This window comes from Megalobrama amblycephala, linkage group LG7 (genome assembly GCF_018812025.1).
Source record: "Megalobrama amblycephala isolate DHTTF-2021 linkage group LG7, ASM1881202v1, whole genome shotgun sequence".
NCBI lineage: Eukaryota > Metazoa > Chordata > Actinopteri > Cypriniformes > Xenocyprididae > Megalobrama > Megalobrama amblycephala.
In genome coordinates this window covers 54728236-54795649 of record NC_063050.1, presented here as the reverse complement: position 1 = coordinate 54795649, position 67414 = coordinate 54728236, and the positions used below count along the sequence as shown (strand labels likewise).

Below are 67414 nucleotides of genomic sequence, written 5' to 3'. Positions count from 1 at the left end.
GTGTGTAAGCATTAGTGTACAAGGAAACAAATCATATACTTGTACTTTACCTGATAAGTATTACTCCAGGAGAAGTATAAGCACTCCTTTTAATTTTCCACTTGACAGGAAGTACAAAAGTACTTGCTGCTGAATGCACTTAAGAATTAATTAATTTATTTTTTTTGTGTGTTTTTGCAAAACATTATCTTCAATATACCTGCTCAGAAAATATGTAAGGAGAAAGGCACACACAGGGTTGGGCAAAAATACATCAAAATATATTTTAAAATAAAATACCAAATACCTTAATTTTAAATGTATCAAAATAAACTACAAAATACAGCAGCCACACCATGTATCAAAATAAACTACTGTATTTTTATATTTTAAAAATACTAAAAAATACTTTTACAAGGGAGCGTGAAATTTCTTCACAAACCTTCCATCAATTGGCCTATTTGATAGCAACAGCTTTTCTCTGCCCGAGTCATGCAATAAATCTGACATCCAACTAGTTAAAGGCACAATATGTACAGTAGGATTTTTGGATTAAAATATTTAAAAACCTCTAGTACAATGTTATATATTTTGTTGACTTGTGTACATTATCCTAAATGTTTCCAAGAATTATTAAATCGAGAGAAATAAGCGATTTTAAATAGGATGCAGGCTGTGTCCGTGCGTCGCCTATCAATGACATCATGCCCTTTTCCAGTTTTATTTAGTAGAAACCATGGAAACATCAAAAACGCTTTATATTCCTCATCTGTCTAATAAAACATATTATATGTTTTATTAGACAAATGAGGAGCTGTTTGGATTCATTCATCAACAGACAACAGCGCTGCGTTACTCTAGACCGAAAAAAAAGAAGCAGCGACTGTGGCAAAATAAAAGTTCCGCTGCTCTCGAGGCTTGTGTCACACTCGTCTCTCATTAGCAGTCGCTCCAGCAGTCTCGTTCAGCTCCAACATCACTCTGTAACATTAATAATCTCATCCATGAACATGATTTCTGACCGAGTCCCGTCCTGATTCTTTTCCACTGGCTGTAGACGTGAAGACAACACCTTCCATGATTCCACAAAATCAAGGATAAGCAACTGAATAAGCGACCTCTAACAAGTAAATTTACATATTGTGGCTTTAACAGATCAAATATTCACATATCCCTGTGATCTGGCAGATGAAAGTTAGTTTTAATGTAACCAACAGTATAATGTTTGCGAATGACTCATAATTGTATCCTAATTTGGTGTTTAGTAATGAAGGGCCTACATCAGCAACACTGACTAAATGACAAATAAGTCATTCATAAGAAGACAACTGATGGCACCTGTATCCATAGCAACTAGTTTCTAATTAATTAATCATTTGATTGTTAATCATAAATATAGGGGGCTGCTGCTCGTTATAATAGTTTTCAAGAACATTATGTAAATTGGTAAACTATTTAGCCGAAGCTACTAAAACCAACACCTAAACTTAACATCTGTTCTGATCCCAACAAGTCTGGGCAAACTATTGAGTAAGCACCATTCAGAGGCTGCATTTTTATGATGTCATCATGTAGACTTAGAGAGTATTTTACAGTATTTTAAAACAACAAAAATACAAAATACTAAATTATTTTGATACAAAATACAAAGCCATTTTCATCAACCCTCTCAAATACAAATTACAAAATACTATTTTGTATTTGAAATACGTATTTGAAATACATGTATCATAAATACTACCCATCCCTGGGCACACAGACAAAGTAGATTGGAACTTTCATGGGGTTAGAGCAGGGGTTGGTCTGACAATATTATTATTAGTTATTAGGTATTACAGAGGCCAATATTTGAGTGGATGCAAACAAAAAAAATTTTTTTTTTTTTAATACAAACTGCCATAAGAATAATATGAAACTTTTTGTGCAGGATGATGATACCTAATGTGTTATTAAGAGAATAAAATAGAAATTAATTTAGTTGTCATAGCACAAACTGAAATTTAAAATGAATATGGACCCCTATATGGCAAGAAGACCCCCTGCATGCTAAATTTTTGCAGGATGTATAAAAGACTTTTGATATCATTTTCATTCATATACATATATGTTGTCATTAATGCAAAATTAATTAATATAAACCAATTCTATTTAAAACTGCCTTTTGACAATTTAGTTGAATACTTCAATAACTGAAGACAGACAAAGCAGAATCACAGTAATTCAGTTTATCTGAAAGGTAAATTTATTGTATGCGTCCACAAATATCCCTCAATACCAAATAGATAAAATTGTATTCAACACAATAAAATGTCACAGATCACTATTTTCAAGAGGCACACAATTAGAACCTCGAAATGGTTAAATCTCACAAATGCTGATATTCAGAAGAAATGTCAAAATTAAGAATAGCTGTAGCTATTCTTCAGATGTGTTGAGATGTAATTTTGTTCCATCTATGTTCCAGAGAAAAGTTAGTGGTGGTGGGGTGTCATCTTACACTGTAAAAAGTGGTAACACGCAACTGTGACGTGAAAGAGGTATTTGATCTTGCACTTAAATTTAGTTTTTTTGGTGTAACCTAGGCTATATTTAGGTTGTTTCAAATTAAATAACATTTTTTATTTGAATAAAATCAATTAATTATGTATGGTAAACGTAATATATATGCTTGAAAAAAGCATAAACAAAGTGGGTTAAAATTTGTAATGTTAAGAAGACTATTTAAACAGATATTTTATATTATTATTTCTTATATTGTATAGCCGCATTTCACCGTTTGCTGATGCTGCTTTTTTTCTATTTTCAAAGACAGATGATAGTGACAGATACTACCAAGCTTCAAAAAAAAAAAAAAGGTAGATGCATTATATTAGTCTTCGGAGGGCATATAGCTTTGTGTAAGGAACAGACTGAAACATCTTTATTCATTGAAAATATTTCCCTGGGCCAATGCTCTCAAAATTCACTTATATCAATCACACATTTTAAAATATGCCACATGAAGATGCATTGCACCTGGTTTGACATCAAAGATTCCGAATGCCACTGGCTTTTTTATTTCATGATTGATCGAGTCTTGGCACGTTTGAATATTCAGAAGTGCAAATGAGATTTCAAAGCTATCGGGAAGATGCGCTATATAGGCTTGCTAAGTGGTGCCTGTTTATAATTCAATTATATTTATTTCTTTATTTCCAAATAACAAGGACCCCCATGTTTTCATGGATTCAGCAAGATATTTTGGCTTGGAATGTAGTTGAAACATAATCAAAGATTCCCTAAAAATACTCCCTTAAATTATGTTGTATACAGATACTTGAAAATGGGTTAGGGTTCATAACAAAGTAAAAACTTAATGTCCATCCTTATATTTGACCCATAACTTAATTCAAGCACAATGGAAGTTATGACATACATATGCATTCATCTTTCCAGCCCCTGTGTTTAATCACACACTGCAGACTGTTCTTGATCAGTGGAGACAGTCTTGAGTTCTCAGAGCCTAAAAAATGGATTTTTTCCCCCCACAGTAGTCAAAGATGATGATAAATGCTAATGATGTGAAAATGCCATAGTTCGGTCTGTGTATGTGTGTTCAGGGTTTTCAGATTATTCTGTAAAGAATGGAGTTGATATATTTTTAGAAGGTGGAGGGCCACCCAAGCTTCAGTAATGCAGGGAAATGTGTAGAAGACCGGATCCTCTCTGTCAAGACTAGCAGAAGCGGTCGCACATGTCTGTGTGTGTGTGTGTGTGTGTGTGTGTGTGTTTGATATTGAGTATAGAGACAATACAGACAGCACTGACTGTGCTCGCTGTTTATTTGAGAGAACAAAAAGAAACACTGTAATATATATGAATTAAATATTTGAGCATCTACTACTACAGTTTTTTAAAATTGCTTACACACTAAAGGTGGTACTTGAGGCCCACTCAGTGAAACCATTAACTCATGTACCTAATCATCAGACAAAGTCTGCAAAACTGCATGCACATTATTTGCTTTACTCTTGCAATTGTAAAATAAACTTTTTGCAAAACGCTAAACATAATTCTCTACATTAGACACATCATTCAAAACTAAAAGCTCTTGTGTTCCATTTGCGAAACACTGCCTTTTAAATGGCACACAAATTCACAGATTACCTACACCCAATGAAAACACTTATACCTAATTTGTTCACTTAGAAATCAAAATGTTTTGAGAGAAAAAAAAAAAAGTTTTTAGTTTATTTTGTAAATATATATACTGAATATGCACAAGTCAAGTCACCTTTATTTCTCTTGTGCTTTATTCAATACAGATTGTTTCAAATCAGCTTCACAAGCCAGTAGTGTCATTATATGCAGCTCAAGTCAGTTCATTGTTGATTCACTTCAGTTCAAAGTTCATCAATTGTGCATATACTGTATATACAGTGTATTTGTGTGCATGTATGTGTGCATTCTATAACAAACTCCTGTACACTCCACTGCACACTGAACAAGCAAGATAGCAGTGTTTTACATTTTTCATCTGTGTACAGTTTGGCGTGTATATGTCTAATCATTTGATGGTTTATGTTTAGCTACTACGCAAAAACAAAAAAATAAAGTAGTTTTGAATGTTATTTTACATGTGTGTGTTTTGTGGTTTTATGTGTAGAGTTTTGAGAAAATGAGCTATAGTTTCAGAAATTGTGTTTTCAATTTTGAATAATAAATTTCAACTTGGGTTGTCAATCAGTTAAAAAACTAATAGAATTATACATGATGGCACATTCTGTCCAACAATGGTTCATTGTTCTACTATAGCAAAATATTCTTATTTTAAATAATCTTTTTCATTTTAGTGTCTTTTAGTTTGTCATTTATATTTTAGGACCACTGAAGGCTGCTAGAAACAATGCAAACACACAGCTAAAGCGTTTTGAGAGTGAACAGAATGAAGCACTATACACTTTACTATTATTATGTCTGTGTATGATTGACTATACCAGATTGTTTTAAGCTGTATAAAGGTATATTTAAACTTTTTTGTAAGGAAATGAAATGATAAATGTTTTATGTAATAAAAAGAATGACAATGTTCACCCTAATAAATTAGAAGGGAGGGAGCTTGTCAAACAGCTGCAGCAGGCTGCATTCTACAGGCAGCCCACTCATGACCCTCTTCAGGTTAATGTCTGTGGATTCCTCAGTTTCATTTAGATACTCTATAACATTATCAGAGCTGCATTCTCAGCACTTCTGTGTGGAGGAGGGATTTCCTGCTGTTTTCTTAATCAAGAAAATTAATGAAGCTTATTCAAATTTCCCACAGCTTAAACATGCAACCAAATTGCTACTTTATTATTATGGCCAAAGGGTTAATGATGACACGTACAAATTCTTAATCATGTACTCTTTATATAGGCTGTTCATAATGGTTTAATATTGATTTTAAACTTCAGAATTTAGATTCTAACATTTAAACTTTAGAATTTAATTTAGATTTTACAACCTGAACTAATCTTGCTTTTGTCATCAATTTATAGTGACTTATTTTCCATGACACACACATATGCGCGCACACACACACACACACACGTTTGTTTTTGTGAATTGTGGGGACATTCTATAGGCGTAATGGTTTTTATACTGTACAAACTGTATTTTCTCACCCTACACTACCCATACCCTTAAACCTACCCATCATAGGAAACTGTGCACATTTTTACTTTCTCAAAAAACTCAAATGAGCGTCATGTCGTATATGATCAATTTCCCCATTTCTAACATGGACACTTTAAAATTATGTTCTGGCTTAAATAAGGTTTTTTTTTTTTTTGTGAAACAAGTTTGTACAAGCACAAAACCAGGGCTGTGGGTGTTTGAAGCAGCATTTCCACAGGGCAACTAAGCATTAGTGCTACCAAGAATCTGAGATTGCCTTTCATCAAATGACCAGACTCTTGGAAACGCACACAAAGAGCATGTCATGAACTACTTTGCAAAACAACTCTTACAAAAATTTGTTTCTTAAGAGCATGAAATTACCACTATTGCTGTTCAGCAGTGTTCCTCCCTGAAGACTCTAGTCTGGGTCTTGAGGATCATTCAGCTCCTCTCTACCAGTTAGATACATTTTTTTCCGCTGACTGGGAGCATAGAGCAGCCGTTTTTGCCAGTCTCTAATAATAGCCAGATAGTGTACAACAGTCAGATGGTTTTGAAATACATGACAAATGCCTGGGGGCCAACACATTAACACTCATCAGACAATCAACACTAAGGAGAGAAGGTCGAGGAAGACTACTTGGAGAGAGAGAGAGAGAGAACAAACAAGACAGCCAAAGAAGAGAGCAGGGGTTGTGTGTGCGCGGTCATGTATTATTAGTGAAAGGGAAAGAGTGCTTGAGAGAGAAGTGCTTGACTATTCAAACATCGGAAAACACCTGTGCCTTACTTTAAGACGAGACAAAGAGCTCTTAAGATCTAATAATATAACAAGCGCTGATGAGGAGTCTCATACGGATAAGAGAAGTTTCAGACTTAAAGGGATAGTTCACCCAAAAATGAAAATGATTCCATGATTTACTCACCCTCAAGCCATCCTAGGTGTATATGTTCATCTTCTTTCAGATGAACACAATCTGAGATATATTTAAAAAATATCCTTAGTCCTCCAAGGTTTATAATGATTGTAAATGGCTGCCCAGATTTTGAAGACAAAAAAATGCATCCACTCATAAAAAAAAAAAAAATTAATCCAGGGGGTTAATAAAGGCCTTCTGAAGCAAATCTATGCATTTGTGTAAGACAAATATCCTTATTTAAAACTTTATAAAGTAAAACAATGTGCTTCCAGCGATGTACGTCCAAAAAGCGTTAACTTCCATGACGTAGTACACAATGACATGATGACGTACTATGCGTTATAACGTAGGACATAGCGTAGTACGTCATGGCGTAGTGTAGAACGGAAGCTTGTTATTTTACTTCATAAAGTTTTAAATAAAGATATTTGTCTTACACAAACACATTGATTCGCTTCAGAAGGCCTTTATTAACCCCCTGGAGTCGAATTCTGGCTTTTTTATGCTGACTACAATGACTAAGTCAAAGAATATTACCTCCATGTTGAATGCATATTTGGGTAACCTGAACCAAAATAACTGAGCCAGGTTTAACAGTGTGCAGATTCCTAATGATTTAACCACATAATCTCCTCCATGAGTCATCAAAGAACAAAAGCTCTTATTCAAATAAATAACTGATTTAGGATCAGTTCCCTTCACAGCGATACAAAGCAGATAAATTGCGGGAAACTAATCACGCTTTCCAGCATCGAACCAAAACTGAGTCAATGCTGGGGTTTCTTGCCATCCTGTCTGGGGTTTGAAAACCACAAAAAAACCTTCTGGTTTCTGACTGCCTATTAAGACCAGACCTCCACCACATCACAGAGCCGTCAGTGGGTCAACGAATCACAGGCTTGTCAGGAACACATACCAAAACTATTACAGATCAAGAGTTGGTCAATTGGATTTTCTTCCCTACACAGGCCTCCCACATCTAGTACTCAGTGGAATTACAGTAAGCCAACTGTCCACCTATAACAACAAACACATCATACAAACATCTCCCTACATTCCAGAATCCAAATCATTCACAAATGTGCTTGACTGTTACAAACATATAAAATAATTTTTATTTTTTTATTTTAGCACCTCTTAATTGTGGGATCTATGCTGTTTTTTCTCAAGGTAATTAGCTTTTTCTAGTTTATGTGGAAAAAGTGGTTTGTCAAGATTATCATCTGCAAAACAAATCCCAATGATCACTAAATAAGAAAATCTGTATATTATATGTAGAGAAAATATGTTTTGGTTTGTTGATTGATCAGAGGCATTCAATTATTCCAGACAATAACACAAAAACAACAGAAATCCACAACAATCCATTCACAAATAATTTTTTGCCAATATTATTTTGTATAGCATTTTTCACAATGTACTATTATTGGGATGCAGATATTTTCATGAGATCTCATCAGGACTTTGTGAACAGATAACTGTGTTCTTCCATTCTTCCAGGGGTATATTGTAGTTTCTCTGCTATATTTTCTGTTGCAGATTTCTTGTTTTTTAATGCTTTACTCTGTCCAAACAGTTAAACACATTTTGGCCTGTGAGTTTTATTTAATTATAAAATGTACTGTTACAATCATGTAAAATAATTCTTTTTTATTTTAGCACCTTTTAATTGTGGGATCTATGCTGTCTTTTGTCAAGATTCTCATCTGCAAAACAAATCCCAACGGTCTCACACATATCAATTACAGAGAAAATCTATATATTATATGTGGAGAACATACGTTTTGGTTTGTTGACTGATCATTGGCATTCAATTATTCCAGACTATAACACAACAACAAAAAAAATCCACATAACTTTTCACTTAAGAACAAAGGCCTACAACTTTACTAATTCACAAATAGAATTTTGCCATTATTATTTTAAATTTTCCACAATGTGCTATTTTGTCATAAATTCCTTGAAGTTGTCACTGAGCAGCTGCATTTAAAGCTTAAATTAAAAAATTAACAAAATTCTCAATATATTTTTCAATTTTTTGGGATATTATTTTAGTTTGGAATGCAGATATATGCATGACATCTTATCAAGACCCAGAAAGGACTTTGTGAACAGGTAACTGTGTTCTTACATGATGCACAATGCTAAAGCACACGTTTTTGAGTTAAAGTTACCAGATGCATGTGCTTATGCTATACCACTGCAGCTACTTGCTCTGTGCCTGACAAAGGACAATGTGAAAAACATTACCTAAAAATGGTGCTTTTGTGAATTGAAAATGAGTTACCTGATCTACTGTAAGTGTAGCATTTAACAAACGATAAAACAACGCTAATGCACACTCAGATTCACTCAGCAGTATGAACCTGAGACAAGGAGTCTGCATGCAAATAGATATGAGCAAAGACAAGCTTTGATGACTCATCATCTTACAACAAGTCTCCAACATCAAACACTGGCGGCAGTTCAAACTTGTCACAGTGGCGGGATCCTACAGGCAAGGATGGGATCTACCTCAACACACCTACATAAACTTGGCAATAATATGGAGACACAGCTAATATGTTGGTAGCTTTCTAAAAAGACTTAATTTACTAGTATAAATTTTAAGATCTGACATTGTGTAAGAAAAATATCCATATTTAAAACTTTAAAAACTAAAATAACTAGCTTCTGACAGATGGCCATGCACATGTCGACTTACGCCAATAGAGTAACCCCTGATGCGATGTAGGAGTAAGCTTTGACGCCTCTCGCTGTTCAAACAAATAGGGCTGTGCAACAAACTCAAGCTCTTTAAAAATTCTCATTTAAGACTTCTAATTCTTGACTGGTGTTTTGTTTTGCTCTCTCCTCTGTGCTTCCGCGTTCGTCATTACGCCACACGTAATGAGTACGTCTGTCTGTCAGAAGCTAGTTATTTTAGTTTTTAAAATTTTTAAATATGGATATTTTTCTTACACAAATGCATCGCTTCTCTTCAGAAGGTCTACTGTATATTAACCCCCCCTAGCTGTGTGAATATCTTTATGACGAATGGTTGCACTTTTTTGGGCTTCAAAATCTCATCCTCTATTTACTGCCATTATAAAGCTCGGAAGAGCGAGGACATTATTTAATATAACTCCAATTGTATTCATCCGAAAGAATAAAGTCATATACACCTAGGATGGCTTGAGGGTAAGTAAATCATGGGGTAATTTTCATTTTTGGGTGAACTAATCCTTTAAGGTTTAAACTGAGGTTGAAGAACTGTCTAAAATAGACAAATACATTATTTATTCATTATCTAATGGTGGCCAAAACTTAACTGAAAACTTTGGCAAAATTATTGGAAAAAACTGTGGCAATGGTTGGCAAGGATATATTGTAGTTTCTCTGATATTTTCTGTTGCAGATTTCTTGTTTTCCAGTGCTTAATCTACTCTATTCCAAACAGTTAAACACATTTTGACCTGTGAATTTTATTTAATTATTCATCAAAAACTTTTAATCCTTACAATACACTTTTGCTAGGGCAAATTAACTTTTACAAAAGAATATTTGAGACAGAAGAAAGTTTTCTTGAGTTCAGGAGTGCCCTACCTGGCACTGCAATTCAAACTTTGTGTTATATACTCAGATCCTTAACCATTAAACTATCAGCACCGAAAGAGAGAGAGAGAGAGAGAGAGAGAGAGAGAGAGAGAGAGAGAGAGAGAGAGGTTGTTTAATACAGATTTTAGTTGAAACTTAAAAAACTAAAACTTCTTAATTAATATGTAAAATCATTTTTACTTATTCCTCTGTATTGGTTAAATGATACATATTAAACTATTTTGTGACTTGATACAATACTGCCATCAGCAGTACAACACTGAAAACATGAAATACCAAATTAGAGGATTTAATCATCAGTTCTGTTTGTTTTAATCATGTATTCATCCGCAACACATTGCAAGTTACAACATCTATCAAATTCACAATGTATCGGTTTTGTTCTCCACACACTTCTATTTTTGTCAAATCATACTCATAATACTGGAATACATGATTCTGATTGGTCGATCACAGCATTCTGGATTCAAATATTTTTGTACAATAACCACTAAACTGTAACAGTTTTCCCAGGAAACCGATTTTCTATACAGCTGTAGTTTCATCCCTCCAGTATCATACTGCGTTTCTCACATAATTATAAAATTGTGAACTCAAATGCTTTGTCCATTAATTTATTTGATACATTTTTCACAAATTGCTTGTAAAATGTTTCATGATGTAAATGTAAATATATTTAGTCTGAAAGCCACTGCAAACAGAAAGAAGTGTACACTGATACAGAACATCAGTTTTCAAGAAGTAGAGAAGGAAATTTACCAAGTAGTCATTGCACAGTACTTTGTGAAATTTGGCTAAAATAAAGACAATAAAATAAATAAATAAATAAATAAAAGAAAACCTCAGCTGTGAATGCAGAAATAAATTGCAGGCTATATCACAGTTACAGTGCCATTAATTTAATTTAAATTAATTTTATATTAAAAATAACAATCATAATTCTGTTTCAATTATGGCAAATTATATAGGTACTCATTTAAATTATACTCATTTAAATATATAAAAATTATCAATATTTGATATAAATTCACATTGACATATTATACATTTATATGTAAAATATAGTGTAGTAATTGATATTAGATTAATAATTATTTATAGTAACATATTATATTGTAATTCTAATTGGAATCCCTAATATGTGTGACTCAAGCATTGTCTGTGTTTGATGGCGGGGCATCCAAATAAACATTTTTTTTCAAAGTGAAACTTTAGGGAGCTCCTAATTTATGAAGCATTGAATGCTGTGTAGTGACCCATATATCTCCAACACAACCTCTTCATGTTGGTGTCCTGATCATCCTGTAATGGGGTTTATTGTTTCGATAATGATCTGCTGACTTTAAATTATCCTTTGATTAGTTTATGATTATGGGGGTAGAATTTAAATTATTCAATTCATATCAAGGTCATTTTAACTTCCTATTATTATATCCTACAAAATCCCCAAAAATGGTCTCGTAGGGTAGTGCATCAGTTACCATGGTCAGCTGGTTTATAGATTCATCCAGGCAAAGGTTCATTCGACAGTGTCATTTCCAGCACAATGGAACAGACTGTCTTGTGAATGATGTCTAAGAAATGTAGGTGAAAGAGGAAGCGCATATCTGTCATTCCCTATTCAACTCTCAAGTGGCCACTATAAGTACTGTCAAAACGTTCTTGCCCAAGACACTTTTAGTGAAACCAGCAGACAAACTGGTGAAATTTTAGGGGTCAGGAGGAGGTAAGAGACATCTGTTTACCTATAATCCTTCCTAAGCAAAAGCGTGGTATGATTGGACTTTTAACAATGTTTCACGTGAAAACATGAATCCTTCTTTAGGAATATGTTTGCCATCAACCATCAAGAAGGGCAGGGTAAAATTAGAAGTTACCAACCACAAGTGACTATGCAGTTAGGCATCTCTCAATACACATCACATGTTCTGAATCTACAGGATAGTTTTGTGGCATATTTACAGAATATCAGTTTGTTTACATCTGAGGTCTTTAAGTCTCATCTCTTTTCTCTCTTGTTTGTTGCTGCCTTTCGGTTTCTCTCTCTCTCTGTTCTGCGCTCCCCACTCTCGTGGCTCTGAGCCAGAAGTGACAGATTTAGAGGAGGCACAGGTTCTATTTTCTCCACCTGGACAAATGATACAGAAACTCAAGCCTGGACCACTCTGCTGCTCCGGGTCCAGAGGCATTTCCATGGAAAGCCAGACTCATGACATGGCCACAAGGCTCACTTACAGCCACTGAAAAGTAAACCTAACTGTGTTTCTCAGGGAATTTGTATTCTCTGGAAGGATCTTTTATATATATTGAGATGTAAGCAACCATTTAATGGACTCCCGAGTAATTTCTCTAGGGCAAAAAACACCTGTCATCAAAAGTAAGTGAGTACAGTGAGTGGGTTAGGTCATCTCTACCAATTGGGTAACATGCTCAAGTTGCAATGTTTGCTCGTTTGGATACAGAGATGCATGCACTGACAGCGTCCTTTGTATTTATGTTGGGTTCATATAGTTTTGAAAAACCTTTATTGATTTTCAAAGTTTAAATTTTGATATTTCCTACGTTATGTGGTGTTAAACGTAATTAATATACTTTGCTTACACCTTATATTAATCATTATCAAAAATGATTAAGAATATGTAAGCAATAAGGTACGAGAGGCTGTGCTGTATTGTGAATAAGTCACGGCTGAAGGGCATTGTTAGGCACGACGCAAAGCAGAGTGCCTGTAACCCCATATTCACGATACAGTACTTATTCACAATACAGCACTAGCCTCGAGTACCTTATTGCTTTTATAAAATGGTTACCACACAAAAATATGTATCAATGCAACTTTCATGAAGTAAACTTTCAATAAAATCCTTCCTTCCGCCAGAAGAAATAGTCCCTGACCGTGAACAGCAACAGAAGTTACATTATTACGCCATTAGATGGCGGGAGAGACTGTCTTTATAAGTGTGTCAGTCAGTAACGAAGACTTTTACATTGAAAAGACTAAACTGTTGTGAACACAGAACAAGACGCAACTGACAAATGCTTTGACTTGCGCTGTCAGTCACGGAAAACCCCTTAACTTTTAAAAGGACAAGATAATACATCGGACATTTAAACAGATTTTTTATTATGAACATAGGACTGATCTGAAGGAAAATGCAAAATCTGAATGCAGGTAATAATCTTGCTCACTCAATCTTTTTCTCACAATACTCTTTTACATAATACAGTAAGCTTCAATGAACAATATGAATTGAGAACATACAGTTTACCTTGCTGAGAGTGGTTGCTAAGGGTGCTGAACCGTTGGGTGAAGCCGTCATAGCCGTGTTTTTTTTTTTTTTTATTAAATTTTTTTATTTTATTTATTATTATTAATATTATTATTATTATTTACAAATATCACAAAGTATTAATTCACAAATACCATTAAGATCTGGGGTGTCAAGCCACATGACGTAATTATTTGTTTAGTTATTGACTTGAGAACCAGCCATGTGGGTCCTCTGTACAATATCATTTCCTGTTTTATGGGTTATTTATCCCTGCATGTTGGTTGGAGCACATGACTCTGATTGGGAGAACAAATTTTTTTCTTTTCTTTTTTTTTTCTAAAATACTTATCTAAGAAATAATAGAATAAAAGACCATGTCAAACTACTTAATAAGGTATTCCTGTAATTTTAGTTTTTAATAGAATTTAGGGGAAACATTCTCTATATGCCTAAATTATATTTGCAGGTGATTGGAGGACAATGTCTGACATGATGTTGGAACAAATGAGTTCAGGCAAGTTAAATATGAACTAAACGGTGTGCTCATGTGTAAATGTGTTTTCTTTGGATTAAGTGATATATTTTGGTGTTTTTCAAAGACAAAGCAATCATAGGTGAAAAGCATCAATGAGTTTGATGGTTTGAGAATGAATTATGTACATTATGAGGCAGTTATTATTGAATTATTATAATAATGAGACATTGATTAATACTGAGGTTGAATGAGAGAGGTTGATGTTTCCCTCTCATAGACATGAAAAGAGTACACAATTGTGTGTATGAATAATATTTTTAATTTATTATTTTGGAATGGATTTTTAGACCAAGTACTTTTCGACTTTTAGACTTTTCATATCTATGAGAGGGAAACATCAACCTCTCTCATTCAGCCTCAGTATTAATCAACCTCTCAGCCGCTTTGTCTTTGAAAAACACCAAAGTATATCACTTAATCCAAAGAAAACACATTTACACATGAGCACACCGTTTAGTTCATATTTAACTTGCCTGAACTCATTTGCTCCAACATCATGTAAGACATTGTCCTCCAATCACCTGCAATTATAATTTAGGCCTATAGAGAATGTTTCCCCTAAATTCTATTAAAAACTAAAATTACAGGAATAAATTAGAGAGGAACATTTTTTTAAATTTCTTTTTTAAACATTGGTATGTGGTAAAACTGAAAGGAGTGATTTAATGTTGGTTTCTATCTTTCTTTCCCACAGGTGTGCACACCTCCCCATGCACTTTTCTTTCTATTTCACTCGAATGCATGCACACACCCAACCATCTCTTTTGTCTTTGTGAATGTAGGAGGTTGCCCACACCTTTCAGCTCTGCATCGGGGAGGAGTGACCTTGCAATGAGTTGTCCTGGATTCTGGGTCGAATCTTGTTGCTATGTCTGCTGTGCAGAGCAGGCCAAAAAGTGTGCCAGAGACAGACTATGGACGTTTATTGTCGAATCCAGAGAGGAGATGATGTCATAAATCAATGGAACAGAACCCTGCTTGGAATCATAAAAGGACATAGAGACTGATGATGTCAGAAAATAGAAACTAGAACTACCTGCTACCTGCTAGCAAAAATGTATTTCACTCTATCACCAAGATAATATTCCCAGAAGAATTTAATGACGTCACTTCACAAAAAAAAAAAAAAAACTGACACAAGATTTATGACTGTACATTCTTAAAACAAGAGGGCAGTCTCACACACACATTCTTCTCAAAAAGAATGCAGCTAAGCATATGTGGGAGGAAGTACCCTTTATCTAAAGTTTCAATAATCCTGAAAATGAGGATGTGGGTTTATGCCTGGCGATCAAAGTCGGCCTTCTGCAGTGGATGACCTCTTGGCCTTCCAGATCAGTACATACTGAGAACATCTAGAGTAATGGACATGGATATACTACTGGACCACACAGTCGAAATTAGAAGTTTCAGTTGTCTTTTCTTCCCTTATTGTGATGTATATTAGAGTGATGGCTTCTCAAATGAGAAAAAATGAAGGACAGGACTTGATTTTCCATCAAGAAATGATTGTATCATTGTCGTTTGGTGAGGGACAGATAATGTTTTTGATTAAAGATTAAAAGGGCGTGTGAATTTTAAACACCACAATATTCTATTAAAAACAATAAAATTGTCAATTTTGACTTCATAGTGACTTTAAAATTCTATAGCCAATAAACTACTACATTAAAATTGTCTACTATTTGTCCAAAATTAAATAAAAAACAAAACACTAAAAACTAAATCAATCATTTTAAATACTTTAAGTGAATTTAGGCATCACATCATTATAAAGTACAGTATGAAAAACTGATTTTTATTTTGAAAATTGCAAAAGATGTTCCATTTAACAGTGTTATTAGATTATTATTGAGAGAGCATCAGATTATGGCAATATAGCCAATATACACTACTGCTCAAAACTTTGGAACAATTAAGATGTTTTTGAAAGAAGTCTCTTATGCTTACCATGGCTGTTTTATTTGATCAAAAATACAGTAAAAACTGTAATATTGTGAAACATTATTACAATTTAAAATAACTGTTTGTGTTTGTTATGTAATTTATTTCCTTAAATTTATTTTATTTATATATCGGTTTATACTTTTGGTAACCGATATGATACATCCCTAAACACATACAGAATGTGCCTCCCTAAACATCTCACTGAAATGAAAGCGATATAAATGAATCTAGCACAAAGAATTGAATCTTGTAATTCTCTTCTCTTTTATCCCCCTTCAGTATCTTTTTCACACTCTATACAGTCAGTCTACAGCTTGACCCAGACAGCAGCCTGGTGCTGGTCTAGACAGTGATGGAGACAAGCGTCACGGCTCCCTGCGCACAGGCCTGCAGACAAACTCTGCATCTCAACATCTCAGGGCCACAGACGTGTAGAACACCACCCTCTGTTGGGTCTGCACGTGAACTGCAGTTAACCTGCCAACAACTATGATACTGATACTAACCTGTTCATTTAGGCATCTAAGCCAGACAAGACTCCTGACAAAAGCCCATAAGCAGAGGTACTTCACACAACCCATTTATTATAGATTCAAACTGTATTTAATCTGAAACATGCACCATCGTGACTGTGCAAAAAGTCTGGCCTAGTTGGAAGGCCTGCGCTGTTCATGAAAGAACGGCATTGCACCATTTTATGGTCCATTTGAGTTAGGAAACAAACTATTGTACCAATAAACATGCCTTTGCACTTGCCAGGTATTTCTAAACATCACGCCCCTAATGTTTTAGACATTAAGTCTTTGTTGCACTTTTGCCCAAAAAGCCAGCTGCACTAAACTCCAGTAAGATACGAGGATAAGATAAAAACATTGAATAAAATCAAAACTTTTGTGTAACTGACTGTGCAACACATTTTAAGCACAGAAAACTCTTTAACAAAAACTGGTCTAGATTACTTGTTACTCACTGTCGGATATTTACAGCCATAACAAAACAAAATTGAGATGATGAGGAGGCTGTTCACAATTAAAAGTTAAATCTCAGAAAGGTTTGCAATCTCTGGGCAGGATGTGGTGAGAGGATCAATAAATAAGTAGAATATAATAACACTGAAGCCTACCGTATTAATACTCATCTCAGATGTCTCCTGTCAAGTTAGACAATATGTACAGTATGGATTATAAATATTATGTCTTTACATTCACTTTTGATCAATTTAAAAAAAAAAAATTCTATATCCTTTAAAAAAATTACTAACCCCAATTTGAGTGAAGTTTAAAATAATTATAAAAAAAATAAAAAAATAAAATAATAATAATAAATGTTCCCAATGTATTTCAATGACAGCAGCACTGGAAACACTGTAGCAAGTTTGTGTTAAAACTGATGATCCATGTTATCCCAGAATGATTTGATAATAACCCAAAGAGCATTGTTTGATTCAATGGAAGTAATGGAATTTTGTTGAGATGTCTGGCAACCAATTAGGCTATTCACGTGACTTCATAAACCATGTTTGAAGCAAACAACTATTACATAGACAAAGAACAACACAGTACTAGAAAAGCAATGTGGTGAATGACACCTCCAGTAACTGAATGATCTTGAGGAGACACAATTAGTCACTATACAGAGAACAGTTGAGAAAGTCAAACCCATCATCACAATGCAAGCACTTCGAGACAAACAAACTTCGACAACATCTTAGCCATGAAGAATCTTAGTTAGCCAACATCTTGGTTCATTGTTTTACCAGAAGAGCCGTATCTACCAAGACTATGAAGACATAAGTACCAATGCTCAATTCAAGGACAAATCTTTCCTGAAGACTGAGCCTATATTGCCATCTAGTGGAAACTCATGTGAAGTGACATTACACATATTGTACAAAATGCTCATTTTCAGTTCAATTCCAACCATTCTTTAATGTTTAATTCTAAACAAGAACACAATCCCTTCGTTACTTTGCTTTAACTAACCTTAACATTGTAATGCATAATTTTATAGATATACAGTAATGAAATTCAAATGTGTGCTTAGACTAAGATTAAAACAAACTGGCTTCAACTGGCAAAAGTGAATGAATGAAATAAATTGGCAAATCTGAATGCTCAGCAATGATGTGCTCAACATACCTATATAAATTAACATTAAATACTGAGAGGTGACTAAAAACAACAAAAGTGCTTAAAACAACATTGGCCTGAGCTCAGTAGATTATAAACCAACTCATTTTCATTTTTTTTCTGTAAGGAAGCACATATACAAAGAGCTAACATCCTTATTCTTCGGCATCAGCAAACTGGTCAGCCACTACGGTATAAACAATGCGGACCCATTTCACAGGTTTAATGTGGTGAACTGCTGGGCTGTAGTGTCCCTGGTTTGAGCTTGGACCATTCTGGACGTTACAATGAAACATCTCCTTTACTTCTGTAATCAAGTCATCTCCAGGATCTGTGGTAGAAATACAGCCAGGCAAGTCGATACATATGAATAGCTTATTACAAAATTTATGAAACTGAGATTATATAAAACATTATTTTTTACATGAATTTACCATAAGGAGGCTGTTTCTGCTTCTCTATGCGTTGTGAAATCTCCTCTAACTCCTTTTCCCAGTCCTCTTCCTGACTAGGGGGCTGTGGCTTGATGCTGCGGTTACACATTCGAATAAATGCTTTATTTACTTTTTTTTGTCTCCACTTGTTTGGGTGCATTTCTTCTTTTTCTTCTTCACTTCTTGGCCACAGAAATATGTTCTCCCTCCAGACACTATACTGATAAAAATGTGAGAAAAGCACGTGAACATTTCATTCTGGCACTGTTAAACACTTGGCCATAAACCATTTAAACAATGTAGATTTCAAGATTAAATTCAATTTTTGTTTACTCTTCCACAATCCGTTGAGTAAATGCACTTGAGTTAACCCAACTTTTGGTTAATGTAGCTAATTAAAGGTATAATAGTTAACTTTTTGTGCAAAATTAACAACATTTAAATAAGGAGTCAATACATCATCAATCATTCTTCCAAAACGTGTTTTTGTCTTACCCTGATTCACTATGGTAAGCCTATTATAAGTGTTTATATTTCAGACCTGTCGGGATGGTTTCGCGGTAAATTGCGTACATACGTCACTCGCCTGTGCGTGTCTCGTCATATCCGTAAATAGAGACACGTTGCTCCGGCTACATTGAAACATGTATGGTGGGATAAAGTGGCATAGGTTACTTGTCACAACGACCGAAAGGTTGACATGTCATGGAGCAAGCTAAATCTCGACGCCGAACAGAGAAGAGTCAGCTGGCAAAAAGAGAATGGGACAGAGCTCACAATAAAACGATGGCAAGAACTGAGGGATTTTAAATGTAATAGATGGCGTCTTTTATTATTCAACGGGTGAGTAAGGTATTTTATTAAAAAGATAAATTGGCATGTAAGTTAGCGCTAACAGAGTTCATTTTAAATGTAATTTTATTATGGGTTGTCGTTGTTGTAGCACTGTGCTGGAATTTATTTAAGGAAGTACAGTACCATATCTATTAATGAGTATAGCTACATTAAACTGGTTATATCTCTTAAGCCTTGTTGTTAATGTTTTATGAGCAGTAGGATAATCTCTCTCTCTGGCCAGAATATCAGTTATAAAAAATGACAACGTTTGTTTGACCATATCAGACTGGCAATCATCATGATAACAACTTTTGTTTCGTCATTAATTTTAAAATATCAGTGTTTCCAATTGGTCAACATAAAACATAATTCTTAGGTGAGGTGACATCATTTTGGATTTCCTTATGTTTACAGGTGCCGCGAACCATATTCATCCGCACAGTCATGCAGAGCCGAAGCACAAACAAAACATTGCTCTTTTGCAAAATACATGTAGTTTTACCTTGTAACCGCTAGAGGACCAAAAGTTAAATGTGCATGGCCAGGATTAGACCTTAGCTAAATTAGGACATTTATAGCTTTTATAAATTTTAAGTAGCTTAAAATTTAAATGAATTAGCTTTTTTTTTAAAAGTATCTTTTATTTATTGTATTTTTCATTTTTGCTGACAGGAGTCATTCATTTTTGTATCGATACCTCAAAATTTACTAGTTGTCCTCACCTTAACAAATTTAAATGTTTTAGACGTATGTTTGAGCTGTTTTAACTAAAAGAAACTTGCACTTACATATCTTATGTTTTGTCTCAAGATGCACACCTGTAAATGTTTTTTTTTTTTTTTTTTTTTTTTTTCTGAGACATGTTTATAAAAAGCTACTTAAATATCCTTAAATGGACCTAATACTGTCTTAATCTAAGCCCTGTCTGTGAAACCAGGCCATGAACTATACAGATTAAGACTGAGAAACTCACGGCAGCGCCCTCTTTCCCGTCAAACTTTTGCTCGTTATCACAGGATGATGATGGTAATGCCGGTGTTGTGCCGAATTTCGACCCCCTGCCAAATTACTACCCCCCTCATTGAAGTCGCTACCTGATTGCCTAATCTTAACCCCACCCCTATTTCTAACCCCTACCCCTAAACCTACCAATACTAAGGGGGTAATAATCTGGCAAGGTGTATTCAATCTGGTCCATTTTTTACTCCGGAAAAACTAGTGCGATGATCAATCTAATACGAATTGAAACTGCTAACAGCGCCCTCTGATGGTCAAACCAAACACTACAATGTAAGGTGGCAATCTGTAGGCTCTGAAGCGCTTTTTCATTCTTGCCACATTATGGCAAGTCAAGACGTCTAGTCTCTCTGAACTCGGACACTTTTAATATTCTTTGATTACTAATATGAAGATGGCTATAATGCGAATATGAATATATATATATATATATATATATATATATATATATATATATATATATATATATATATATATATATATATAGCTTTTCCTTGTATGTGATGAGTTTTATTGGAATATATAGGCTACATTGTATCATATGCATGATCTATATAACTTGTTTCTCTTGTTCTTGTCTTTACACATGTACACCAATTATGAGATTCATAAATCTAATTTCCATATAATATAAACCTCTCTTATTGATTCTATTTGCATCAGTCTTGAATACAGTGTCATGCAATATATACCAAACCCTTTTAGTCACAAATATGGAATTCTGTATTGTTTTATTTTAAAAGTTCAGTCTGTTAGTTTCTGTTACAGTTCAGTAACTCCTGACATGCAAAAGTAAAAAGCCTGTATGCACATCTTAATCATAGGGATTAACAGACATCTGAAACAGAAATAAACCCATTACAGTCATAAGTATTGCTAAGGCATTTGAGACCAGTCTATTATTCAATTGGTATACATTTTGTGCAAGTGTACATATCCCTTTCTGGATAAAAGTGTGTGTGCATGTGTTTGTGTTACCATTCAGCATGTTGTTGACCCAGTCTGCTCTCTTACAAACAAACAAACAAACCTAATACTGTCTTTATTCCAGCACCTTGTTTATAAATGTATAAAGAGAATGAGAAATAATCAGATAGTAGTCATGGTGTTTCTACGCGTAAAGTACTTACAAAATAAAGTGAGAGATAATGTAAAAGCAATGAGTGGCACAGAGTAAAAAAAGATTTTTTACATCATTTACAAGTTGCTAAAATCCCACATATAAAGTGTAATATAGCTCAGTAATTATTTAATGTGTAACTGGAAAAAAGAAAAAAGAAAAAAAAAAGGTCTATTAGTGAGTGAAAAGGGAGACATGATGAGAAAATGTGTACAATAACATTTTCAGGATCTCATAATACACTCAAATGTAGGCTTGTGGGGGTAGGCTTGTAATTTTAGTATGCTCTAAAAAAATGTAAGACTCGTTTACCATTCAAAAAGTTCAAATACCAAATATGAAACCCCCCTAGGATGTAGACACAAATTTCATAGTTATCCGTGTTCACGTAGACCTGCATCATTTACATGTTTATTTGTATTTGTAAGTTACCCATCACATTTGCACATTATAGAAAATCATGAGATTGTTGCATCTGAAATTATTAACTTAATATTAAATATTTTAGTTTGGAAGAACAAGTGCAAGTTCTTTTAAGGCCATTAAGAACATAATTCAGCTGATGAACAGACAGGTCTTAAACTATTATGCTAAAGCCTGTAAATAACCTGAAATACTACTTGTTTTGTACATTCATTCACAATGAGAGTTTACATTCAGCCTCCTGCATTTTTACTCATTTTTGAAGCATGTACGGCTTATTGTCAGAATAAACATCTCAACCTTATATTGCAAACACAGACTAGAGCATTGCCCTCATCTAAAATGGATTTCTTTTACAACAGGCAGTGTTATCAAGTTCCATTACCAGCTCTGATTACCTCTCCTCTATTCTTCTCATTTGTCTCTCCTTACCTCTTTCCTTCACATGCCATATAATAGGAAGACAGTCAAAATAACCTTCTCTTACCAAAATCATTACATATGCACCTACAAAAATCTCTTTCCTCTCATCAGATACAGCAACTCTGAATGGGACAAGCTCTGATGGCCATTGAATAAGTTCTTTTTCAATCAATCACCCTTTTTCATCACATTCCAGTGCAAACTCAGCAAATATCAACAATCCATAACGCAATACACTGCGTGAACACCCAGTGCTAAAATATTCACATATTAGTTGGTGCAATTTCAGTACCCTAACCATAATGCCATTCCAGTGAAAACTCCCTTGTGTTGTACAGAGCCACAAAAATGCCCTTTAAAAGTGCATGAATATTTCACCAGTATATTTTACATTTTTGTAACATGAGATAGGTGCACAAAACACCAGCATATTGTAGTTATTGTGCATTTAGAGGCACAAGTCATTTAAAGTCCAGTGCTACCTCAGGGGGAGCTCTAGGTCCTCTGTTTCTAAACAGCTTATGACAGGTTTTTAGTTTTTGATTTCCAGAATAGATGGGTTGTGGTCCAGAATGGATAAAATGATCTTGTCCATGTATTGCCTGAGACGGAAGTTGATCTCCTCTTGTTCCTTGAGGGCTTCCATCAACTGTGGGAATCAAAACAGCGTTAGAATGATATTGAACTGGTTGATTGTATAGGTCTCTAAAAACTGAAGATTTTGACTGAAATTTGAGAACTACTGAGGAGAAAATTTTCACAATCACAATTTTCCTTTTTAGGTGAACTACTCCTTTTAAGTTTCTTTGTTTACAGTAAATATTAGGGGCGTAACCACCATAAAAGTAAAAAATTAAGTTAAGGGGGACGAGTGTGAATGCAACGACAAATGGGGGGGAAGGCGTGAATGCAACGACAACGCAACACTTTAGTTTTTACAGTGAACGAGTACATGGTAAGATGTAAATAGCTAAACATTTAATATTTGACCACTGTTTTACAATAGATACTGTATGTTCAACGACCAACAGTAATATACGGTGATGCAAACTACTTCTTATGGAATTTCACAATTTTTAATTGAAAATATGCTATCATTTACATGATCCATGTCATTCATAACTGAATGTGACTAGACAAAACATTTTGCGGTTTTGACATATTAAACACTCAAATAACAGTCAATGTGTGCATATTTTTAAATAAAATATTATTTGCAAAGAATTTAAATGGATTACTTCACAACTAGGTTACCATTAAAACTGGAACTTTTTACCGTTCTTATTTCTTTTTCTTTATTCCCCTTAAATCCCCATTAACCCTTTAATTATTTAATTTCTTTAAATAAAAAGACACAACCCCCCTTCATATTGTTCTCTTGTCCACACGTACACATTAAAGTTGTGTTTTCATTTACAACCTTCCATCAAGGTTATGCATTTCTCTTACCTGGTCACGGGAGGCATGATCAATCTCCATGGCCAGAGACTGCGCTTTTGTCTGTGTGGCAAACAGGTTTTTGGCCTCATGGAGGCTCAGACTGAGAAGCTGACCATTTAGATCTTCATTCTGTTCTCTCAATTTTTGGTTCTCCTGTAATGGAAAAGGAAAGAGGATGGGGTTACAATTAGCCTAGAAAGAGTCATTTTGCTATTCCTTTTTCATTGTGGCCTAGTTGCGACTGAAACAAGAGAAGTTGGTTAGACCAGCTTCTGCTGGCAAACAGAAAGCAGTAACCTGCAGATGAAGATAATCTGGATTAAGTGTGTTTGAATGTATGAATGTAGATTGGAAAAAAATATCAGATCACATTCTTATAACAGCCATACACTAAATGTAATCCTACTATTAAATCTTTATTTTCACAATAATGCAATAGCTATATTAGTTAATAGCACAACTGGTTCTATCCCTCCATTTTGATTGGTCAAACAGTGTCTAAAGCCGTGTTTCCACCACAGGAACTTTACCCAGGAACTAGGGACTTTGGGATGGTACTCCGTGTGTTTTGACCGCAGGGACCAGGGTCTAAATGAAGTTCCAGGTAAAATCCTGGGACAAATTGTTCTGGGTAATTTTGGTGGAAACGAGGCTTAAGAGTGCTCATTTTTAGTATAATAGCAGTGGGATATTTCACTATTTATATCACTCCACAGTTAGAGTTGTGTGATTTTTGCATGGGTGAGGAGTGGTTACTTGAACACTGGAACATCAGTGGGGAGCTGGAAATGGAAAATTAGTGGTGTGTAAACAGAAAGCTTTGAGCAACATGCCCTGTGATTCTGCTTTAGGCACAAGGTGATATTCTTGATATTCAGTACACCAGCACTTTTGTGATATTGTCTAATAATCCTCTTCTTTTGACAGCAACATGGAACTACGAAATCTACAACCTACAAAAAAACTAGCCTATATTAGATGTTAGGTGAGAAGACTGGAAGATAATCTGAAAATAGACTTCTTGTGAATGAACACATTAGTGGTTAATGAGATGATATTAAGTCTTCTCAAGAATTACAGTTTACCATCAGACTCGGAAAGAGTCGTGCCCGAGCAGACACAAGCTGCTGAAGGTCAAAGGGCATGTCCTTGGAAACACTCCTCTGCATATACACACAGTAAAAAAAGATGAAGTAAGAAACAGAAAAAGACAAAGAAAGACTTGAAAAAAGATCACTGTTGTCTGGTGTTTTTTATTTTTTTATTTATTTTTTTTGCAAAAAGTGGAGACTGCCTGAAGGGAATAAAGCTGACAGCCTTCACACATTTAAATTAAACACTATATAAAATAATAACAACATTTATAAAACGCAAAAAGTAAATAATTCCTTAATTTCTTTTTTAAACGGTAGTCATAGTTTCATGTGAAAATGTTAAATAATTTGTACTCATGTTTCGTCAAAGATCTGATTATGTGGGACTACCATAGTCAAGGCAATAGGAAATATACATGCTGAGAGATTGAGCAGCTTTCCATGTCTCTCACCTGTTTTAGTCTCTTGACCTCCTGTTCCAACTCACTCTCACGTGTTCGAGTGCTGTATTCTGATAGGCTAATGGAAGGTCTGCGAACACGCCCCATTCGTTCTGCCTCCAGCTTGTATACCTGGAGGTGCTCCAGCTCTCGCCGAAGGTCCTCAATCAGCTGAAACAGAAGTGGAACAGAAAATACACTTTTGAAAATAACTTCAAAAGCACTAAGCTACTGAACTGAGAACACTTCTGTTTTATATGTGGTCAAGGGCAGGATTGCTGTGTAGTCGATGGACAAAATAAGACATGAAGATAATTCTGGACTAATTCTATTAATTTCAATATACTAGTAATTCTCAATAGAATATGCTTCTATAAGTTTGTGTAAATTTATCTGTTGTTTGACTTTTCTGGCTATGTTCAATTGTTGTTTTTAAGTACACAACCCATTTAAGACTGAGGGCAACTATACCTAGCCAAAACTCCTTTTCTGTAAATATATGAGTGACTAACCTGGTGAAAAAAAAAAAGTACACTTCCATAATGTACTTAAAGTGCTCTATTTTCATATAATAAATTTTCGTCCAATAATTTTGTACTTAATATACTAAAAATTATTGTTACTAAAAATGTATTTAGTTACCACTTTGTAGTACACTAGGGGTTCAAGTGGTAACTAAATTAATTTTTTTTTTTTTAATACAGAGATGTTAAAAGCACATTTAAGTTCATATTCATGGTGTCTCAAAATAGCACAGTTGAGTCCACTTAGATGTTTGATTATGTTAAGAAGTACTAAAGAAGAATTTTTAGTATATCAAGTACAAAATTAGTGTGTGAAAATAGAGCACTTTGTGTACTTTTTTTTTTTTTTTTACCTGGGTATATACATTTTAAAAAACAACTGCCATAAAAGTAGATATAAAAGCTTAGGAAGAGCTTTTGACAACTTGCTGAATAATGAGACTGTTTAAATGCCATTTTTACAGAGTTTACTCTAAATTTATTACTGGAAACTTTAGTGACCACTGCCCCCTGATCGAAATCCCACTTGTCAAAATCCCTGTTATCACAATCTTTAAATACGTTTCTATGGGATTTTCTATAAATCAAAGGTTGTCCAAATTCTTGTCAGTTTTAACCAGTGTCAGAAAATAAGCACATTTTAGAACATGGTCTTACCTCCTGCATGGTATCTCTTTCCTTCTGGAACTCATTTCTGTTCTGTCGTAGCTTGTCCATCATCTTCTTGTACAGATCCATCTCATCTTTCAACCGCAGGCTCGTATCCTCCAGCTTATCTGTCATCCGCTGCCTCTCCTTCACAAACACAAATAGAAAATTTAAGCAGGTGTACAGTCAATTTAGACAATTATTTGTCATTTATTTAAAATCCCTATTGAATCCCTAAAATTCAGCTCAGATCCCCTAAAATTGGCAAGACAGCTTTCATCTGTTTGTAAGAGTAAGAACTGTCGGATAGCTTTACAAGCCAGAACTTGTGTTAGGAACAAATTTTGTTCTAAACATTTAAAAAAGGTACACCATTTAACTTTTTGCCCTCTAGCGGTTAAAAAACAAAACTGCATGCATTTTGCGGAAGAACATTATATTGGTTGTACTTCAGCTCTGCGTGACTATGGATGAATATGGTTCCTTCTCATAACTAAAAATCCTACTGCACATAAAACATTCACTACTAGGTTTAAGAGATATAACCAGTTTAGATTTCAAGGATTTCAAGCTGACTACCTGTAGCTATACCCATTAATAGACACTGTACTTCCTTTAAAATAAATTCCAGCACAGTGCTACAACAACCCATAATGAAATGACCCTTCACAATAGAGAATGCTTTACAATGAAATCTGTTAGAGCTACATATGTTAATTTATCTGTTCAATAAAATAAAAAATACCATCTCACTTTTACAACATTTCAAATCCCTCATTCTCGCCATCTCTGCAAAGCCAATGATGATTCTCATTTTATTACGAGCTCTGTCGCATTCTCTTTTTGACAGCTGACTGGTGATTCCCTGGAGGTTTGAGATTTAGCTTGCTCCATGATAGGGCTGCACGATATTGGAAAAAAACTGACATTGCGATATTTTGTTTTTCTGCGATATGAAAAAAATTAACCAGATGACTTGAATAGTTCTATTTGGAAAGAATGAATCATTCTAGTATGATTGGGGTGATTTTGGAAGTGGGTGAATAGACATAAAAAATAATGAACAAATTAAAAGCATAGATAAATATAATAGAACAAAGATACAAATGTAATAAATAAAGCTTTATATTTTTCAGGCAAGTCTAATACAACTACAAAAGTGATTTTTCTCTTTGTCTTTTGTTGTTTGATTATCATTCATGACACAAAGCAGCAGGAATATTAGGCTGCCTTCACTTTAAGACTGAATGCACGGATCCAAAATACTATTACACAAATTGTTTAGTTCACCTAAGCCATAAGCAACTGTGTTTACGAGGATACTCTGTGTTTTACGTGCATTGACTTTGCACATTTAAACTGACAGGACCTATATATAATATGATAAACTTTCATTGTATGATGGTCAAACTTTGCAATTAATCTGAGAATCGCGTGCATTTTAAACAGTGGTATCTGGTCCGTACAGATCAACGATTCCCTATACTTGCATTGCACATCCTGCAATGTGACTATTGCGGATGCGCATATTGCAATTTCGATGCTAAAACAATATATATCATGCAGCCCTACTCCATGGCATGTCAACCTTTCGCTCGTTGTGACAAGTAACATATGCCACACACCATACACGTTTCAAAGTAGTCGGAGCAACTTGTTTATATTTACAGATATGACGAGACACTTACAGGCAAGTGACGCATATACGCAATTTACCGCAAAACCATCCCGACAGGTCTAAAATATAAACACTTATAATAGGCTTACCATAGTGAATCAGGGCAAGACAAATACATGTTTTGGAAGAATGACTGATGATGTATTGACTTATTTAAATTTTGTTAGTTTTTAAAAGAAAAAGAAAAAAAATGTTACATAGGTTACCTTTAAATAAAGCAGTACCTTTACAAGCATCGATTCATCCACATTTACATTTCCTTTAACCTAAATAAAAATGTACTCAATTTAAACTTGAAATCAGAGTATGTATAAACTGTCCCACCTCATCCAGCTTCTCTGTCTGGGATTTTAGTCTGTTCATGTTCATTGTCATGTCTCCATTTTCCTCCTCTAGCTGATGTACTCTGCCGGTGGGGGGGCAAAAAAAAAAAAAAATGAAAAGATTTAGTCCATCATACTACTAATAATAAGTGTCCATCCACGTCCACTGCACAATAGTTCTGGGAATCAAGATCTCAGGTTTCTAGATAAAATGTAATGGTCCCTTCAGTGGCTCAACTGTGTTGCTTTTGTCTAACACCCTTATGAAGGACCACGCTGCCAACTGCTTCTTAATAAAAGTGCAATAATACTGGAAGACCTCCTAGAAAGAGTGTCAAAAAAAGCTGAATTATCAGGACAGTGGAATGTAAAACCACTGCCTAGGCGAATGTCAAAACTTTAAATGAGGTATAAAAAATTATTTTAAAGCATTATTGTATTTACTGCATGACAAAAATAATAGTAATAATCAGTATTTTTATACATTTACTTTAGAAGCAAAATTATACAAGGTGTGTTTTTAAAACACAAAATTAAGTTTATTTTTGTTACCCTATAATATAGGTTAAGTTTTTTTGTCTTATTTAAGCACACTACTGGTTAAAAGTTTTTTAATGTTTTTGAAAGAAGTCTCTTCTGCTTACCAAGGCTGCATTTTTTTGATCAAAAATACAGTAAAAACAGTATGATGGTGAAATATTATTACATAAAAAATTTAACCATTTCAAAATAATTTTTCTATTTTTATTTCTAATTCAAAAGTTTTTTTTAAGCAGAGTAAAAAAAAAACTTTTATTCAGCAAGAATAAATTGATCAAACGTGACAGTAAAGACATTTTAATGTTACAAAAGATTTCTATTTCAAATAAATGAGAATGATTTCTGAAGGATGTGACACTGAAGACTGGAGTGATGATGCTGTAATTCAGCTTTGCTAACGTAATTGATTACATTTTTAAAATGTATTAAAATGGAAAACACGTATTTTAAATAGTAATATTTCACAATATTACTGTTTGTTTGATGTAAAAAACAAAACAAAAAAAAACATAAATATGCCCTTGGTTGGCATGAGACTTAATTATTCCAAACGTTTGATCTGTACTGTAAACCTCACTAAGTTTAGTTAGATTTATGTAAATTTATGTTGTTTTAAAGATTTTTATTTTTACTTTTTTTTTTTTTTACTAGAATAGAAAATTATTTTACAAGACTCAATGGTAAAGAAAATATGACAGTTTTGCAATTACAATTCACATTGTGCTGCAATGTTATTTTTGTCTCACCGATTTTTAAGCAGCTCTATCTGTGTGTTCTTGTCTTTCTCCAGTCGACTGTAGGCCTCTCTGTGTCTCCTGAGCTCCTCCTCCATCATGGACTCCGCTCTGGTCTCCTGGTCTTTTAGCTGCTCCTCCAACTCGTGAATTCTGTTGAAGCACAGTCCTCATCATTAGCATGAAACTTTATAAGACCTGCAGACACACTTTTAACTTATCATTTAGCAAATGCAAAACATTTGCTAGGACTATTTTCAGGGAAAGTTTTGCTTGTGTAAAGAATCTGTTCTTTAAAAGGGACAAATATGCAAATACATATCCATATAACATATATTGCATGGGTTTGTGGAGCTTGAGTAGCAAAGCAATTTACCTGTGGACCAACTGTATGTTTTCCTGTTTCAGCTTGGACTTCACATCCCCGTTCATCAGAATCTCACTTTCCAGCTCTGTCACTTTCTTGTCCAAGTAACTTACCTGTGTAGGAAACAACAATAAATTTAAATCTCACTATCACTCTCAGAGCAGCTCTGAGTTAGTGGTGGTTTCTGAACCAGTCTAGTCTGAATGTCTATCAACACCGAAGCATGACCATGAAAAAAAGTTTTGCAACATTATTTAATTTTAACTACTAACAAGGTCCAACAAGTCCATCACAGCTGAATTCTTTCTCTTTTTTTGTGTGTGTGAAACTTCATAATCCACGATTTCCACCATATTATTTGCATTACATCTTGAACTTATATACTGTATTTAATAGCATTCTGTGGTTAAAATGTTTTAATTCTATAAAAGATTGATATTTTAAGCTAGAAAGTCTGTGTTTGGGAGGAGGGTAAAATACTAATATCTATACACAAAGGCAATTGAAGAGCAGAAAAAAATAATGTTTTGATAACATTAAAAGTGCAACGCTGAAGAAACACCCAAATACAGACAAAATCCAATTTAAGTCATCAGCATCATCTGGACCCTTTTAAACCCCTGCATTAAGCTGCTTACACGTACGGATGTGATTTCCTGAGCAGAGGTCAGGACTAAGCGTGTATTTAAAAAGACACTCCAAAGATAGTCAGCACTGGTGATGCAGTTTTCACAGGACTATGTTCAGGAAGTAGATGAGTGTGCTGTGAGGGGTTTTTACCTTCTCAGTAATGTCTAATTCACAGGAGTCAATGCTGTCATGGAACAAATCCTCTGTGCTGCCGTTACTACTGCTGAGGTTACTGTTGTGCAGCAGCTGCCTGTTGGACCCACATGCACACAAAACAAAAACAGAAACAATTTAATCATAGAATACTGTCATGCATCACAATAAGATATTATAACGCGATTAGATTTTGATTCATCGCACACTATACCAGTTCATTTTATGCACCCTCAGCATTCAGATCCCACGTTGACAGCTATATTTTGCGAGAGGGATGTCCCACTTACCTCTCTGTTCAGTTCTATGAATGGACTGGACTACACTGCAGCATCAATACTTGCAAACTACACTACCCATGCTGCATCACTGCAGCAGACCACACATCTGTTCTATGAATCTACATTCAATGCCTGTGCATCTTTAGGAGCACTGCAGTTTCGAAGGAGAGAAGGCACTGACCAATAGAGGCATTGTGAGAGCTGGTGCAGTGCCCGATCCAGTCGACCCACCCACACAGATCCAAAAAGCACTCGTCTAAAAGACACAAGCGCATGCATAGGCATGTACACTATTCTCTTGTCCCACTTGCATTAGTCTCTGAGAGCGATAATCTTGTGTGTATACAAATACACATTCACATAACACTTCTGCAGAGTCAGGTCTTGGTTGTCACTTTGTTTTATTTCTGTCATTCTCATTAAATCAATGACTTTACACATGAAAATACATTATATAAATTACACACATTGGTCTCTCTCTCTCTAGCTCTGTGTTCTCTCTCTCTTACACTCAGGTCAGCTGTGGCAGGCCATTTTCATCTTGTCACTGTGATTTAGAGTAGGAGACGGTTGCCAAAGGGACAAGAAAAACTGCTATTCACCCACACAATTTTGCCACCCAGTGTTTACCTCCCACGCAACATTTGATCAGATTCTTACAATTAAACACAAGAGATCTGAAAAAGTACGGGAACCACTTGCAGAATCTGTGAAAATGTGAATAATTTTAACAAAATAAGAGAGATCATACAAAATGCATGTTATTTTTTATTTAGTACATAAATTTTATGTTTTTATTTTACATAAAAGATGTTTATATAGTCCACAAGACAAAAACAATAGCTGAATTTATTAAAATAACCCTGTTCAAAAGTTTGGGAACCATTGGTTCTTAATACCCTTGTTTGTTCTGAGCAGTTAATCTGCCCAGTATTCTTCAGAAAAATCCTCCAGGTCCTGTGGATTCTTCAGTTTCCAAGGATTTTTTGCATATTTTAACCCTTTCCAGCAGTGACTGTGTGATTTTGAGATCCATCTTGAGATCCCCTGAGGACAATTGAGGGACTCAAACACAACTATTAAAAAAGGTTCAAACATTCACTGATGCTCCAGAAGGAAACATGATGCATTAAGAGCCGGGGGGTGAAAACTTTTGAACAGGATGAAGATGTCCAAATTTTTCTTATTTTGTTTAATTTTTTTTTTTTTCATTTAGTACTGACCTTCGGAAGCAACAGAAGATACTTGCATGTTTCCCGGAAGACAAATTAAGTACAATTTACCTTGATCTTCAAATTCAAAAAGTTTTTGCCCCCTGGGTCTTAATGCATTAAGATGGATCTCAAAAATCACACAATCACTGCTGGAAAGGGTTCAAATATGCAAAAAATCCTTGAAAACTGAAGAATCCACAGGACCTGAAGGATTTTTCTGAAGAACATTGGGCAGTTTAACTGCTCAGAACAAACAAGCGACTCATGAATAACCATCACAAAACAAACAACAATAACAACAAAAAACAGTCGTAGATCATCCAGGTAACCACACAGTATTAAGAACCAATGGTTCCCAAACTTTGACAACTGATAACTCAGGGTTATTTTAATACATTCAGCTATTTTTTTGTCTTGTGGACTATATGTAAACATCTTTTATGTAAAATATCTTCCTCAGGACAGTACTAAATAAAAAAATAACATGCATTTTGGATGATCTCTCTTGTGTGTGTGTGTGTGTGTATATATATATATATATATATATATATATATATATATATATATATATATATATATATATATATATATATATATATATATATATATATATATATATATATATATATATATCTTTTCCTTTTTTTTTTTTTTTTTTTTACACACACACACACACACACACACACACACACACACACACACTGTCACGATCACCTGTGAGAGTGCCCATCAGCCACTAGAGGGCACTCCATCTTGGACTCTTGTTTTCACCCCTTGGACTACAATTCCCATATTCACCCCTGGACTCATTATTACACTCATTGCACTCAGCTGTTTTGTGTTTCATCATTAGTGTCTGTCTATTTAATCTCAGTTGTTTCTGTCCTCAGTTGTGGTTTGTTGTATTTGTTACGTGCACTGTTTTATATCTCTGGCTTGTTGTTTTGTGGACTGATTACCTGGATTTTGACCTCTTGCCTGCCTTGGATTTACGTTTCTGGACTCCCCAATAAATACTTATGCTGCACTTGGATCTTTTACATCTTGTCCTTGTGCACCCGTGACAGAACAAACCACCACACAAAGGATCCAGCAGCATGAGTATTCGGATTAGTTCCCCAGCCTCCATTGGAGAGCGGATGGCTCTGGTTCGGGCAGTATTGGCGCTGCGACAGGAGGGGAGTGAGGTAGGGTGTTTTGCCCAATTTTTCTGGACATTTTCAAGAGGACTGCGGTATAATGATGAGGCGTTAAAAGGGATTTTTAATGGATGCCTCGACAACCCTCTGTCTCAGTGGGAGTTGGAGGGGCTCCGGACCCTGGATTTTTGGGGTTTCGTTTTCTACCTCGAGGATCGGGGTAGGAGAACCTCACCTAATCTACCAGTCAGTGAGTCCGTTCCCGCCTGTGAGTCCACTCCAGAGTCTTCAGAGGAGGTGGGCACTGAGCCTCAGCTTCACTCCGGTAAAGGGAGGAGGAGGAGGAGAAGGAAGAAGGCTTCTTCCATCCTTCAAGGCCTGGAGTCAGCTCCAGCCAGTGAGCCCGCTCCAGCCAGTGAGCCCGCTCCAGCCAGTGAGCCCGCTCCAGCCAGTGAGTCCGCTCCAGCCAGTGAGCCCGCTCCAGCCAGTGAGCCCGCTCCAGCCAGTGAGCCCGCTCCAGCCAGTGAGTCCGCTCCAGCCAGTGAGTCCGCTCCAGCCAGTGAGTCCGCTCCAGCCAGTGAGTCCGCTACAGAGCCCGCTCCAGCCAGTGAGTCCGCTACAGAGCCCGCTCCAGCCAGTGAGTCCGCTACAGAGCCCGCTCCAGCCAGTGAGTCCGCTACAGAGCCCGCTCCAGCCAGTGAGTCCGCTACAGAGCCCGCTCCAGCCAGTGAGTCCGCTACAGAGCCCGCTCCAGCCAGTGAGTCCGCTACAGAGCCCGCTCCAGCCAGTGAGTCCGCTACAGAGCCCGCTCCAGCCAGTGAGTCCGCTACAGAGCCCGCTCCAGCCAGTGAGTCCGCTACAGAGCCCGCTCCAGCCAGTGAGTCCGCTACAGAGCCCGCTCCAGCCAGTGAGTCCGCTACAGAGCCCGCTCCAGCCAGTGAGTCCGCTACAGAGCCCGCTCCAGCCAGTGAGTCCGCTACAGAGCCCGCTCCAGCCAGTGAGTCCGCTCCAGCCAGTGAGTCCGCTCCAGCCAGTGAGCCCGCTCCAGCCAGTGAGCCCGCTCCAGCCAGTGAGTCCACTACAGAGCCCGCTCCAGCCAGTGAGCCCGCTCCAGCCAGTGAGTCCACTACAGAGCCCGCTCCAGCCAGTGAGTCCGCTCCAGCCAGTGAGTCCGCTCCAGCCAGTGAATCCTTGTTGGGTGAGCCACCGCCTCACCCTCATAAGCGGAGGAGGAGGAGGAAAAGGGCTTCCTCCGTCCGACAAGGCCTGGAGACCACTCTAGAGGTTGTCTGTGGGTTCTCCAAGCGCCTTGCCCTGCCGGCGCCAACGAAGCGCCTTGCCCTGCCGGCGCCAACGAAGCGCCTTGCCCTGCCGGCGCCAACGAAGCGCCTTGCCCTGCCGGCGCCAACGAAGCGCCTTGCCCTGCCGGCGCCAACGAAGCGCCTTGCCCTGCCGGCGCCAACGAAGCGCCTTGCCCTGCCGGCGCCAACGAAGCGCCTTGCCCTGCCGGCGCCAACGAAGCGCCTTGCCCTGCCGGCGCCAACGAAGCGCCTTGCCCTGCCGGCGCCAACGAAGCGCCTTGCCCTGCCGGCGCCAACGAAGCGCCTTGCCCTGCCGGCGCCAACGAAGCGCCTTGCCCTGCCGGCGCCAACGAAGCGCCTTGCCCTGCCGGCGCCAACGAAGCGCCTTGCCCTGCCGGCGCCAACGAAGCGCCTTGCCCTGCCGGCGCCAACGAAGCGCCTTGCCCTGCCGGCGTCGCCAGAGCAGCCGGAGCACGCTGCCGTCCCAGAGCAGCTCCAGCCTGAGCACGCTGCCGTCCCAGAGCAGCCCCAGCCTGAGCACGCTGCCGTCCCAGAGCAGCCCCAGCCTGAGCACGCTGCCGTCCCAGAGCAGCTCCAGCCTGAACACGTTGCCGTCCCTGAGCAGATCCAGTCCGAACACGTTGCCGTCCCAGAGCAGTTCCAGTCTGAGCCCGCTGCCGTCCCTGAGTCCTCCGCTCTCCCTGATACGGCCACGGAGGCCGTCACCGAGCTGTCCGCTCTCCCTGATACGGCCACGGAGGCCGTCACCGAGCTGCTCGTTCTCCCTGATACGGCCACGAAGCACCCTTGGCCAGCCCTGTCGCCACCGCCCAGATCTTCTGTCCTGCCGCCATCATCCAAGCCTTCTGCCCTGCCGCCGCCGCCGCCCAGGCTTTCTGCCCTGCCGCCACTGCCCAGGCCGTCTGAACCGTTGGAACCAGCCTGGTCAGTTCCTCCGGCACCACCCTGGCAATCAGCCAGGATTCCAGACCCGCTGGAACCAGCTTGGTCAGTTCCTCCAGCGCCACCCTGGCAATCAGCCAGGACTCCAGAACCACTGGAACCAGCCTGGTCAGTTCCTCCAGCACCGCCCTGGCTATCAGTTGGGCACCCTGGATCTGGCCCACCATCCCTCCCCCTGATCCTCCTCCTGTCCACCTCCCTCCTGAGTTTTTTGTGTTTTTGTTTGTTTTCTGGTGGAGCGTCTGGTAGCCGCTCCTTTGAGGGGGGGTAATGTCACGATCACCTGTGAGAGTGCCCATCAGCCACTAGAGGGCACTCCATCTTGGACTCTTGTTTTCACCCCTTGGACTACAATTCCCATATTCACCCCTGGACTCATTATTACACTCATTGCACTCAGCTGTTTTGTGTTTCATCATTAGTGTCTGTCTATTTAATCTCAGTTGTTTCTGTCCTCAGTTGTGGTTTGTTGTATTTGTTACGTGCACTGTTTTATATCTCTGGCTTGTTGTTTTGTGGACTGATTACCTGGATTTTGACCTCTTGCCTGCCTTGGATTTACGTTTCTGGACTCCCCAATAAATACTTATGCTGCACTTGGATCTTTTACATCTTGTCCTTGTGCACCCGTGACACACACACACAGCTCAAAAAAATTAAAGGGAACACTTTGAAAACACATCAGATCTCAATGGGGAAAAATATCATGCTGGATAATGAAAACATTTGATTTAAATCACCAAAACACCCTTATTGTGGAAATAATTATAGTTACACAGGCTACAGATGCCACATTAGAAAATATACTTGCATTACCTAAATTACATAATTGACATAAAATCCATAATGTTTGTAATAATATCTATTCAGTGTGTTATGAAATGGTGTGAAGTAGAACAGAGTTTGCTGCCAATACAGTAAATTTTCTAATTGTACCATATGACAGAATGTATACTATAGCTGATCTTTACAAAAGGGTGAGTTACAGTAATGTGGCAGTCTCTACTATGGTAATGCCTTTGTTTACAGTATCACATGGCATACTATAATGTAAAGTTCTGTATTTTATGCAGTCTATCTCCTTTTTCTGATCAAACTGATGTTATGCAGTCTGTTGGGTTTCCATGTTTTATGGGGACTTTCCATAGACAATGATTTTATACTGTAGAAACGGTATATTCTATCCCATACCCCTAAAACTACCCATCACAGATAATTTTCGACATGTTTACATTTTATAAAAATATAATTTTGTATGGTCTATAAGCTGTTTTCCTCAGGGACCACAAAAAACCAAAAAACAATTTCAATAGAAAAAACAATTGCTATAGAAACTATGCCTATAGAATCAATATCTATAGAAATCTATAGGTGTACCAAATAATTAATTGATTAACCACCAAGTTCAGTTGGATTAAATAAGACAAATGTATTAAACTGAATGAAAAGAGATGGAAAAGTTTGAGAGTGAATGAAACATTTATATAGTAAATTTATATAGTAAAAAACAATACTTTGTAATTTTAGGTATTGCACTAATACAATTGAAAATATGCTGAAATGTTTGAAGAAAGTGCACTTTTGATGATCTGTTATGATATTAGTACTAAGAGTTATGAAAATGTACCAACTGCTTGTGAAAATTACACCAACAGCAATTAAAAAAAAAAAAAAAAAAAAAAAAAAAAAAAAACTAAAATAAATAGAATAGAACTATAGAATATATAAAATCGAAAACAGAATAATTTTCACCAGGATTCAGACTTAAGAGAGAAACTGTATGTATGGTTATATGTATTTTTTACCAACATATATATTTGTTGTTGTTCTTGTTGTTCTTTATGACAAATTACAGATTGCACTATATATTTCACAAACATTGATATGAGGAACAAACTTCTATTCTGATTATGCAATGCTCCACGGCTCTGTGTTTTTTACCCTATTGTCAAATCTTCAGTTTACTTAACTTTGGAGTCTAAACTTTTACTAAAATCATCTCAATTATATTAGAATTGACACGTTTATATTCTCATCTCTCCTTCACAAATTGTTTTCACCTTTTGATTAAAGATTTAGCCTGCCAGATTAATATTGATATCATGACTCCACAACTTTATATAACACTTATTAAACCACAGGTGGTGCTCACAGTCAAAGCAGTGAGGGAGCTGGAAACGGGCACTATTAATTATTAACAGCAGCATAGACTACACAAACAAACATAGAGCAGAGTGATATGAAGTGACCTACCTTCCAAATGCAGTGCTGGAGATCTTTCTGTTCGGGCTGGAGGGAAAAAAAGAAAAAGAAAAGAATAAACAAACAAACATCTAATTAAATGACAACATAGATCAAACATATAGTTTCTTAGTCTCTTAGTTTAATACTGATTTTTTTTTTTTTTTTTTTTTTTAAACAACTGTTCAGTAAAACACTATATTTATTTACATATGAGGGTTGGTTATTTTTTTAATAATATAATATTTTTTAACAATGTTTTAAAAATAATATAACTGAATGCTTTATCTTGACAAACACAGCCAATGCTAAAATTGTGTAAAAATTAAGAAAATCATTGTTAAAGATTTACTTCTTCCCAAATTATTGGGAAGAAGTATTATCTTCTGATATACACATTGCATATGATTTCAATAACTGGATACAGTCAAAATGGTCAAGTGCTCTGATGTGATCAAAATACAGACATGCTAGTTAATTTCAATGCATTTAAAAAAAAAAGTAAGCTTTTAAAACAACAATGAGACACCAAATTGTACCTTATCAGTGGAAAGTGTCATAGGCTTTATTCCATTTTTGGACACTGCACTTAATCCAGGCTCACTCACAACATATTTGAATTAGTGTCAGCCTTGACATGAGATCAGATACCTCCAACCTTACCAATGCTCACAAAAAGTCTTTAAATAGAGTTTTCAAATAATTAAGGATTTCTATGGTAAAGCAGCACATACTACAATTCATACACAAAACTCTCTCCTGCTCATACACGCACATATAGAGTTATTGCAGACATAGCTTTTTTTCCAGCAGTGACAGAATGAGGTGTGAACTAATGCATTTCTTGAAGCAATCTGCTGACAGAGCATTTAGCTTTCATTCCTCCACTCTATCCCGCAGCCCATCCTGGCCTTTTCTCTTTCTTCCTCTTCTGTCTGATGCCCTCTTCCCAAATCAACATGTACACACATGTTCCGTCTATCTGATCTAATTCATATGTCATCTTCTATTTTGAAAAGCTAAGATATAAGTGGCTAATTACAAGCCCCCTCAAAAGAGAGAAATGTTAAGGTAAACTCACTGACAATCTTTGAAACCAGCAGAGATGAAGAAAAGAAGAGAGAAGATCTGGTTGTATCTCCCGACTTTCTACAAATCATCAGTATCCAAAGCCTCAGAAGGGCTTGCCTGTTTGTTCATGTGTGGATGTTGATGTGAGTGAGAAAGAAGAAGAGACACAGAGAGAGATGGGAAAATACAGAATACGTAGAGACAGATTAATGTGTGGATGTGTGCAGGTGCCTAATAAAGCTCTAATGGGCTCTAAAGTGGTGGGCTGGATGATGTATGGAAAAGGGAGCGAATCATTAGTGGTGCAGAGAGACTGCAGCAAGATATCAGAGCCCCTCCACCTCAATTGTGTTCTCATATACTCACATTAACTCCTTGAGGAAAACCCTGCTTCTATCACACTGTCGTTTTTATATTGTCTATTGTAGCCCACGGGAAGAGAATGAAGAACAAATAACTTCTAATCCTCCCAGAGAGCCTCTAATGTGTATTCCAGGCCACTAAAAGCTTATTTCCCAGATGTAAGGGAGCACTCATTTTACATACTGAAGAGAAACTAGACCATAACCACTAAACTTTAGTTTCAAAGAGCTAACTCTAACCCCAAGTCTTCCTGAAGATGAGCTTATACCCTCTATGACAAACCCCTCTGGATGAAAAAGTATTTTATAACTTAATCTTTCATAACACATAACACAACTGTAGTCAATGTTGTACCTGTTGGTTTTGAGGTTTTTCAGTCTATTCTCCAGGTCATTGAGCAGACTGACCCTCTTACAGCACTGAGAGCAAAACACATCCATCTGATCACCAGCGCGGCGCATCTTCCGAGGAGTCTGACCAGCACTGGATGAAGGGAATGAGAGTGAAGATCAAAATTTCCAAAGAATTATTGTTCTTATTATATTTTTCTTTGGAAATTCAAAGAAAATATTTGTATAGTGAGGATCAGGATGGTTGTAACAGGAAGTGAGTTGTAACACCATCACTTTAAGCACCTAGAAGTTAGGTACAGTGTTGCAGTCACTAACATATATGGCCACCGTCTTTCTGAAGTGGTAGAAGTTGTAAAACTCTGGCTGCATCCGAAATCGCATACCTCCCTTATATAGAGTAGGTGAAAAACAGTATGTGACAAAAGAAGTATGTCCGAATTCACAGTACTCATAAAAGAGTAGGGAAAAAGCACCTGGATGACATACTTCTTCCAGCAAAATTCTGAAGTATGCATACAATAGACACTTTACTATCCCATGAGGCCATGGGAAAGGATTTGTGAATGGCAGTGATGCGAAGCAATTGACGCTGGAAGCTCACATGATAAACATGGCAAATGTTGTACGTACAGATTACATTCATACTACACACATTTATACTATATAGAACATACTTTTTTAGTGGTCAAGAAGTAATTACTTATTCAAAATAATTACCTAAAGAGTATTATTCAAGGGAGTATGCGATTTTTGGACACAGCATCTTCATACAAATATAAAGCATTTGCAGGATGAAAAGCAATTTGGGTTTAGAAAAACATTTCACTTCTGGGTTATCAATTAATTTGCAGTCAGATTAGTTCATATTAAATGACAGAACATGTATCATATAAATCAGCAGATTCTCTTTTTTTAAATATACTACATTTCATTTGATATACTCTACAAACAAACATCTACTTTCCCATATGTTAAACACTAACATATAATGGCTGAACAGACCAGAAGGGTAAAATGTTTCCCTTTTTCTTTTCTTTTTTACTTTTTTAATTAAAATAATTAAAATAAAATGTGGTGTTGGGGACTGCTAGTTTCCACCGAGCGGTACGGTTCAGTTTAGTACAGTATACGATTCAGGACAGCAAACCTTGATCTGGCTTGCGTTCCCACTGCCAACAGTACCCTTATTTGATTGGCGTGGTGTATAAGCTGGAAAGCGGTGATTGACGTCATTCTTGCGTGAAGAAGAAAGACGGTAAACAACAATGGAGGACATACAGCAGCTTTGTTTCAGCAAAGGCTGAAAGAATACACCGAAATACAACCGAAAAATACACATTGTGTTGCACTGGTATTGTGTTGTCATTCACTTTGTACCACGTGCAACCAATCAACATTCTGCAGTGAGTGTAGCTCCACCCTTTTGGTACCGGTACTATTGGTACTATTGTGCTTGGTACCCCATAGGTAGGGTCCCAAAAAAGAGGTACTGTACGGTTCGGAATTAGGGTACCATTCACAACTTCTGACAAAGGAAATGACAAAAATTGCATACCGTACTGAACTGTACTGAAACATACCTCTACTCAGTAGATTGTACTGTCTACTCAGTAGATTAGAAAACATGAATAAAACCATTTTGGACATTGTCAGGACTAAAAAGCATCATAATGTAATTTGAGTGAGAAAGTTTCCCACAGTTCCATCCACTAATACAATTATTCATATAACTGTATGAAAGAAATCCTGTGTAATGAAAGCTGATATCTGGATTTCTGAACTAATCATTCTTTCATTTTAAAGTAAATCCTCTGAAAACAGACTTAGGGGTAGTAAGAGCGAGGAATACACACAGACACACATTTACCTGGAGGAAACAGAGGAGCCCAGATCTGAGCATCCATTAATTCGGATCTCATCGTCTGGACAGGGGTTGCTAGGAGTGTAGTCTCCATCCTCTCCTTCTCCATAGTCCTCAAACTGCTCCTCATTTAATGAGGCAGATGAATGTGTAGACTGATCCGAAATCTCTGAGCGATTATACATCTGACTAAACCTGCAGCAATGAGAGAAGACATAACAATTTAAAAAGCTTTTATTTTGTGCGCATTAGGCTTGGTAACATCCATGAAAGCAATTATCATTCAGTTCACTCATTCATTTACAAATCCTTAAATTCAGCCTTATGTATATTCAGAAAACATAAAAATGCACTCACTTTTCTCCTGGGAGGCAAATCCCAATCCCTTCCTCTTTTTGTCCAGTTCTCCCTTCATCCGATATCTCTGATGACAAAGCGCTATCTACTGCACTGTCTCTGTCCGACTCTCTCTCCACCCCTCTGCCTTCCTCACCCTCCTCATCCTCAAGCACTGGGCTATCTAGGCACTCCCGGATGGACATGATGACTGTAGTCCGGCCTGTCCTGAATGTTTTGTCAAAAGCAAAAGAGATTAAACTATTAGAACACAACACCCAACACGGGTTACATAAGAACAGAAACAATTATGAAAATATCACTGACGCATTGATGTCTGTCAGAGATAAAATCTCGGTTATACTTTATTTCCATAGTCCTTTTTAGACATTTTACTAACTAAAAGTAACTTAGAGTATTAGTAGACTATTAGATTATGGTTAGGGTTAGTAGAATAAGTTCACTTGCAAAGTTACTTATAGTCAGTAGAATGTCTGCTGAGGGTTGGTGCCAGGGTGGGAGGGGCAGAGGCCTCATGGCCTCATAAGCTGAGAACATGGATACCAACAGTTTATCCATTTAAATGTTTTTTGTTAAATACATGTGCAAAATTCTTAGCAATGTACCTTGTATTCATGTTGGTTTAATATAGTTTTGAAAAACTTTCATACCATTACAGTTTTTCTTGATTGTTTACACACATTTTCTGAAAGCATGCCTCATACTCTCAGAACTCTACACACAAATCAAAAAACACACACACAATGGGCAAAACCCCTCAATTCTCCTGCAAAATGAAACTTTACATTCAAAACAATGTTCTTTCTTCTCAAAATGGTATTTTGTTTTCAAATGACACACACAAACCATCATATGAATAGACATTTATAAGAACCAGTTGAACACTGATGTGCTCTATGTAAAACACTATGATGAATGGAAAACACTTCTCCATTCATCATAATGACTTTGGTCTTTATTTGGTTCAGAGTTACACTTACTACAGACAGTACATACATAAGTGTGTTGTAAAATATTTGTAGTATATATATATATATATATATATATATATATATATATATATTATATATATATATATATTATATATACACATACACATACACACACACATATATTATATATATATATATATATATATATATATATATATATATATATATATATATATATATATATATATATACACATACATACATACATACATACATGTAATTGTAAAAATGTGTGACAGGTGTTTGCCCATGTGATGAGTCAGTGTGCATATTTGAATGGCAGTGTGTTCCTTGTGAAAACAAGTGATTTTTCTGCCCGAAAATTGTGCCAAATGCAGAGAATTGTGTGTAGTGTTTTGAAAAAAGTGTGTTTTAGAACTGCAATGTGAGTGTAAAGCAGGAATTGTGCTTGTAGTTTAGCAGAATTTGTTCAGGGGGTTGGTGCATGAGTTACATGTTGTGGTCATTGTGTCTCAAGTACCAATATTTGTGTGTAAACAATTGAGAAAAACTGTAATACCATATAAATATAATGACTCTAAAAATGGCATGTGGTTAAAAAAAAAAAAAAGAGTTAAAATGTTAATTAGTTTTTGCATACAGTATGTTAAAGTAAAAAAAGTTTTTTTTTTTTTTTTACATAGATTTAATTATGTTTTGTTAACAGTTTTTATAAGAAATAATATTAAGAGTTTATGCCAAACTTTATAAGGATTTTTTTTTTTTTTTAAAGAAAAAAAAATGCACATATTCATTATGATATCAGGACAGTTATATCACACTGGCATTTATGACTTTTTATTTCTTTTAAACAGAATGAAAAATAAAAGCATCATGTCATTGACATTATCATCCGGCAATTTTTTAGTAAAGTGTTTGTAATATGTCTTTGCATGCAAAAACATAAAAAGAAATTATAAAGGAATCTTTACATAGCCAACCATTATAGGACCACAACAAGAAAACACAAAAGTTCAATCACAGCTACTAGCCAAAATTGTGTAGCGTTACCTCTTTGCATTGTGTTTGGCATTTACAGAAGAATGGACAGAACTGCAAAAGCATAAAGCATTCTCTCCTCAATTTTTAATCAATCAGACACTGCTTCTGTGGTTTACAAAACTGGCTCTACAACTAACAGTCACTTTTGTAAGCTGATCACACAGCAGGTGGGTGTGCGCATGTGTGAGAAAGAAAAAAAGTGCTCTTTAGTATTCTGCTGTGCTGAACATGAGGGGGTAGGGATACAAAATGCCAGTGTGTGGTCAGGGTGCTTGAACAGTGAGTGGTCCTACAGACACACACACACACACACACACACACACACACACACACACACACACACACACACACACACGCACGCGCACGCATTTATTCTTTTCACCCTCTCTCTCTGTCGCATACAAGCCATACAAACAGTTTTCTCATATTCCGTTGCAAAGGACAAAATCAAAACAGGTCACAAAACTGAGGTAATTATGTGCTCTTCTATTTGTGAATAGATCTCCTCCTCCACAATATGATCCTTGACTGTCTCAGCAGGGTACGATTACCCATGTTTGAGCACCTGATCATAAATGCACACAGCTCGCCACAACTTAAAACATGACATTCAATGGCCTGCAGGAAGCTTTTACATAAAGGATGCCAACATACATTGTAAATGCTAGAAAGTGATACATGAAAGTGTACATGCACACATTGCTCTGAAAGCATTAATATGCATGTGTGAAAAATGCACAAACGTTCAGTGCCTGCCAGACAATAGCTGTAATGTTCACATTTCACAGTGCAATGCCCCTTTAAGATCACATTATATAATGGTCACTAAAAGAATTTTAACATTCATAATAAAAAAATAATAAAAAAGCAGGATGGGTGTATTTTTCAGATATTGAGAACACTTGTCAGTTTTATGCATTATGTAATCCCTTACTCAAACAATATGCCATACATGAAACTGAAAGGCATGCTGTCTGAAAACATGTTCTTTGTGAACTTCTGAGACCTGACATGACCTTACGCAATTAACAATTGTGCATGTCGTGATGTAGATTTATGTTAACATTTCTGCCATTTTCTTTGATCAACTGAAAACAGTTGGTAAACAGAGCATGTGGCCACTTCAAATAACCATGACAGGATGAAAAGAATAAGTGCAACCAACCGGAGTTGTCCGAGCATGTCGGAGTGCTGCCCATAAGGATATTGGCTCCAATATCAGGAGTATCCCTTGATATGAATCTTTTTATCACAGCACATGGGTCAATGATGAGCTTTATATTTTTTCTGTACTATCTATTAATTTATTCAAAAATACTACGAAAATGCAGTTATAATTTATGGTACACATACAATAACTAAACCCTTAAATAAAATTTATTTTTGGTCAAAATTTTGGTCACTTCTTGGGCAAAGCTCTGACATTTAGTGCTGACCTGAGTCCTAACTCGTGGTTCTTTCCCATTCCCATTTCTGTTTTTCTTCGTCATTCGTAAGTCTTTATACTGTCATGCCCCAATTATTGTGTTTTTTTTTTGTTTTGTTTTTTGGGGGTTTTCTTTTTTTGGGGGGGGGGGGGGGATTTTTTAAAAAAAGCTGTCTTTATATAATAAGGGAAAAAACATTTATAAAAATAAAATAAAAACTTAAAATAGAAACTTGAATTTTTTTGTTATTTATTTTAGGGACAGCAGATTAAATTTAGCTTTGTAGCTAATTCTGGGGCAGTTTTTTACTGTCCATTGTCCCTGTCAAATAAAGAATAAAAAAAAAATAATAATAAAAAAAATAAGCTTCACTGCTTATGAAGCAGCTGAAAAAAGGCAAAAAAAAAAAAAACCCAGACATGACTGTGTCAAGGTTAGTACCTTAAAATATAAGAAAATTTGATCTTTTTTATGACAGCAAGGCAAGACTGTTTCAAGTTATGATTAAATAAACTTTTTTTTTCTCTAACATGTATTAAAAAAAAATACTTTTTACTTTGATTGTTAAACCACATTACATTTTTTAGAGCCAATAAACTTACATTTTTTGAAAATGGTAAAACAAAAATTTAAAACCATATGAATACAACAGGTACATTTCAAATAATGTGGTATGTGTGTTTTTGTAAGTTATAAAACATTTAAAAGATTTTTCTTTTTCTTTATCATGGACTCACTTACATTTTGGCCACTTAGACATATTTTATGTTACCATCTCATGACTTTCCCAGCTGTCACTGAGTATAATATCTAAAACTATTTTCAGCACAAAAACAATATTGTTAAGGACTGAGAAATTGTGAAATAGCAATGACTGATTGTCTAGTCAAGGACTTGTGAGTCTTCCACTAGTCACTTAGACAGATGCATTATGAAGTCACAAGCTTACCACCCACCAGCCACTATATAATACTTTAATGGTTTTCAAGGCCACTGTGTGCAGCTGTTTTCAAAAGTACAGTGAGCTTGCTGTACATGTACAATAAGTAGGGGCTATTTTAGACAGAAAGCAAGAGGTGCCCCAATTACAAAATGACTTGAAACCAGCTGAAGTGAATGAGATTTTTTTTTTTTTTAAACAATACTAAGATGAAATATGAGTAGTAAGAGTAAGTTTAGGGCAGGACAAACCTCTCCAAGTGCCTCTTACATCATTCTTGGAGAAGTCTCGATCCGTTTCGTGAAACACTGCTCCCAAAACAACAAACTGGTTTAGTCAGGTAATTACATGAACTACAAAAACTGAATCTAGGAAGGTAAACTCAATATCACCAAGGAGAAATTATAAAAACATTATCCTTCCCCAGGGCAGAATGGGTGCAACTAAAGGCAAGAATCAATGGCATACATCAGGGTCTCCAGACCCTTTTAGAGTGTGACGTCTCATGGTCGCCCTTGAACTAAAGAGCCCCAGGGCCCTGTTCTCATTTCCATCTTATTAACAACTTATAATCATAAGCTCTATTTAACTGCTCACTGCCTAGAAAATTTAGCAATCCTCACCAGGCTGCTTTACTCACTAAAGGCACATTTGTGAATCAAACCAAGTCAAATGTGTCAAATGTGCAATGACACTATAGTGCATACACTCTTTAATATCTTGTCTAGATCATTAGTTTTCACGGTCATTATATCTCAAGAACTTATGAGGTTTTGTGTCAAAAGTTCAATTACACAAATGCACTGTAAAAAAATGATTGTTGTACTTAGTATCATAACTATAATTTAGTTTTAGAATAACTCCCATGGATTTAACTCAAATACTGAAGGCGTCAAATAAAAAAAAAAAAAAAAAAATAATAATAAATAAATAAATAAATAAATAAATAAATAGTAAAATAAAAGCCACAACAGACTCTGTACAAAACATGATTGGTATTGTTCCATGACAAAAGCAGACTGCTCAGGTGTTTTTGTCGCATAAAGGGAGGAGAGGTTGCTATAGCTGAAGGATTTCTATGGAATGTTCTTATTTGTAAGCTGTAAGCCCAGAAACTCTTTGGACAATACTAAGTGACCTATGGGAGATTTAGCATGATGTCACAGCTAAACTAGCTACATACACTGCATCTTAAAGCTAAATGTCTAAATAAAGTCTTGCATACGTTATTCAGCCATGATTAAAATATCTAGAGAATTACACTAGAAAAGTCAATATCTGCTTTATATAGACATATTTATGAAGATAGTTCGATACTGATATTAGAGTTCAGCTATGACATTTAAATAACTCTCAAACCCTGAGTTGGGTTAAATAAATGGAATAACGGGTTGGAATAAATTCTCTATTTTTCACTGATTCAGGGCCTGTCCAGCTAAGTGAGGAATCATTTTAGAAGACAAGGATAAAATTCACTAGTGGCATTGTGTGTGAACAGACAAGCTATTTAAATCCATGGGCTGTGCATAGACATTTTGGGGGGCAGGTGCTCAAGTGAAAAAAGGGCAGCCCTCTAATAATTATTTATAAGTAAAGTTACATACTGTTGATCATCTTTTAATAAATTACACCATTTAACACACACTACAGGACTGTTATACCAATTAAATGAAATCAGTAGGCCTATCAACAAAATCCATTTACACTGTAATTACAGTTGCCTAAATAATGTTATGAGGTTATAAATATTGGGAAAAATTAAAATTATTCTAGGCCTATAAGAAACTAAAACCACCGGTAGGTGGCAGCAAGTCATATTTAGTGAATCATAGAATCATTCATTCAACTGATTCGTTCAAACCAGCTGATTTAATCATGAATGAAGCAAGTGTCCACTGAATATTTCAATTTAAATGATTAATTTGGGGGGCATTTTTATTAATGTTGGTGCCATTTCCGACCTTGTGTAATGCTTACGTCATGCCAGACTAGCTTTCTTGTTGTCAAGCTTTAACTATTGGCTAAGTTAGCCTGGCTGTATTGAGAGGTTTTAATAGTGGTTTAATTTCAAAGCGGTGACAGAGCCGAAGTTTATAGCAAACACGATCGTTACCTGGACGTCATCAATAAAGGAAGGTCCGGGACTATGGTAGTCGTGGATGCTGCTCGACTGCTCTGGGGTGCGTTTCCCATACAATGACGTAATTCGTTGCTTCACTACCAAAATACGATGCATTGTTGAACAAATCAACTAGCTAGTCATGACTGTTTACTAGTGATGGGCAGATCGAGGCTTTGACATCTACCAGCGAACCACTGAAATTTCGAACTGTTTGACGTAATAAAGCCTTGTTTACTGAAGCTGCTACATTGTAAAAGGAGCTATATAAATAAAAGGTGACTTGACTTGACATCTACAAATGTATAAAACTGATCAGAGATCTGGTAAAACCATAGGGTAAAGCCCATAGAGACTTGTTCAATAGTTCACAGTGAATCTGCATGATTCATGGGTTCACTTTATCATCGCCCTCTAACAGTGAACCATTGAAATTTCGAACCGTTTCGAAACATTTCTAAACAGTTATGACGTAATGAAGCCTCGTTTACTGAAATTACGTGACTTTGGCAGTTTGATACACACTCCGAATCACTAATTTGAAACAAAAGATTCATGAAGCTTAGGCGTTTCCCGAAACAGTATTGTCGTTCAGCCACATTGGTTAATGATGTCACGCAGGTGGTGGCGTAATAACTTCTTTGAATTAATCCGTTTGAGATCAAATTAATGCTAGATTTTTTGCTATAAATTACAGACATGGCATCTAAGCACTAAATGTAATTTTTCTGTTATTTTGCTTTATTTCCAGATTCAATCGTAGGCTCATTCTTACATAGCCTACTAGAGCACATACGCAAATGCACACTCTTCAAAAACTGTGCTTAAAATCTTTTGGCAAACTAAAATATGTAAATGACATTTGTATAGAGCTCTGGATGTTGGCGTCACTCAGTCTAAACTCCGCCATTTTGGCAGGCCATCAGGAGAGCGCTAGAGAGGCTGTAGCATTGGTATTGATAGTGGTCGAACAATAATTTAAAGGTGCCCTAGAACGTTCTTTCACAAGATGTAATATAAGTCTAAGGTGTCCCCTGAATGTGTCTGTGAAGTTTCAGCTCAAAATACCCCATAGATTTTTTTTTTATTAATTTTTTTAACTGCCTATTTTGGGGCATCATTAAATATGTGCCGATTCAGGCTGCAGCCCCTTTAAATCTCGCGCTCCCTGCCCCCCGAGCTCTCGACTATAATACAGTGCATAAACAAAGTTCACACAGCTAATATAACCCTCAAATGGATCTTTACAAGATGTTTGTCATGCATGCTTTGGATCATGTGAGTATAGTGTTTATTTGGATGTTTACATTTGATTCTGAATGAGTCTGATAGTGCTCCGTGGCTAAAGCTAACATTACACACTGTTGGAGAGATTTATAAAGAATGAAGATGTGTTTATGCATTATACAGACTGCAAGTGTTTAAAAATGAAAATAGCAGCAGCTCTTGTCTCCGTGAATACAGTAATAAACGATGGTAACTTTAACCACATTTAACAGTACATTAGCAACATGCTAACGAAACATTTAGAAAGACAATTTACAAATATCACTGAAAATATCATGATATCATGGATCATGTCAATTATTATCGTTCCATCTGCCATTTTTCGCTGTTGTCCTCGCTTGCTTACCTAGTCTGATGATTCAGCTGTGCACAGATCCAGACGTTAATACTGCCTGCCCTTGTCTAATGCCTTGAACATGGGCTAGCATATGCAAATATTGGGGGCGTACATATTAAAGGTGCCCAAGAATGCTTTTTCACAAGATGTAATATAAGTCTAAGGTGTCTCCTGAATGTGTCTGTGAAGTTTCAGCTCAAAATACCCCATAGATTTTTTTAAATTAATTTTTTTAACTGCCTATTTTGGGGCATCATTAACAGTGCACTGATTTAGGCAGCGCCGCCCCTTTAATTCGCGTGCTCCCTGCCACACGAGCTGTCGACTATATTACAGCGCATTTACAAAGTTCACACAGCTAATATAACCCTCAAATGGATCTTTACAAGATGTTCGTCATGCATGCTGTATGCATGCTTCGAATTATGTGTGTATAGTATTTATTTGGATGTTAACGTTTGAACGTTTGTTAACTGAGTGAATTTGAGGCTGTCCTCCGTGGCTAACGGCTAATGCTACACTGTTGGAGAGATTTATAAAGAATGAAGTTGTGTTTATGAATTATACAGACTGCAAGTGTTTAAAAATGAAAATAGCGACGGCTCTTGTCTCCGTGAATACAGTAAAAAACGATGGTAACTTTAACCACATTTAACAGTACATTAGCAACATGTTAACGAAACATTTAGAAAGACAATTTACAAATATCACTAAAAATATCATGTTATTCACTCTTGTTATTCTACTATGCCAAGGTAAATTCAATTTTTGATTCTAGGGCACCTTTAAAACCAGACATGTTTAGACCTTACAATCCTTACTATTTCAACATGGTGGACAGCTGCTGCTTTTATCTCAGTATTCCTATAAGTGTTGTATAAGGGTTATGTTTAAAAGTAACCCTAAAATTATATGAAAGAGTTTAAAATGTGTTAAATAACTGGGCTGATAGGCTATATAAGAATTATAACAGTATAACTCAACCATACACATTATTCAACAGGTCACAATTGTGGCTGAACATAAAACACAATTTTTCACACACATTTCCATAAAAAAATAAAAATAATAATTATTTATTATTTCAAGGGGCAACTAATGACACCTCATTTGGATATTTTCATGTCTGGGAAAAAATTGGGATTACATGAGTTAAGATTTCATGACATTTATGATGTCTACTGTACTCACGGTGATATAGCTATGCTGGATACCTACAAAAGACAGCTAGGGCCGATTATGTTACCTAACAACACAGTTGACTTACCCTTCCAATGACAACGAAGCAGGTTTTAGCCGGCAGATTCCAAAGTTGAATATTCATCACAAAATTAGATTGTGTCCATTTGTACCCCTCTTTTAAAGCTTTTAAAGAGTCTCCGAAGTAGAACGAGGGAAAGTTGATGAGGTAATTGTACAGGATACTGCAGGTCAGTAAAGCTATCCGTTACTTTATCGATACACGTTAAAAGCACCCCGGGGGCATTATAGGGATCTATTATGTTTAATCTATTATGTTTTGCTATGTACATGTCTATGTTTTTTTTTAATTAAAGTGCGCAGTGAACTCCGTTGCCTTGAAACTGATGCTAGCGCCATTCATTTCATATTCGCTCCCGGCTCTCCCTGGCCCTGCCTGCCAGCATGGTGGTGTAAACAGAATGGGTCACGTGACTACCTTTAATTTAATGTCAGCTTGCTTATTTTGCTCAAGATAACGATTTAACGAAGTCCACATGTCATAAAAACAAGAAACCATGCTTCTAACCACAGCTCGAGAGCTGTGTTGTTCCAACCACACAAGTTTGTGAATGTTTGTTTGAACTATGGTTTCTGGAAACACCAAATCGTTGAACTATGTTAGTAACAATGGAACTTGCGATGTTAGTTGGCTAACAATGCTTTCGGGAAACGCACCCCCTGCATAGTGCTGTCACACTGTGACAAGGGATATCATCGGAGGAGGGGCATGTGCGGTCTCGCAAAATTATTAAGAATAAGTTTTCGGGCACACGCCGCTGAGATTTGGATTATGGAAAATGAATGCCACGAGCCACATTTAAACAAAAGCTAAATCATAAAAAATGCCTTACAAAAAGGGCATTTGTCAAAGGGTAGGTGCTTGAGCACCACTTGGGGTCTATCTGTGCACGTGCCAACTATCTAATATTGCTGGATGTACATCTTGACTAAACGGCCCATCTCATGGTATTTTACAAACTTAAAGGGCACCTATTATGCCCCTTTTTACAAGATGTAATATTGGTCTTGGGTGTCCCCAGAATGTATTTGTGAAGTTTCAGCACAAAATACCCCACAGTTAATTTATTATAACCATTTGAAAATGTCATTTTTGGGGCCTGTTTTAAAAAAGAGCTGTTTTGGTGTGTACCACCTTAAATATAAATGAGCTGCATATCCCCGCCCTGCCTTTGGATGAGGGCGTAACTTGCAGACCCAGATGATGAAGAGAATCCGGCAGAAGAAACACAATTGAGAATGGAGCAGGACGTCTCTGAATGGTTATTTGATACATTTATGTACTTATAGAGTTTTAATCGCGTCCCCTTTGCAATTATGGATGTGCAACACACACACACACACTGTGATAACGTTCGCGCAATTTTTTGAAACTACAAACACAAATACTGTGATAACGTTTGCTAAGTAAACATACACAGTTTTTAATACAATATCTTTAAAAAATATATATATACGTGTGGATACACACTATACAAACAAGGTTTAAATTATATACACAGACATTCTACGACGACGACAGCAACTTTAGACGCATTTGTTATTGAATTGGCTGACATCGACTGAAATGACTATTTGCTCAAAAAACATTAAATACACTTACTTCTTCTGGAGGTGACGTTGGATCGCGAACAGTAGGCAACGATCCACACTTGAGGATTAACTTTGAAGCAAGACCTGCTTTGAATTGACCCTCGTTCTCAAAACAGTCAGTCAAAAAATGATTCGCGCAAACATAAACGTATTTTGGAATTTTGAGTGGCGCCTTTCCTTCGTAAATAAAATCCATCCACTGTGTTTTCAGTGGCTCTGATGTCGGAAGTAAGTGAAAACTACTATGTTCATTATTACATCCCACAACAGAACACTTATGTTTCTTAGGAGACATTACCGGCTGTCGTTGAAACAATGGAGGATGGTTGACAGATCACCGAGGTCGGGGTCTATGCCAAAACCAGATTGTCAATCAAACCACGTGGGTGGGCTTAGCGCAATTCTACGTCACAGTGAGAGCAATCTTAGAACAGGGCGTTCTGAGACAGTGCTTATGAATTATTGAGATTGTAAAAAAACCACTGGGTGGATTTTTCTCATTCTAGGGTGGTTTTGCTCACACACTGCCAACACACATTTATGGTCAAACACCATGTAAAAGTGAATTTTGCATAATAGGTGCCCTTTAAAATCTAGAATCAGCACAGTTCTTATAACTGAAGAGAAATGTGTATTTCCTGTGTAATAATGATTACAGTCAGTGTAATGTATCATACTGATTCACATTTCTCACTCATCTGAGGAGACAGTTTCCCTCCTACACACACACCAAGAAAAAAAAAAAGATCTGTCAAGGCCGAGCTGATGCACAGGAACCAATGAGTCACCATCCTGAGATGCACTGCAGTTTTTGCAACCCAAAGAAATACACTACATGCCCAAACCATGGTATTGCCAATAGCAAAAACTCCCTGCCAAGACTGATTCACTTCTCAAATGAATAATTCTCGGTGCAATTTAATGGACAGGCAAAAAATGAATAATCATAAACCTGTTTCTGTGTAATGCTATATATAAGCTATATCTGTATATGTGTGGATTGCGCCTGGCTGCTGTACAGGTTTTTTTTTTTTTTTTTTTTTTTTTAACCCATATCCAGTTAACAAATATATAGTCTGTCTTTGTTTAGAGAGAGATTGCATTACCAGACCACATCGCTCTGCTGTGCAGCTTCTAAAGTGCATCAAAACCTGCACTGTGCTTAAGCAGTAACTCAAGCCGAGGGGTTTTGTGTGTGAGATACCTTGACACAGAGATTCAGAAAAGACTTGCTTTCAAGAGGCTTTCAAGAGTACTTCTGATAAATGTCAAAGCTAAATTTCTCTAGGAAGCTGCTCAGAATGTCATACATATAAAATAAGTCTAGGTGTTCTAAATATAAAATTTCTAAACAAAAAAACAAAAAACAAAAAAAGAGAAAAGAAAAGAAAAAAAGTAACAATTGATTAATAGTCAATGGAAAAATCAATTCTGACAGCATTCCAGAGGTTTTTATGCAGGCTGGTGTGTGAGTATTTTTATACAATACATTAAGTGTGGAAACACAAGTGGGTAATTAAATTCAACTATGCACAGGTCCTCTTGTGTCTATATTTAGCAGACCCAAACTAATTGCAAAGAGAGAGAGAAAAGGAGAGACTGGTGAGACAGGTGATATAACAAATGTCAGCAAGATGATAGATAGGAACAGCAGTGCAAGCAACACTAGTTGAAATGCATTTACACACACTTCCATTACAGTTTATTTTTAAAATCCTTTTTTAAAAGTTCAGTATTAAAAAAAAAAATGCAGTATGATAAAGTTATCCAAAATCAACGTAATGTTGATCTTTCTCGAAAAATGTGTCTATGCTTTCAGCAACAGCTGCCTGCGGGCTTTTAAATCTGATTTCAAACTAGACAACTACAATTCTAAGGAAATTCTGAGGAGATTCTAGTTTTCAGTTACAGACCAAATATTTAGCAACTGACACGCATATTCAATGATACTCAAATCTAAAATACTCAACAATTAACCCAGAACACACTTTAAATTATCTTTAATGGCTCAAGCTGGTCTAGTTACCTGGTGAGGTGCATTTCATCTTCATGATTAACACTACAGTACATTTGTCGCCATAGACAAGATTGTTACATAATAATGAGTATAATTTACAAATTTTCTTAGCAGTCTAACTTTTACCTGGTTTTAAAACTATGGAAATGACTGAATATGCTAGTGGCACTCTAATATGAACCACTTTCTTCCTCCCTCCTTTTTTCTTAAAGTAAATGTATGTTTTGTAATGAAGGACAATGAAGTGACAAGGTCACAAATTTAACCTTACAATTTAACTTATAATTCAGCCTACATTTCAATTATGTCTGCTACTATAAATGTCTTTTAGGTTTATGAACACACAAGCTGCCAGCTGCCCTCAATTAACAATTAATCTCATTATCATCTGACTGCAGGGCAATCAGACAGTTTAATAATGAGAGAAAGAGAGGTACAACAGAGAACTTTTTGGAAACCAACAAAAGACATAGTCCAGACATATTAGTGTGAGAAAATGAGGTTGATGGGAAACAAGTGAAACGGAGTATAAGAAGTAACACAAATGAGAAATGAACAGGTAAATGTAAACCTTGAAAGAGCAACACAAACATGAAACCCTTCACATTAATTTCTTATATTCAAAGTCCATTCCTTCCCCTGCCAAACACAATAAAAAGAACTCCTTTTACCCTGTCTCTCAGAGCTGAGGGACCATGATCTCCTCCACTCCTCACAGTACACTTCTACTGTCCATTGTTGTCATCCAACTCAAATCCAACAGGTGAGGCTTCATCCACTGGTAAGCTTCTGTATAAAAATCTGTAATCCACAACCAAGGAAGAGAGAGAGAATCCTTATCCTGACTATTTTCATCTGCTCACTTCTTGAATGAATCTATTCGTTTCTGAAACTTGTGAAAACACACCACACAGCTTGTTTGACCACACACCCTCCCTCTACACACTCGCAGAAGCTCTGACAGCAGTTGTGGGTTTCCAGCCACTCCTACTCTCTCCTTCTCAATCTCTTTGGCTGTTGCCAGGCAACCGGGTTCAGGGGAGGTCCTGTGGGTGGAGCTGAAAAAGCTGCACACTAGCTCCGGTCTAAAGCATTTGCATATGCAGGTACACCTAATCACTGTGGCAACAGAAAGTGCATTAGTTGAGAGGCTTAGGGATTTAAAACATTAAAAAAAAAAACCTCAAATCAAGAGTGAATCATTTCCAATCAAGTTTTAAAATGAAAAATAAATAAATAAATAAACACATGAAAATAAAACAAATTATTCGTAACACCGCAATAAAAAAGGGAAGTTGGAGGAGACAATGTTAATTGCAACACACCACACACAAAAGCACCAAACGTCACAATTTCACTTCCTTCTTTGCAAGACCAGTTTGTATTGTGTGTGTGTTTGAGTATGATTCATTGTGAAACTGGATTTGTGTGTGTGGTTGTATTGCACTATTGCAGAATTGGAAAGTTTAAAAAAAGCCCTTTTACATTTGCAACAGTCTCTCTGATGTGAAACCTACCCTTTAAACTGTAACATCTGCTTTGAAATGTAGTTGAGAAACAAATTAGGTGTACAAAAGCATTACATGCTAATATATATATATATACAGTGCTCAGCATAAATGATTACACCCCCTTTGAAAAGTAACATTTTAAACAATATCTCAATGAACACAAAAACAATTTCCAAAATGTTGACAAGACAAGTTTTATATAACATCATTTAACTTATAACATGAGAGTAAGGTTAATAATATAACTTAGATTACACATTTTTCAGTTTTACTCAAATTAGGGTGATGCAAAAATAAGTACACCACACTGAAAGTCTCTGGAGCAAGAACTATAAATGTCTAATTTAACAAGAATTCAACCACAGGTGAGTCTAATTCTTCATTACACAGGTGTCCAGCAGACAGTTGACTTTAAAATGATCTTCTGATGATCAGGGTTGAAGAAAATTGGCATGCAAGTTCACTGCAGTTATCTAAAGAAGTAGAAAGCCAAACTGGGGTGACTATTTCTCGTGACACAATATGGTGTACACTGCAGAGGAGTGGCATGCATGGGTGCCGTCCACAAAAGAAGCCTCTCCTAAAGCCCAGGCACAAAAAAGTCCACCTAGAGTTTGCCAGGGCCCATGCTGACAAAGATGAAGACTACTGGGAATCTATACTCTGGAGTGATGAGATCAAGATAAATGTTTTTGGAACTGATGGCTTCAAAACTGTATGGCGTCGCAAAGGTGAGGAATACAAAGAAAAATGCATGGTGCCTACAGTGAAACATTGTGGTGGCAGTGTCCTTATGCAGGGCTGCATGAGTGCTGCTGGTGTCGGGGAGCTGCATTTCATTGATGGCATCTGTGTCCTTGGTCGTCATGCACTTTTTCAACATGACAATGATCCTAAACACACATCTAAGGCCACAGTTGAATTTCTGAAGAAGAACAGGGTGAAAGTGATTCAGTGGCTCCTGATCTGAACCCAATCAAACACCTATGGAGAATTCTGAAGAGACAAGTTGAGCATCACTCTCCATCCAGCATCCAGTCTCTAAAAGAGGTCATTCTTGAAGAATGGAAAAAGATAGATGTTGCAAAATGTCGCCAACTTGTTCATTCCATGCCTAGAAGACTTAGTGCTGTCATTAAAAATCATGGAGGCCATACAAAGTACTAGATGTAGTAGTTTTTGTTGTGGGGTGTACTCATTTTTGCATCACCTTAATCTGAGTAAAACTGAAAAATGTGTAATCTAAGTTATATTATTAACCTTCCTTTCATGTTATAAGTTAAACAGATGTTATACTAAAATTAGTCTTGTCAACATTTTGGAAATTGTTTTTGTGTTCATTGAGATATTGTTTAAAATGTTACTTTTCAAAGGGGGGTGTACTCATTTACGCTGAGGACTGTATATATATTCCTTTAACTGTTCTGTTTCCTCCCACCCTGATCATTCTAACAAATTACCTGTGATTTCTAAAGCCCAACACTTCATTTTCTGACCCTTTTTATTGTCAAAGTTCCTGTATGTCTCCTCATATCATGTTTCTCACTGTGTGTTTAGCATTAGCTCAGGTAAATTTTCACTATCCACACCTGTCTCCAGTTTCCCACTTCACGTCACATTAATACAAGTGACCCCAAAACATACAAAAACACAGCCAGCTCTTTCAGCCAAAGCTCTTGAGGGAGTTTCAAAACAAACACACTACTACTTTTACGGCTCTCATTTGGACATTTTGTATCTTGTTTCTTCTGGTATTTGTCAGATGAACAAAATAGATGGTGTTAATTTTCTTCCTCTCTGACCTTGGATTTTATCTTGCACATTTTAGCTTCTTAATTAGAGAAAGATTTAGAGAAGATGGAGAAAGTTTGAGGAAAAAAAGAGAAATAGAGAGATGGTGACAGGGAGGGATGAGAAAAAAAAGGGGTCCTTGAGGGTGGGGGGTGGAGATGAAAGCTAATTATCTGGAAAGGAATGTTCTCTCATGGGCTCTCTCTCAGAAAGAGTTTGGCCACAGGTCGACCAATGACTGCAAGCTATTTGTTTAAATGCAATTTGTTAAAGCTTTGTGCTCCTTTCCTTGTAAAGGGTATCAGTGATTCTATTCAGACTCTGCAGGCCAGAGTATAACTCACATGGACAGACTGAATAAAAGCCTTCAAAATGGCTTTAGAATACATTTCCTTTTTTTAATCAAATAAGAAGTGTGTAGTTCTCAATTGTTTTGAATGAATGTGTGGGCTTGAGATATATTACAGTCCATTGTGAGATAAAATTTCAATAAAGAGTTTTAGTTTGATAAATAAAAGTTAAAAGTGAGGAATCTAATGTAGCAGTAGAGGACACAACATTAGATATGCAAGAATCATGTTATAAATTTAGCAAAACTACAGAAAAAGCTCATTGAAACTGTGGCTTTGGTCACATTTATTGTTGTTGTGAATATATGGTCATTTCAATAGGAATCCAAGTGATGGCTATAGTTTTTCCCCATGCAGATTTCACAATAGGTTCAGGTTGATCAAGATGTGCCGTGTTGATCAGCAGAAAGCTGATTGATTTGAAAGTGACTTCTGTGTGAGCTGTGCATCATACATTATATACTACAGTAGATGGACCATTTTTGCCCATGAAATTCCACTAATGTCACCTTTAGAACCTTAAAGTCCCCCTGTAGTCAATTATTTTTATATTTATGTAGTCAAAACTCATCTTTGATCACCAAAATTACATATTTTAAGAAAAATTCAAGTGAAAAAAAATTCTTTATGCCTTAAAATAGCCTGAATGTAACTCTACACCCTTGCCTCATTTAATATACATGGATCAATGAATATGCAAATTAACCCCACCTCCACTCGCTCACGCCAGCTCGGAGAGTCTAGTGTTGTTATAGTGATGAGCAATTTGTGGTTCGTGTTGAGGATATTTAAGAGAAAAGCTTGCTTCGCTTCGTATTTAGTTTAACAGCTGTGCAACTAAACTGCTCATATTTTCTGACACTTAAACTGTGTTTTAAATTATGAATTGGTAAAATGCCTTTGCAAAACGGTCTGAATCCACTTGCATTTGTTTGAACTACTCTCACTGAATCACCTGAAGCAATTTCTCAGTAAAACAGACAGTATCGAGAGAACAAGCAGCCATTTTCCTCTGTGAACACACACTAAATGGATGTTTGACAATTTTCTTGCTTTTTGGAGTTTTCAGATTAAAAAAAAAAAAAAAAACATTCAGATGAAATCCTGCAGATGCCCGTGCCTTCACCGTAGGCTACATGAAATCACATCCTTGAATGAGTGCGGATTTCCAACGTATTTACTTTAACTTCAGGTAGGCTAATATCTATGGTTTGATCCATTCCAGAGGTGGCCAAAATCAGAATTTATAATGGACTGAATAGCTCTCTCAGAACTTGGTGTGCAAGGACACACTGACTGACATATGCACATGAATCACGGTCACACGCTCAGAGCAATATTGTTTTAGCTATGTTTTGTAGTATTAAAATATTTCTAAGGACAAAAATGTTAACTTTATTGGCTTTACTTCAAGTCAGCTGTTATTTACTTTGGCGCGAGCCCCTATGCGCTCGCACACTTGGCACAGCCCTTGCGACGGCTCTGTCATTAATTAAAATTAATTAATATGATCAGCCCTTTGCTTGAATACATTATCAAACATCTAATAATGTGATGCTAATGTTACACAAACCATGTTCCTGTTCTTCATGTCAGAGTCATCATAATATCGTAATAGACTCACTATATTACTAAATCTACACAATTTTTCATATCAACAGAAAATATACCGGGATAACCTGGCTTCTCTCGAGACTTTCCTGCTTCAGAGCAGTCATAGTTAATGATATGCTAAAGCCTGCTTGCACGTTGTTGTGATTGGTTACAAGGTAGTCTGTGATGTCACAAACACCCACGATTTCAAACCGCGAGTTTTAAGCCGAGTTCAGACTGCACGATTTTCAAAGTAGTCGGGTCACTGTTCTTTCCACACTGCATGACTATCTTGGCCAGCATTCAGTCGCTGCTGTGTTCAAATTGCACGATGGATCGGCGACAGAGGGTTTCAAACTGCATGACTTTACAATAGGAAGAATCGCCGACAACTCTGTCTGGCACGCAAACTACGTTTCACAACCAAACACACGCGAGACGTGACAAGGAAACAACGCGATATCACGCGTTCAAGACCGGAGTTCTCACGTGAGACTGGTCCTGCGTTTCAATCAGCTCCCTAGCTCCCTAGGTCGTGAATCAGTATATAATGAAAGTGAATGCGGCTGATACCCTGATCAGTGCCCTGACTGCTGAACTAGGGAGCTGATTGAGACACACGGTGGGATTATTATTAAAAATAGTAGTCCGCAAGAAGCTTGAAATATGAATTGCCTGTGCGCTGATTTGCAGCGAAAACAACATAAATAAAAGAAGAATATGGAGGAGGATATGGTTGGGGAGACTGTGGATTGTGTGTTCTGCAACGAGAGTTGGAACTAAATACATAACTTTTCAATGTGCTGCTGTTGCGGATGGTCAAGCAAATGTTTGTGCTTTGTTTTTGTTTTGTATAATTGTAATGTTTATCTGAAACGAAGCCATGCTTGCTGATATTGTGGTCTATAACTCCTCCCCGAACTCCCCGCTGCTCTGTATCTTGCTCTCTCATTGGCTGTCGGTCATCGCCGATGTAGTTTTCAGTCAGAACACTTTTCACCCAGCAGGATTTTGAATCGCCGACAGGTCCAGATATTTAGCATGCCAAATATCTCACGGGCGTCGGCGACTCGTCGGCGATTCTCTCAGATCGCGTCTTTGCTCATTCACACTGCGTGATTGTCACTCGCGTGAACGAGCACCGATTTGCCTGTGATTTCGGGCATTTGTCGGCGATTTCTCAAAACCTGTCGGCGAGCCAAAATCGGGGCTGAAATCGTTCAGTCTGAACTCGGCTTTAGACTTAGACTTTTGTCTTTGGTTTACTGCAGTTTCAAACATAAAATACTCAGCAATGGTGCTGACTTATGCATTTGCACATGGTTTGTCTTAAAGCATACTAAATACACTACATAGACATATAAACAACATTAAAAACTTGATTTTCACCACAGGGGGTCTTTAATCAAAACACAAATGTGGATACAAGATTTTCTTCTTGCAAACTTCAAAATATGAAATACGGTACTTTCTCATGAACAGAATAAACAAAGAGATAAAAAAGAGAACTCATCGAGAAAGAATGGAGGCAGAAGATGTGAAGGAATAACCTGCTAAACAAGATGTGTTTTGGCAAAGCGGTAGTTGTTTAACACAGAACTGTGGGTGTTTAGCCAGTGGATTTGCATGCATGCTAATGAACTTGACTGGGGACAGAATACACAAAAAAGTCTTTCCTCCATCTAGGTAATGATTATCAGAAGAGGTCAGTCATATACATAGTTAATACTTGTTATGCTAAAACAAAAAAAAACAAAAACAAAAAAAAAACATGTGCAAACATGCACACAGAGAAACTGAGAACATACAAAGAATCATTTTTATAAGACCAAGCATGATCACACAGACCTTAGTAAAATGGAAGGCAAACCTGAGACACTCTAAGTCTGATAACAAAAAGTGTAGGTTTATCACCCAATCAATTTGCCATGCTTGAAGAATTCTTGTGATGAAGAAACATTTATCACCATATAAAATGCTTTTCAGGACTGTGCCAGTAATGCCGCTTCACTCCACCATATTCCAGCCAGAAAACTGTCAGAACTGGCAAACTGCTGAGGTCATCAGATTGGCCAATGTCTTTTGATTTCTAAGACTCCCTCCTGCCTGCACATGCAGACCCCCTGCGGTTTGCAAGTTCTAAGTCAATTTGAATTCCAGCGGATTTACCCCCATGAACAAATATTCTTCACAGGAGGTCTACAAAAAAGAATTCAATAAAGCCTCAGCTGTTCCCAATACCCCTGCATAGCATTCAACCAAAACTAAGCAAATTAAATGGAATTACATTTAATGAGATCTATAACTGTAGTTCAGTAAAAGCTGGTGTTCAAAATACTTCCAATGGAAATCAGTTGAATTTTTTGTCCCCAGCATGACATCTTGGTGTCTGGTAGATTACTAATAAGCCTTCCACTCCATTTTTTAGAACATAGAAAAGCTAACAATGTAGCTAGAAGTAAAGCTTGCTGAACTGAGCTGCTTGTAGAAAAATCCCCTCAGCACAAAAGCAGCTACATGCTGACTTGGTAGTCACAGAAAGGATAAAGGAATCAGTCAGAGACAGAAAGACAAGTCAGACAAAAAGCAGAAAACTCTGATGTGGATCTCTTCCTAAAAATGTCTCTTACTTTAAGTGTTGGTTTGGTCGTATGTGATATTTCATTTTGATGGTAAGTAAACACCAAAGAGAATACAAAAGGTTTTTGTTAAAAGTCCTATTGAGTTCTTATTATCAATTACTGCAACAGACCAAAAAAAAAAAAAAAAAAAAAAAAAAAAAAACACTACTAATGGAGGCAAGCTATTAAGAGCTGTGCATGTAAACCTCACTCCCCTAGCCTCAAGAGGCACGCTAGAGGCAGCGGTCTTTAGCGTCCTTGCTAGCTTGCCCACCTCCCATGCAAACTGGTTTGAATTCAAGCTCCAAGCAGGTCGAATAGGACTGGTTACACTTTAGTGTTATCTCTCTATCTCTCCCAGATGGCTGTGAATTTGTAAAAACCTACATTTTTATTTCTTTTAGGTCACATTAATGACAGCAGATCAGTTTAGTTTGTGGTAAAGTAGGCCACCAGGTTAGTATGCGTACTGAGCATCATGGTAGGCCTATTGTTTGTAGTACAAACTAGGGCTGGGCGATATATCGCATGCAATTGTCACGCGCATTTCGTCAGTAAAGCCGGTTCCCTGATTACTGCTAAATCGCCATCACCTGCTTTTAAATGGAGCGGCATCTAATAAACAGAGCCGTAGATCACTGATAAGCTACGCAATATCGCGTTCATTATCGCAGATGAATCGCCTTCGATAATGAACGCGATATTGCGTAGCTTATCAGTGATCTACGGCTCTGTCGCTCCATTTGAAAGCAGGTGATGGCGATTTAGCGGTAATCAGGGAACCGGCTTTACTGACGAAATGCGCGTGACAATCGCATGCGATATATCGCCCAGCCCTAGTACAAACCCGATTCCAAAAAAGTTGGTGACACTTTACAAATTGTGAATAAAAAAGGAATGCAATAATTTACAAATTTGCTACTGTAATGTAAAAATCACAACATGGGCTCAGGAATACTTCCAGAAAACATTGTTGGTGAACACAATCCACAGTGCCATTTGCCGTTTCCGGCTAAAAGTCTATAGGTCAAAAAATAAGCCATATCTAAACATGATCCAGAAGCGCAGGCGTTTTCTCTGGGCCAAAGCTCATTTAAAATGAACTGTGGCAAAGTGGAAAACTGTTCTGTGGTCAGACGAATCAAAATTTGAAGTTCTTTTTGGAAAACTGGGATGCCATGTCATCCGGACTAAAGAGGACAAGGACAACCCAAGTTGTTATCAGCGCTCAGTTCAGAAGCCTGCATCTCTGATGGTATGGGATTGCATGAGTGCATGTGGCATGGGCAGCTTACACATCTGGAAAGGCACCATCAATGCTGAAAGGTATATCCAAGTTCTAGAACAACATATGCTCCCATCCAGACGTCGTCTCTTTCAGGGAAGACCTTGCATTTTCCAACATGACAATGCCAGACCACATACTGCATCAATTATAACATCATGGCTGCGTAGAAGAAGGATCCGGGTACTGAAATGGCCAGCCTGCAGTCCAGATCTTTCACCCACAGAAAAAAAATTTCAATAGACTGTCAGAAAATAAACCCACTTGATAAAGATATTAAGAAAACAATAGCTATGTTCTGAAGCTCAGTGAGCTTCCTCACAGTCTGTTGCCTAACATAAGCAGCATTCTAACCATCAGGAAACCTCAAGTGGTTGATTTGGAAAACTCTACAGGCAGCAACTCTGTGCACCATATGCTTTCCTAATTTATTTCAGTAGATTTTGATGTAAGCACATTGCTAAGTAGTGCAAAGCTGTGAGCCTTACAAAAATTAACCATGGTTTTACTACAGTTTTTGTGTGTACAACCATATAACAACAAAATGAGTTGTTATTTTTTTTTTTTAACAGCATTTGCAGTAAAACCATACTAACTACAGAATTAACAATGGTTAATGGTTAAGCACCAAGACATAATATAGCCTTCACAGGCTGATTTGTATTATACTGCAAACTAAAGTTTTGTTCAGTGTTTGTTTTTTAAAGAAACGCAAAAGAAAAATATTTTTGCAGGTAAATAATACACTTAAATTTTGCATAAACATTGAATCTTTAATTAAATATTTTAATAGCACTTGTTGCAGTGTTCTTGTATGCCTTCACAACACAGAATAGCATGGTGCATTAAATTTTAACATATAGCAAGACATCTTACTAGGCAGAATAAATAGTTGCCTTTTGGAACAGCCTTTGGCTGTGCTGTCTTAAAATGCTTCTTAGGTAGGAACCTCACTAGGTTTTTGCAGCAGATTTCACTGTGATCTGTCATGTCTTGTCATGTTCATGTATCATGGTTTATTTTCATGTTCATGTTTTGTTTCATAGCTATATTTGTTATGTTTTGCTATGTGCTCCTTGTTGTCATGTGTTTCCCTTGCTCCTCATGTGATCTTGCCATGTGCTCCCCTTGTTAATAGGCTTGTTCGAGATGAACTACAATAGCCTGCCACGGGCTGGCGAGATCTGCCAGTTGCAGGCGGGGGAGGAGTACAGAGACGGCCATCAGGTCGGACACTTTGTGCTTTCCATAGTGTGCTGAACCAACATCATTCATGGCAGACCAATTTTCTAACCAGAATGTATTGCTTTTGTCAGGCGGCAGCTGATCTTTGCAATGCTGTATGAAGTTGAACAAGCCTAATGTGTCATGTTGTCATTGGTTGTTTTAGTCATGTAGTTTCTCATTTCTGTTTTGTGATTGGGTCATTGTCTTGATTGTGCACAGGTTTTCCTTGTTTGTCATTAGTCCTTGTATATTTAAGACACCTGTTGACTTGTAGGCTACAATGCAATGCAAGTTTCTATAGAAGAATAAAACGTCATCAGCATGTACTAGTGGTAAACAAAAAGACCATGTTGAATCACACTTTGGCAGTTGTAGTTTTTATGTGTGCTGAAAAAAAGGAAGCAGCAAAAGAATAAGGGAAAAAAGCTTGAGGTAAGTAGTTTTAAATTTTAGTGCCATGTCGCGTTGATTTCATATCGCATTTTTATTGGCTGGTCAGTAGACGTGGGTTGTAGCAGCAAACAGACTGTGCGATGATCATGCTGAATTTTTGACACTGTCAGAAAATTATCTATCTTTGGTCGCAAGACTGGGAAAAAAGCCGTCTTTGAACCTCTCTCACTGTACAATATAAGACCACCGATTAAGAGCCATGATGACAAATCGCCATGATTGTTTCACGATGGCAATCTTTCTTCTGGGACAGCCAAAAATCATGCAGTGTGTCCTGACTTTAGTTGGTCAAGTATTGTTTGTGTATCCCATTATTTGGTGAGTCTATGTCTATGTCCATGTTCATGTTTATGCTTAAGTCTATGTTTATGGTTATTTTCAAGTCAAGTCATGTTTCAGTTAGGTTCTTCAAGTCTCTGTTTTGTTTAAGTTTGGTATCACATCAATAAACTGCACTTGCATTCACAACGCTTGCTATCAGTGGACTTTTGTTACACTAACAAACAAATGAGACCTTATTGTAAAATGTTACCAAATGATTCAATGATACAAACAGAGTAAATTTTGGCTGTACAGCAGCTTTAAAACAAAATGGTATCATTGTTCAGCTGAAGTCAGTTTAGTGTTGATTCAGTTCTGTTGTAAAACCATCATCCAGCTCAGTTCTCATCCAAAAGTGTCAGTGCAGTCAAATCAATAATATTGTTGAATATTATATTACATTCAGTTTCTCAAGGAAAGGAAAAGAAATGTTTGGTGATATTTCATTTTTTAGCAAGTATTGATAAGTAAAAAGTTGTTAAAAGTCCCAGTGAGTTGTTCATTGAATATGTTTAGTTTATTTTTAAACAATTGTAATAATTGCAATTAAATTATGTAGCAAGTTAGCTCAAATGGGGAATATTATTAATTATTTATAACTGATTATGGTTATTTATGAATATTTGAATCAGTTAATCAGATTAACTTGATGTAGCTACATTAACATTACAATCAATCAATAATTCTGTGAACACTCAGTATTGATTAATAATAAATTCTAAGAGAAAGGGTATTTTTCATGGCCATAGAAAAATTATTCTTTCATAGCATCTGCAGCGCTTAAAGCGTGTAACAAGATCGATCATTTAAGTGACAGAATTTTTTTAACCAAGAAAGAACCATGAGTTGCTCACTACAAGCTCCTTCATTAATAAAGGGGTTCATAACTTTAACTTATTAGCAGCAATTTAATATATTGTACAATACTTGCATTATGCCTCAGCTGTTTGAAGAGTGTCCGAATATACTGTTGCAGTAGTAAGTCCTGAGAGTTTGGTCCGATGGTGCTGAAGTTGCAATCAATTTCTCCTGCGTGGAATGAAGAAACGATGACAAACTTGCGTGATTAGTTTGACTCTTAGTGGATAAAGAGTCCTCTCTCTTCTAGGTAAGCACATGCTGGATTGCAGGTTTAGGCCTACAGGCCTTGGCCTGAGAGGCCACCCAAGCAGGAGATGTCTTGGGTCAGTCAAAAAAGCAAGAGAATGTGGTCACACTGACAGTGCCTTTTTAAATTCTGAGAGAAGTCACACCTCTTAGGGTTGACCTGACCAAGAAAGGTGGAATTTCCAAGCTGTAAATT

General features: G+C 36.7%; 1 protein-coding gene across 2 annotated transcripts; it reads right to left on the bottom strand.

Moving 5' to 3' along the window:
• Nucleotides 1-21016: 21016 nt before the first annotated feature.
• rab11fip4b (RAB11 family interacting protein 4 (class II) b) lies at nt 21017-55929 on the bottom strand. 2 transcript variants are annotated; one of them, XM_048198129.1, is made up of 14 exons: nt 55631-55929; nt 41986-42192; nt 41635-41823; nt 39769-39897; nt 37993-38028; nt 30839-30938; nt 30068-30171; nt 29704-29844; nt 28419-28500; nt 26426-26563; nt 25257-25415; nt 24796-24873; nt 23720-23863; nt 21017-22919 (listed from the first exon to the last, which is right to left on the bottom strand). In XM_048198129.1, exons 2-14 carry the CDS (start codon nt 42168-42170, stop codon nt 22803-22805), a joined length of 1602 nt encoding a protein of 533 aa, XP_048054086.1. In that variant the 5' UTR covers nt 42171-42192; nt 55631-55929; the 3' UTR covers nt 21017-22802. The 2 variants fall into 2 exon arrangements, with proteins under 2 accessions (XP_048054086.1, XP_048054087.1); XM_048198130.1 differs by lacking the exon at nt 24796-24873.
• Between the last annotated feature and the right edge of the window lie 11485 nt (nt 55930-67414).

Bases quoted from the DNA above. Each gene is read 5' to 3' on its own strand.
- rab11fip4b (XM_048198129.1), bottom strand. From the start codon at position 42,170: ATGTCCATCCGGGAGTGCCTAGATAGCCCAGTGCTTGAGGATGAGGAG. The intron at 41,824-41,985 runs GTGAGTGCATTT...TCATTGCTGCAG, and splicing joins ATTTGCCTCCCAGGAGAAAA to GTTTAGTCAGATGTATAATC. The intron at 30,172-30,838 runs GTAAAAACCCCT...TTTCCTACACAG, and splicing joins AATTAGACATTACTGAGAAG to GTAAGTTACTTGGACAAGAA.